Genomic DNA, 60,948 nt, shown 5'->3' on the forward strand with positions numbered 1-60,948 from the left:
ATTAGGTAGGACTATCCCTGCTAATGTGGAAAGAGCTCCAGTCACGTTCTTACATAAAAAAAAATCAAGAGACCAAAATGTATACCGGGATTGTATTTGGGATTGGGATGGGGGGAAACCTGCATTATATTTCCATTTGGAATTTTTTTAAAAATCAAATAGCTTTGAGTATTAAAATGTTTGGCAAGCTACCTACCAGTCAGTAAACAATTGTTACCTCTGGAGAGACGGGGAGGAAAGTGTGGAGGTATTGTTTGAACTTTCTACAACTAGCATTGATCACTTTTTGATCTTAAAAGAAAAATACTTTTTAATTCAAAATTTAATGGAAATTCGGAATCAGGTGCAGACCTCCGCGGCGTCCCGGCTGGAGGCTCTCCCGCGGTGGCAGCGGGGCGCAGGGCCTGGCTGAGCCCGCGGGCCGCGCCGCTGCGCCATCAGCGCTGCCATCAGCCGCGCCGCGTGCGGCCCCGCGCCCCGCTGCTGGCGGCCGCCGCCCCCGGCGGTAATAACGAGGCACAGCGCCGTGACCGCGGCCCTCGGCTGCGCCTCCGCCAGCCGCGCGGGCGCCGCATTAGCATTTTCGAGACCTTCCCGTGTGTTCTTTTGTGCTCATTTTCCAGCCCAAATGCTCTGCACATCGCGGGCCGCGTGCGGAGCAGCGGGGCCACCGAGGCAGAAAACAGCTGCCCTGGTTTTCACAGCCGCCGCCGGCCAGGGACGGGTCCGGCTACCCCGGGAGACCTCTGCCTCCCGCCCTGCCCGGCCGGAGCTCTTTGCGGGAGTCGTGCCAGGGAAAAAGAGTGGGGAGGGCAGGGGGCAGGCTTCACCCCAGAATTTGCCCTGAACAGGGTCTTCTGGAACCCAGGCAGGCTCCCTGGGTCCCTCCAACTCTGAGTCGGGAGCATAGGGCCTAGAGCCAGACCGGGGTGGCCTGAGTCCTGGCTGTGCCGTGGAATGATGTGGGGCACAGGCGTACAAACTCATCTATGTGAACCCCCGTTTCTCCACCTTTACAAACGAGGCTTAGAGTACGCATCTCAGGATTAAGTATCTACGAGGCACCTAGTGTTTGATACATTACCTAAGTTATTCTTCAACAACCCTGAGAAATAGGTGTTAACGCCATCAAAGTAAATGGGGTTCAGAGGGGTAAAGTGACTTGGCAGAGGTCCTGACAGCCCGGAAGCTACTCCGCCGGGATAGAGCCGCCAAGAGCAGCCGTTTTCATCTTTGAGGTAGACTGAGGCCTGTGCCTGGTATGTGACTACAATTTTCTGGCTCTAGAAGGATCTCAGGGACAAGCAGATTCAAAGAGGCTGAAGAAGCAGCCCGGGCCTGGGAAAACACATTTTTTTCTTTTTCTTTTCTTTTTTTTTTTTTTTTGTTTGAGAGAGGGTCTCAAGCTGTGGCCCTGGGTAGAGTACCGTGGCATCACAGCTCACAGCAACATCCAACTCTTGGGCTTAGGCGATTCTCTTGCCTCAGCCTCACAGTAGCTGGGAGGCGCCCGGCTATTTTTTGTTGCAGTTTGGCTGGAGCTGGGTTCAAAACCACCACCCTCAGTATATGGGGCTGGTGCCCTATCCACTGAGCCACAGGCATCGCCCAGGGAGACACATTTTAAAAAGTTAAGAAGTCCTAGGCAGCGCCTGTGGCTCACTGGTAGGGCGCGGACCCCATATACCAAGGGTGGCAGGTTCAAACCCAGCCCCGGCCAAACTACAACAACAACAACAAAAAAAAAAAATAGCCAGGTGTTATGGCGGGCGCCTATAGTCCCAGCTACTTGGGAGGCTGAGGCAAGAGAATCGCCTAAAGCCCAGGAACTGGAGGTTGCTGTGAGCTGTGACGCCACAGCAATCTACCCAAGGCGAAAAAGTGAGACTTTGTCTCTACCAAAAAAAAAAAAAAAGAAGTTGAGAAGTCCTGAAGTTGGCTCGGTGCCTGTAGCTCAGTGGCTAGGGCAACAGCCACATACACCAGAGCTGGCAGGTTGGAATCCAGCCCGCAGCCTGCCAAACAACAATGACAACTACAGCCCAAAAAAAATAGCCAGGCATTGTGGCGGGCGCCTGTAGTCCCAGCTACTTGGGAGGCTGAGGCAAGAGAATTGCTCAAGCCCAAGAGTTTGGGGTTGCTGTGAGCTGTGACGGCAGAGCACTCTGACCAGGGCAACAGCTTGAGACTCTGTCTCAAAAACGAAAAAAAAGTCCTGAAGCTCAGTGAAGCCTGTGCTTTCTCTTGTTGCCCAGGTGCCAAAGAGAGTGGCCTCCTCTTCCCACCCGTACCAACCCTCATACCCAGTCATTCATGCCAGAATTATGTGCTAGGCACCTGTGAAAACCCACTGCAAAGCCAGCCACAGTGATGAAGACCGTGTGGTACTGGCATCAGGGTGGACACAAAGATCACTGGAATCGATTTGAGAGTCCAGAAATAAACTCTTGCATTTATAGTCCAATGATTGTTTACAAAGATGCCAAGATGATTCAATGAGTAAAGGCCAGTCTTTTTAACAAATGGTGCTGAGACAACTGGATGGCCACATCGCCCCAAATAACAATTAGCTCTCAATGTAAAAGCTAACACTATAGAACTCTAAGAACAGTGGTTCCCAACCTGTGCGTCGAGACCCACAGGAATAGCAGGAAGGTTGAGAACCATTGTCTTCGAAGAAAACACAGGAATAAATCTTTGTGAACCTCAATTAGGCAATGATTCTTAGTGATGACGCCAAAAAGAAACAAACCAAAAAAAGAATAACAAAAAAGAAAGAAAAAGATAAACTACTTCAAAATTTAAAACTTTTGTGCTACAAAAATAAAAGTGAAAAGAAAACCCTCAAAGGATTAAAAAAATTGCAAATTATGTATCTAATAAGGGATTTGTATCCAGAATCTATATAAAGAACATTTATAAGTCAATAGAAAAAAAACAAATAACTGGATTTTTATTTATTTTTAATAACTGAATTTTTAAGTAGGGGAAAAATTAAATAGACTTTTCTCCAAAAATCTATATAAATGGCCGATAAACATATGAAAAAATGTTCAACATCATTTATCATTAGGGAAATATAAATCATACCCACTAGAATGATGTAAGCTAAAAGGCAGGATGTGGATGAATTGGAGGCTTTGTGCACTATTGGTGAGAATGCAAAATAGAGCAGCCATTGGAAAACACTTGGGCTGTTCTTCAAAAAGTAAAATGTAGTGTGACTATATGACACAGCAATTCGGCTTCTAGGTATATATCCTGGAGAACTGAAAACATGCACACAAAAATTGGTACATACATTTTATAGGAGCATAATAGTCAAAATGTCGAAACCCAAATCAATGATATTGGATAAGTAAAATATAGAATATCCATACTGTGGAATATTATTCAGCCATAAAAAGGACTGAAATATTGATCTATGCTGTGTGATGAACCTTGAAAGCATTATGCTAAGCAAAAGAAGCCAGGTACAAAAGGCCACATATTGTATGATTCCATTTACAGAAAATGTCCAGAAGAGGCAAGTCCACAGAGACAAAAAGTAGATTTATGGCTGTCAGGAGTTGAGGGAGAAAGAAAATGGGGAGTGATCGCTAGCAGGCACACAGCTTCTTTGAGGAATAATGAAAATGATACTTGTACAACTTTGTGAATATACTTAAAACCACTGACTTGTACACTTACAACAGATGAGTTTTATGATATGTGAATTACAAGCATGGCTAAATAAAACGTTTCCTAAAAAGAGAAAGATACCTCTATAAAGACCCTACCACTTTAAAAAAAGTAAAAATAAAAAATAGAAAAGGTGAGCAGCGCCTGTGGCTCAGTGGGTAGGGCACCAGCCCCATATACCAAGGCAGCGGGTTCAAACCCGGCCCCGGTCAAACTGCAACAAAAAATAGCACCAGGCATTGTGGTGGGCGCCTGTAGTCCCAGCTACTCAGGAGGCTGAGGCAAGAGAATCGCCAAAGCCCAGGAGTTGGAGGTTGCTGTGAGCTGTGATGCCATAGCACTCTACCGAGGGTGATAAGGTGAGACTCTGTCTCTACAAAAAATAGAAAAGGTGCGTACATTTCCTATGCAAGTAAAAATCATTTAAAAATTAGGCAGATTGGGCGCAAGGAGCAATTGAGTTCCAGGCAGAGGGAACAAACAGCATGTGCGAATCAAAAATCTGACACGAGAAGAGGCATGATGGGGGCACTGGAGATGGCCCGGGGGCCAGAGGATAGAGCATGAGGGATGGAAGCATGTGATGGGGCTGGAGGGCAAATCGTGGGACCACATTGGAAGGGTCTTTGAGCCACAGTAATGAATTAGGGCTTTCTCCCAAGGACAACAGCCAGCCATGTTGTCCCTCTCACTAACACACACAGACCTGCACAGGTCCAGACTCACACCGCTACATCTGTCCCATCCCAGCTGTCCTACCCCTACAAGGGTACCCTTAACCTGGCCTGCTAGGACCTCTCAACACACCACTTTCACTTTTCTCTTTCTCACTGCTCATGCTTTTCCTACTGCCTGGAACTCCCATGAAGCCCCCATCTACCTGGCTGATACCTTTCCTCTGATTTGCAGCCCAGATATCACAGCCTCTAGAAACCATTCCTCCAGCCTAGGAGAATTCTCCCCTACCCCTCTACTGGGCTCCCAGAGCCCCTGGAGTACCACCGCCCCCCTCACCTGGGTCCATTAGTTTCTAACTCTGGACTGTGAACTGGGAGCTTCATGGGGGCAAAAGAGGGCCACTGTGCTCACGGTTGAGGACCCAGCACTGTCCCTGTACATCATAAGTGCTCTATATCTGTGTTGAAAGAGTGGCTGGTTGGAAAGATAGAAGAAAGAATAACTGGCTCCTCATGGGCATTTCATCTGTGGCCCAAGCCCTTCCCAGCAATGCCATCCGCATTCCCCTGAGTCACTGGCACACAGGTCTGGACATGCACTTCTCCTCTGAGAATACACACTCTCCTGTCAAGTGGTTATCAGTCCCTGCCTTACTTCCCCCCAGGGATTCTGTGGCTAAAATGGAGAAAGAGTGTAGTGAGTATTAAGCAGCAATCTTCAAACTCAAGTGTCCGATGTATACTTGTATGTTGTTTAAGCTTAAGTCTAGCTCTGAGGACCCAGCCCTCCAAACCATAGGAAATTTAATCAGTCATTTTTAGGGCTCTTCTCTGCCCCCAGGGTTGCTCTGGGATCCTCGAGTCTCATGAAGCACCAAGCCTCAGAGAGAAAGCTTCTGGTCACTTGTTCCCAAGATGCCTGGTGATCCCAGCCTCCCAGCCCCACAGCCCCTCCAGCCAGACAGACAGCTCCGCTACCTGCATGAAGCTCAGCCCTCTGAAGTCATGTTAGCTCTCCTGGTGTGGGTCTCTGGAACTCTCTTGGAGGGACCCACTACCCTCTCCCATTCCATGTTTGTGAAAGCTCTGTCATCCCCCTTTTTGTGTTTTCTAAGGCACTCACCACTCTCTGAGATGCCCAGCATCATCTACACAATGAGCCTTGGCTTTTACAGAAGAAGAGAGCCTCTCTTCAACCAACTCCTGCTTCACCCCATGTAAGAATCCCTGACACAGAGGAATCTGAAGGGCTATGCTACTGGCTTTGGCACACAGGGAATGGGGAATTAGAAAAAAAAAAAAAAGCAAAACTCAATCATATGTCAAAAAAAAGACTCTTCCATAAGCAGGCACCAAAAAGTTTCAATAGATTGTGAAGGGCCATGGCTTGGGTAGAAGTTACACCACGCCAAGCCAGCCTGTGCAGTGGCTCAGTTACCACCATATGCAGACAGTATCATTCAGGAAATGCCTGGCCATAGCAGGCCAACATGGAATGAATACAAGAACAGAAAGGTCTGACTTCTTCCTTCCCAAGCAGCAAACTTCTTGTACTTAACTATAGCCATCAAACTCAAAACATCAAAGCTTGATACCCGACATCAGCCTTTGGGCCATCGCTGGGTTTTTTTTTTTTTTTAATTTGTTTTTTGGTTTATTTTTCTTTGTATTTTTTGTTTCTTGTTTTTTTAAGGCAGGGTCTCACTCTGTTACCCAGGCTAGAGTGCAGTGGCATTGTCACAGATCACTGCAACTTCTGACACCTGTGTTCAAGCGATCCTCCCGCCTCCTGAGTACCTGGGAATATTGGTGCCCACCATACCCTGGGCTAATTTTTATATTTTGTAGAGACAGGGTCTCATTATGTTGCTAAGGCTGGTCTTGAACTCCTAGTCTCAAGCAATCCTCCCACTTTGGCCTCCTAGAGTGCTAGGATTACAGGTGTGAGCCACTGCACCGGCCTCTTTGGTTTCTCTGTTATTCTAGACCTAGGGCAGCCAGTGCCAGGCGACAGAATACCTTCCCCAGCCATCTTGGGAATAACCACATGGCAAAGAGCCACTAACATTGGACTCGTCCTTGCCAATGTCAGGCACTTTCCTGTTTTCAATGCAGTATTTCATTTAATCTGCACCAGAGCCCTACTGAGCTCCTCTTTTTACACTGAGAAAACCATTGCACAGAAGTGGGTTCCAACCTACATCTGTCCGACCCCAGAGCATGTGTTCCTAAACACCCTGGCACATACTGTCCCCAGCATGCCTACCCAGACATACATACTCTCAAAATGAACTTGCTTTTGTTATTAAAAAAACAAGTCTAGAAATGTACCTATTGTGGAAGAAGCAATTGTGGGAACACAATTACCAGCTGCTAGCAGGAGTTGGCGGGGAGGGGCAGCACTGTCTCCTCTGCACAGCCAGGCCCAGTAGGGCTCCAGGGTCATAACAGCCCTTGTTGGTGTGAGAGTGCCTTGCCATCACCTTCATGTCTAGGGCTGCCCTGTGAGTCCGTGGCTCAAAACACAAGGTTGAAATGAGCAGGTAGGCCAAACTGTGCCACCTCTCTTCTCAATCATCCACAGGGCTTTACCATCACCCATAGGACCAAATGCTCAGCTTTTCCAGACCTGCTATGGAGTGAGCACCAGACTATAGTCTTGAGAGCTGAGTCTTGTTTTCCTGTGACCTTGGCATGTTGCTCAGCCTCCCTGATGCTTGGCTTCCCCTTCTGCAAAATCAATCTGTACCTCCCATCTGCTCCAGCTCAGATGACTTGACTTGATGAACACCTCTGCACCCTTGTCTCCCAGCACATCCCCTCATACTCCACGCAAACTGCTTGCCTTGCCCTGGACTCCCTCCATACCTTTCCTTTCCCTGGGCCTTTGCTCATGATACGCCTTCCTGGGAAATTTTCGCCCCCCAAATCCTACTTATTCTCCCAGCTCCAGCCAACACATCACCTCCTCCAGGAAGCCATCTCTGATCCAAGAAGAAAGCCAGCTCATCCTCCTCTGAAGTCTCCTAGCACAATGCCTGTGACTCAAGGAAAACAGCTCCCTTACCCTGTTTTTACAGGGCTTTATATCCTTGCAAGAGGCATTGTATTTGGGGGGTTAAGGGCACAGGTTTTGAGTCAAATAGAAGTAGGTTCAGATCCCAGTTTGGGCATCCAGCACAGAGTCCATCCTGAACATGACTAAACATTTTTTTAATAAATAATCAAAAGCAGTTGCAGGCTGAGTACCTATGTTCATAGCAGCATTATTCACAAGAGCCCCAAAGAGGGAAGCAAGCCAGGTCCATCCACCAACAAATGAATACACAAAATGTGTTTTTAACATATAATGGAATATTATTCAGCCTTAAAAAGGAAGGAAATTCGGACACACCTTATGAAACTTGGGGACATCGGGCTAAGTGAAATAAGTGAGTCTCTAAAAGACGAATACTGTATGATTCCACTCAAGAATAGCCAAAGTCATAGAGACAGATGATAAAATGGTGGTTGCTAGGGGCTGGGGGAGGGGGAAACTGTGAGTTGGTGTTTAATGGGAGTTTCAGTTTTGCAAGATGCAAAGCGTTCTGGAGATGCGTGGTGGTGACGTCTGCACACAATGTGAATATACTTAATACCTCTGAACCTAACAACAACAACAAAAAGAGTAGTTTCAGACTGAACTCCTCAAGGGTCTTACTAGGAACAGAAGCAGCTGAAAAAATATGCTTAAAGTTTAAAATGTTTGGATATAAATATTTTCCTAATGTCTGCAAGCCTATCCACGTATATACACACTCAAAAGGAGCTCATTTTTCTTCTCCTTATGGCTCTGAAGGGTGACATAGAGATCATCTTCAACAGCAGGATCTGAACGACCCGCTGATTACAGGATAATATTCATACAATGAGGTTAAAAGCACTGGCGGAAAAGTTCTTTCATAAAACCTGCTACAGAAGAAGAGAAAATAATTTATGAGAACATGAACAATTAGCACTTTGTAAAAAAGAAATAATGCACTTAACTTGATCCCTATATTTAACATCAATTAAAGATTATCCTTATGAATGAAACTCGACCTGGAAATTAACAAGGGATTTAAATTGCATTATGCAAGCAAGAGAGAGAAGCCGGTGCACTGGTTTAGGGCTTCCAATATTCAGCTAGGATGGCATCTATACAACGAGCCCGGCCATTTCCTCACATTTCTCTGAGCTGCAAGATGTTGCTGCAACATATAGGATCATTTGTTTCAGCGCAAAAAATCCTGTGAAAAAAAAATCCCTAGGTAGCTGCAAACATAAGGTTGGCACCTTTCATTTTCATTTTTAAAAATAACTTCTAGGTCATTTTTTTAACCATAAAACTCACCAAGAGTTTCCCTTAAAAAGGACATCTTCACTGCTCCAAGACTTGAATCAGGATCATTTCCATAGGGATATTCAAGTGAATCTATAGGGCTGAGCTAGATCAGAAATGATATTCTGGGGCACCTGGTTCCAAGACACAGAAGATTTTACTTCCTAAAATGGGCAGCTTGGAGCATGTGAAATGGGTCTTAGAAAGCAAATGTAGCTATTTGTGTATGGTTTTATGATAATGTTACCATGCACTGAGCCAGACTCTGTGCCCAGCAACCCCACAAGTCACAAGGCCAGTTTTATTGTCTCCATTTTCCAAATGAGAAGACTGAGACTGGAAGAGATCACTTACTCAATTTCACACAGGCAGATCTGAGACTGGGAAATAGGTTCCTCTGTTTCCAGAGCTTGCTAGTATCCACTGCCCTTTAACCACAGAGGGCAAGAATGACAGTGGAAGCACAGAAATCCTCAAAGAATACAAGCACGAGTTCCCCTGGGTGCTCCAGAGCCTGTATCTAGAACCGGAGACTGATTCTAGATGATCTCTGATGTGAAGCATACTGCCGCTTGCCAGGGGGGCATGTCAGGCCCACAGCTCTGATTCTGATTGCTAAGAATTGCCCCACTGGGAGGAAGCCCAGGTCTTCTTGCTGTCTTTCAGACCCTCTGGAAGAAAGGGTCTTGTTCACAGCCCAGAAAGTGCCCCCTGAGAGATTAGCCTTGAGTTTCGTTGTTGTTGTTGTTTTGGGTTTTGTTTTTCTTTTTTTCTTTTAATCCTGTCATTGCCACTACATCCAAGCTTTCTGGTTATTGTGCCTAGTAATGGATCTGGGGGCAATTTAACTTTCTGCTGATAGAGTGAGAGAGAAAGACAGAGAGACTAGGCTCTCACAATCCTGTCTTGGTGTGTGTATGTGCAGAGCACAGGTTTTCCCATTGTTATCTTGGGAAAAGAGAAAGCAGATGTTAACCATTACCCCCGAGAATTCACCTTGCTATGCTGTAAAATTCTGCATTATTAACATTCCAAAATCCTTCCACTGTTGTATGAGTCTTAGATGGGAGTGAATATTTGAGAATTCAAAAATGTGGAGAGGATGGAGGTGGCAGAAGTTTATTAAATTGGCCCAGGGCAGTTTTGACATTTGAAAGTTTCTCACACTCCAGGCTCTGGGCTGACTCCCAGCCAACTCTGCTGAGCAGCCGGTGTGGGGGGTGGGGGGTGGAGGGGGTTCTCACTGGGTTCTCCTTTTTTCATCCTCATGGAAGCTGAAGGGCAAGTATGGTGAGTCACCAAGGGAGGACCCCATATTTATCCAGCTTCAGCTGGACTCCAGGACACACTGGGAGCAGGGCACAGTAACACAAAGAAGACAATCAAATATTAGTTAAATCCTTTTTTAAAGACAAATAATCCTAAGGCATCTTCTCTTTTGCATAAACCAGCAATGAAACTTAAGGAGCTCCTTCCTCTCATCTGGCCGGCCCATTGGAAAGTGAGAGATTTGGGGTTATGTTTTTGTTTTCTTCTGGTGGGGGGTGAAGACGCAGCAGCAGAAAAAACAAACATCTGCTCATTGCAAAACTGTAACCTAATTTTAAAGGGTGTTTCCCCAACATACAAATGTGCTTTGAAACAAAATAACTGCAGGTTTCTGTAACAACAGAGCAGAGTGACTTAAGTGCAGGGCTCTGAAATCAGAAGGAGGTAGGCTGAGTTCTGCTTCTGTCCCTTTCCAGCTGTGTCACCTTAAGCAAGTTAATTAACATCTCTGTCCCAGTTTCCACCCACCTGCAAAAAAACGGGAATAATGTGTTTTATAAGACTGGTCTGAAGATGAAATGAGATAGTGGAGATAAAGTGCTTTGTGTCCAGCGCATACTAGTACTAGGTGCTCCAAAATGTAAACTGCTGTACATTAGTTACTATCCTTTTCTCAGAATTATTGCTGGTGAAGTGATTTTTAAGCACCTGGCCCAAGAAGCAGTAGCATCCACCAGTCCTGCCCTGAAATCACAGCACTTGGTTTTCATCATGAATTAGATCCAGGTATCTCCTAACTCGAGTCCATCTGCAGAATAAAGGCTTCTTCTAACAGGAGGAGTTTCTCCTCCTCAAGGGACCCCCACCCCTCAATCCTCACCTTCGGATTTTGATTTCAAAATTCACAGCTACAGAAACTTACATTTTAGAACAGAGAGAGAAAAAAGGCAAAATAGAATCTTATTCCTGTACTTAACTACAGACCTCAATTAATGGAATTCTAAAATGTACTGTCTTTTAAAGAAGAAATGGCCCAACGCTCACCCTCTGATTTCTGTCTCTTCCCGTGGGGAAATCGCTCCCTAACCCTAAGGAAACCCAGGTGAGTCTTGGTATGTCCTGAGCCTTGAGCATCCGAGGTAGGAAGACACACTTGGGTTTGTTGTAAAAGAGTGACATGGAGCCCAGAGGGGGCAAAGGACGTTTGTGCGAGATTGGCACGGAGCAGGATGAAACCGACAAGGATGGTCTCATTAACCAAAAAAACAAGGCCGAATTCACTGACCCAGAGCCCATACTCCGGGCACCTGGGCCCAGGAGAGCTCGAGCAAGCCTCTGCGCAGGTGTGGGAGGCTGAGCGCTCCCTGCAGAGGGAGCCGTGCAGGCTCTCCCCCGCCTGAGTAGACAGCCATCCATCACTCCAGCAGAGGCAGCGGTGGGGTCGTGAACTCGGTCTCCTCCTCCTCCTCGCCCCTCCCCAGCAGGCTCGGAGGAGCCGAGGCGGTGGTGGCAGCGCGAGGAACAGAACGCGCTGCAAACCGCTTGGCTACCCCTGTGCAAGACTGATGCCGCCGACACAAGTTTTTCCATTTCCCCAAACAGCCTCTCCGGCTGCCAATAAAGACGGCTGCTGTAGGTCCTTGCACACCGTCAGAGGTCCTTCTTTGAGCCCCAAAGTGGGTTCAGAGGGTGCTGGGGGCCCTCAGGGAGATCCACCGTCCCCCTCTGTGGGCTGGAAGGAGATCCTGGCTGATTGCGCGGCTGTGTGGAATAATAACCAAGTAATTTGATGGCGGAGCCGATAGGCGCTTGGGTCCAAGTCCCCTTTCTTCCTCCCTACGCATCCTCTGAGCCCAAGGCAAGGTTAATGCCTCAGATCCCAGGCTTTCTTGGTGTGTGTGCTCTGAGCCACTGAGGCCTAAGCCAAGTTGACAGGCTCCGTTAGAGAGTGGTTCTGTACCCTGGAAATTGTGATCTTATCAGAGAGGCATGTGGTGGATACCAATTCCACTCACCTCTTTGTGCCACACTGCAAGCTGCTTTTCTAGGGGGTGACTAATGGGACCAGAGATGTTCACATCACGGCTCCCCAACTTCCCTCATCTGGCCTTACCAGGACGGATTGGACGGGGGAAGGCATGGCCCCAACAGCCCCCTGAGGGGGAACAATGCCTTTTTAATGCCTGACCCTACTCCTAGCATGCACTCTGGGACGAAGTTTCAGATGCTTCTTCAAATCAATGCAAAATGTAGAACTTTGCAAGGACATTCAGATCTAAAGGAGAAAAATCTTCAGAGCAGGCCTGGCAGCAGCAACACTCCTAAACTAAAAGACCTGGGTGCCCCAAGCTACCTTCGCAAAGGCCTTCCTCCTCTAGAGTCCCAACGTTCCCACTTCCAAGGGCCAGGACAAGGCCCAGTGTGCAGGTCTTTTGCTACCCAATGCCGGAAGATGGACAATAGGCCAGGCCAATCAGATTGAATCCCCTTCCTCCTAGAAAGAAAAGAAGCCACCTCCTGAGAAGGAACTTAACTAGAGAACCCTTTATAGACCCTACCTGCCCAGAAAGCAGCTCCTAGCGCTGGAAGGTAAGATGTTTAAAGGCAGAGACCCTAAGACTTTGAGCCTAAAGAAAGGAGCCAATAAAGGAATCCATAAATTCATGCTATGCACATACTCCAGAGACAAGAGGACTGACCCCTGCCGCCTAAGTCCCACCTCCCCTCTTGCTGTGGCAAAGGCAAGGTCCACCCCACGCCGCCACCTCCTCCACACACACAGATGACACTCTCTGGTGACCGGGCCTGAGTCTGGAGGTGTGCCAGCCTCAGAGACGTGCCCTTTGCCGCTCACCCAAAGGTACCGCCGTGGGGATGGGCAGGGGTGACCATCCCTGGGTGGAGGGGGCGTCGCTGTGGCCAAGAGGCGGGCACTGAGTGGCCCGCGATCACCACGCAGCTAGGGAGAGGCTCCAAACGCGTAAGACTGTAAAGGTACTGGATCAGGTTATGGTCAGACGGCCTCCCGCCGCTGCCTGCGCCCCAGGGGCCTCGCCCCACTCCGCCCCTCCGGACTTGTGTGCGCCCCCAGCAATGCCAGAGCCGTCGCGCCCCCGCTCTGTTCCAGGCAGGGGATCCCAGGATACTTCCAGCAAGTCTGTTTTTCCTTTGGTCGCTTGGACCTTGGAGGCCCGGGTTTGGGTGACAGCGGCATCGCCTCCCACGGAGCAGCCCGCGGGGCCCCCTGCAGCCCCTCGGGAGCGCCGCCGCAGCGCCCGCCGTGCGCGGCGGAGACCAAGGGTGCCATCTAGCGGGCGCGGCGGGAGGGGCCGTCGGGGAGCGTGGCGGCGGGGCGCGGAGGGCTCCCGGCCACCAGGGCCGCGCGGCCCGGCAAACTTCGGCGTGAGCTGCATGGCCTAGGGCAAGTCCCCAGCCCGCTTTAAATCGACCCCCTTTCTCGTCAAACGAGGAGGACCCGACTTTTCTACTCAGGGTGGTCGGCGCACCGCCCTCCCCAGACCAGCCCCCTGGTCCGCGCCGCATCCCACTCCTGTCCAAGGATATCTTGAGCTCACCCGGTCCCCCAAAGACGGGAAGTGGAAGGAGGAGGCGCTGGAAAAAGCCAGCAAAATAGGAATCCGCACTGAACAGCAGGATCCTTTTCTAGGAATTGTAAACCCAGAATTGTAAATAAAATGCTAATGATTTATTCGTGCTCAAACTCCGGGGGCTGCGTTGCAGCTTTTGAAGACAATTCCATTCCAAGAGTGGCTTTCCAGGAAGACAGGCCTCCCCGCTGTGCCTTCCAAGGGCTTCTCCCCCTTGCCATGGTCTGGAGTAGGGGACAGTGGTTCTCTGTAGAGAGCTGTTCTCCGGTCTTTCACTGACAACCCGGGTGCTGTCGGAGAGCGGCAGGTCTTTTTCCTTCAGTCCAATGAAATGCTGAGTCAGACCCTCAGCATTCTCCATTCATTCAGCAAATACTTTGCCATTAGCAGTACCTGCTAAGCCCTCAGCTGAATACTGATAGTCAAAACAGTCCTGAGATTCACATCTGGTGGGAAAGTTGAACAATCCCACAAATAAATACATACTTACAAATTACAGTGAGCGCAGATGGGGTTGGGGTGGAGTAGTACAGGTTTTTAACTTCTGGGATGGATTTCATGAATGGATTCCATGAAAGTTCTGGGAGGCTGCAGGGGCCCTGGAGGAAAGAGGGAGGGAGTGCAGGGATCCAATCTGACCTCTATGAAATTGACTGCCCTGGCTCAGTACTCAGTGGTTAGGGCCCCAGCCACATACACAAAGGCAGGTGGGTTTGAATCTGGCCAGGGCCAGCTAAACAATGACAACCGCAACAAAAAATATCCGGACGTTGTGTTGGGCACCTGTAATCCCAGCTGCTTGGGAGGCTGAGGCAAGAGAATCACTTAAGCCCAAGAGTTTGAGGTTGCTGTGAGCTGTGACCGCACAGTACTTTACAGAGGGTGACACAGTGAGACTCTGTCTCAAAGAAGAAAAAAAAAATGACTTGCCTGTCCTACATATTTTGAGGCATTTCTTTAAAGGGTGAGCTTTAAAAATAAAAATAAAAAAGTAATTCAAGCAGTCTGTGTTTGCATCTTCAGTTGAAGGAGTAGCTTCCCGAGGCCTGACCCTCCTGGGAAAGGTCCCCGAGCACAGACAGGTGGAACACACAGAAGCTTTCCGTTACATTCTGTTCATCCTGCCCTGCTGACCACTGACCAGAGGCACACAGATGACTGCCTCACTTTCAGTTTTTGCTCCCGAGGCAGGAGGAGGTCCTCAAGAGTCCCCAGTCCCTGTCTCAGAAACACCAGGAGAAGTTTCTTTCTTTTTTTTTTTTTTTTGTGGTTTTTGGCCAGGGCTGGGTTTGAACCCGCCACCTCCAGCATATGGGACCGGCACCCTACTCCTTGAGCCACAGGTGCTGCCCCCAGGAGAAGTTTCAATGGCCACAAGCTGTCCACCTCAGAGCCCAGGGACCTGGAGCCACCACATCCAGCAATCCAGCAACTCTCTGCAAAAGCCCATCACAGGTTTTGTTTTTAATAAGAGATCCTCTTCCCCGTACTCCTTTTACATAATTTCTAGAGAAATGATGAGCCTCTGGTTAATACTGACCTTTCCAAGGTCTTTTATGAACATAGGACACACATGTGCTAAGGACGGTCATGATTCCTGCTCCGCCCACAAGCCAATGCTTTGCACTTGGTGGGCCTCAGACCACCAAGGAAACATTTCCTCAGCCACTGGTCACTGTAGGTCCTACTGTTGGGGGAATTTGAGCATCCTGCTGAAACCTGTACTAGATGACCTTTATAATTTTGTTCACTGGACAAATGTTTATGTATCTCCTCCTATGGACTGATTCAATATTGGGCCTTAGGGATTTAAGACAGATAAAACAACTCCTGCCCCCGGGAGCTTACAGTCTAGGTCAGATGCCTTCTTGCAAAGTGAAGAATTCTAGGATTCCCTCCTTGTTCCCCACAGCAAGGAGGTCCAAATTCCTACCCTTGCCGTGCACAATCCCGTGTCCCTTAAAGTAATGTATAGTTTGAAGGAATTCATGAAACAATCAGGTCCTTGAAGAAGAGAAGGAGGAGGAGGTATTTGGCCAAGGCAGCCAGGACCAAAGTAAAAAAAAAAAAAAAACGTCCATGGGCTGCCCTTATAGCCTAGGCTGAACTATGTCAAGAATCACACAAGATTCTATTGGGTTTCTCAAAAATAATCCACAGTGTCAGAATCTCCCAATGTTGGATCAAAGGAACAAGACACACGAGCACATATACATGGTGTGATTCTATTTACATAAAGTTTAAAGCAAGTAGCAATAAGCTATGTGGGTGTAAAATTATGAAGACAGCAAGGAAATGGTCATCACAAAAGTCAAGGTAGGGCTTATTTCCAGGTGGGAAAGGATTGTGAAGCTGGCAGGGCTCAATTTTTGACATCTTTGTGATTACAAAAGTATTTGCTTATAAATTATTAAATATTTGCCAAATTTTATCTGTGCTTTATGTTCTTTTCTACATATGCAATAGCTCACAGTAAAAAACATGTTAAAGAAAAATGGAAAAAAAGGAATATCCAGCCTATTTTTATAATGTGTTATAAGTTTCTCAAACTGAATTGTTTAGTTGGAGTAGCTTTACCCTGCCTGAGTTCTATACAGGGTGACCATGAAGTTCATGTGCAACTTAAAATAGTGTGCAATTTAAACTGCATGTGAATTTTATGGCCACCCTGTATAACTGTTTGTATCAACACTTTGGTGGTTGTAACAGGGTCTAATTCTGACTCAGCCTTACAGATACAAGGGAGGTAAAGAGCTCATGCTAGGAGACTTGAGCTCTAGTTCTATAACATTACTAATTCGGTATATTACCTTTCCTTTCTGGACCTCAGTTTCCTCTACTGCCCAGTGAGAGAGGTTAGAAAAAACAATTTTCACCCCCTGGGAGAGGTGCCTTCTATGTTGGGCAAGGTTTTTCTTGTTCTAGAAGCCCATCCCTAGAGCCCGGCAAATCCTGAAGTGATATCACCACCAGAACAAGCGAGCATCTCAATGGGAGGCCAAACACCCAAGGTGGGCCTCTGAAACTACACAAAGACTGTTCCTGGAGGATGGGCACCCTGCCTCTCACCACCTTCTGGGATCCACAGACAGAGAATCACTCCATCAGTTCTCAGATTCCTCCCCTCTGCAGAGGCAAGAGCTGTCTCTTTGGGCCTGATGTCCCATGGGGATGTGAACACTGCTAAAATCTCATTGATTAATCGGTTTCCACCCTTGGATCAATGGCTGGCATTAGACGAGCTTAGCGCAGTTTTATTAGTCTGGCTGCCCTCTTGCAGGTGTTATAGATGAAGAAATAAAATGAAGAGGAAAGGGAAAAAGGACAAAATCATTAGTCTGAAAGGAGCAAAAGAGCATCTTCTCTGTTTTGTATTCAGATTTAGAGCTGCGCTGTCCAAGCCAGAAGCACACACAGCAATCCATTTGTATGCTGCTTCCAGAAGTTCAGCTCAGCCTCCTCATTTCCCACTTGGCCTGATAGCTGAGATCCCAGGAGCATTTAGTCCATAGCAACCGCTAGCCTGACCCCGGAAGCCATCTTGCAGGGTTCTGAAAACACCTGAGGTCCCATTCCTTCCTTCCTCCATTTCTCACAAGGGCAGAAGGCTTTTGCCCGATGTGGGGAAACAGGCCTAACTATCTGCCAAATAATCCACCTTGAAAGTGTCATGTTTGCTCTGAAGAGACCAGTCCTTCCACAGGCTTTGCACAAAGCCTGCCGCACGGTCCTCACCTTACCAAAGCTTTGGTTCCAACAGAGAAAACCCACGGGCTCTGCGTGCTGAAGCTCTCCAGAGAGGCGCTTTGAATTAAGACCAAAAATGCTTTTAAAAGACTTTGGTCCTTGGTCTTCTAATGATGACCTCTTCCTTAATTTTGTGATGGCTTCATCTGCCTCTTTCGATCATCTGGGTAGCTATAAAAAGCTAAACACCTCCTACTAACCCCATTAGGATGAAAGCGGAGGATTTTATTATTCATTTTTAATAGGAAGGAGCTCAAACTCCCCCAGGAAGTGTAAAAGGTAGGTTTTGATGTATCTGGTTATGGAGAGGTTGCAACAAAGCAGACCCTCCCAGAATGGGAATGTTGAAGGACAAGCAGGAAAGGTTGGGGTAACCAGTCTGTCCATGAAAGGAAAGGAAACAACCTCAGGCAGCTCCCACTGACTCCTCCAAGGCACCTCAGCTTGGTGGCGTGGATTGATTTCAGGACCTGCCTGGGAATCCAGGGATAAACCAAATCCCCTAGAACACTGTCTCCCGATAATCATCTGTTAAACATTTGCAACACACACACACAAAGGTAACTAAACGGAACAGTTCAGGACCATGCCGTTCATAACAGTAATAAAGCCCCTGCCACAGACAGTGTTATTATCCAAACGCCATTAACATCAATATTCGTATCAAATGCCATTTGGCAAAGGAGCCTGTAAACCGAAACCCCTCCTATTTTGGGACTTCCCAGGCTAGTGGGGAGAAGGCAGCTGACACTTAGGGTATGAGGGGGCCAGGGCTGCCTGAGAATGCGGGGCCAGGCAGCAGGCACGCCCTGGAAGTGTACTAAGGTTCATAGGGAAGAGGAGGGCAGAGAAGGGTGGAAAACATCTAAGCCAAATTATTCACTGTCACTGACTTCTCTTCAAGTCTTAATTATGAAGATGCAACCAACTGGCTCCTTCACAATGTCATAATAGGAAACTGATTGAGTATTTATATAAACCTCGGAGGAATCATTGTTTTGAAGAGAAACAGAACTTAACCTCCTGCCAGTCCCCAGGGCTGCCTTGCAGACAGCGTCACATACACAACCCTATACTTAAGCTGAAAGAGCCTCGGTGTGGGGAGTAATTACATGACCCCAAAACACTAGTTCTTCCTGGAGAGAGAGGCTGGGTGCTTGGGGCACAGCTCAGCTCCTCCTCTGGGCTAGATCCTGCTTCCTGACCACTACATTGGGGTCACACGTGTGGCCTCCTGAGAACCAGAGGTCACCCAGCCACGAGTCCTGACATCCCTGCGCCTGGGTATGTGCAAGGAAAGAAAAAGGCAGGAACCTTGTAGGTCTCAAGCCTGACAACGTGGTGCTGGGCCAAGGCAGAAAGAAAAAGAAGAGCAGGCTTCGAAGAGATGCCGAGCTGCGTCTTTCCCTGCCGTCAATTTTAGCTATTAGGATTATAAATGCCTATGAATGAATAAGTGATACCTGCCTCATGGGGTTATGGTGAGATATGAATGAATTCATAGTGATGATAATAGTGATAATAATAATAATAATAACAGCTACCTCTATGATACCATTTATTGAATTTAATCAGCACCAGGTATGGGACTGAATGATTCACATTTTATCTCATTTAACTACATGAGGTTAAAAAGTATTTATCCCCATTGATAAAGATGACAAGATGAAAGAGGTTCAGAGAAGTCAGGTACTCTACTCAAGCTAAGGAACTCCGTAAGTGAGATTACTGGAGCCTGAGTACAAATCTACCTAACTCAAGTGCCCAAGCTCTTAACCACTATTCTGTTCCATTACCAAAAACATTTTATCAGCTGAACACAAGCTCATGAGTTTTGGCTCTATCACTTCCCAGCAGTGTGACCTTAGGTTAGTCACTTTGCCTCCCTGGGTCATTTGCTGCCTCACAGAGCGGTGGTGATGTTCTTAGGGATGAGGGCTGAGACTGACCACTCTTTCTGAAAATAAATGAAACTGTACAAATGAAAATAGCAACCACAGTGAGTTTCACTGTTAGGAACAGCACGGCACATGGGTAAATATCTGGGAGGTAGGAGCGACAACTGCAAAGAGACGTGGCTGCAGGGAAACGCTAGGTAAGGAGCCACGTTGGAGCCCAGGCTCAAAGGCAGTCACAGAGCGGAGCAGCCATTTCCTACCACCACGGACTCTCTAGGGAGCAACCAAGGGCCAGAGAGATGCTGCTTGTGCTATGAGCTAAGAACATGCCTTTGGTCCCATGCCAGCCTGCTTGGGGCCAGCCACATTCCCACAGTCTGGGCCTGGGACAGTAGTAACAGGATCATAATTACTCTTAGCAGCCGCTGCCAGCATCTACTGAGACGTGGCCAGCTGGTAACAGCACTTGGGACTGCTCCGACTTCACTGCGGAAGTGAAGAAGTTACAAGGAGAAAAGCTCTTCTCAACACCTTCTTTAATCTGTTTTGGAAAGATACAGGACTCAGTAAATTCAAAATAGAAAAACAAGTGATCTTCCCAACATTGGATATGGGAAGATGTGAGGTGTAAGATGTCCCATGGAAGAATCCTTAAAGTGACAGAAGTCTGTATGTCCTAGGACTTTGCAGTCCCGCAGCAGTCCTTTGTAGCCATGCAACACAAAGCCTTCTTACAGAAGACAGGAACAGGCTTGGAGAGCTATTCCTGGCAGAATCTAAGTCTTTGACTCCAGTACAGTACTGCTCACTCTGTCTATCTCCTGTGATAAAATCCGTCATTCATTACCACCTCTAGCTCCCTGTGTGCCCCTGGGGGCTGATGTGGCAGGCACTTGCCGAGATAGGTGTGGGCACCAGGACAGAGCTGAGGTTCCTTTGCCTGGGAAAGCAGAAGACACCACTCCCAGAGGGGAGCAAAGTCAGAGCACAGCTCAAAGAAGTCCAGAGTACGGAGACAAGGTCCAACGAGGTAGGTCAGGATGTGATGGGAAGTCTGACTAATTGTATCAATGCCAGCCAGCAGTTAGAGCCAGGACGCGACTCATGGCTTCACTGGCCCTTGTTCCAAACAGCCCTGGGTATGGTGGGCGTTTGGAGTGAAGGAGTAGCTCCTGCCACCGCGTACACAGATGCCAACTCCCTGCCCTCACTGCCCATAGTGACCTCTGAAAACCCTGTGCGCTGTCTTCTCTGACCCCTGCCTGTTAACATCACAACCCTGGCAGAGGGAACTTTCTCCTTTCCTGCTTTTCCCTGCCACATTCAGGCAGAAGAGTCATTAATACTTCACAAGGAATGAAAAATCAAATGGGGAAGACGATTTTTTTTTACCGTATTTTTTAAACATTTGGGTAAGAAAAGTCAGATGTCAAAAAAAAATCCCATTTACATCTCTTAAAATATGAGCAATTAATATTTTCCATGGAGGTTCACGCTCCTTCTCTTCCTTCTGTTTGCAGGGTATTGTTAAGCCATGCTTTGTAATTTGTTGCATGTTTAAATATTCAGTCTGTATTTCATTTGGGCTACACATTTAATTCAGCCAACATGTTCATTTTAAGATCAATACTGTCATAACTATGTTGAAAAATTAAATTATTGTAACTTTATTTACATTTCTTAAAAGTACTGTGAAAATTATTCTTAACCAGGACCTAATCAATGTTAGAGTCTAAAAATATGCCACTCTGCATGAAGCTATAAAAAGATTAATGTACATTTTTTTACAAGAAATTAGTAGCTTAATGAAGTGGATAAAAACGCTGTCACAATTTTTATTGGATCTAAATTGCATAGTAGTGGAGGTACAGTAAGTGCCTTCTACATAATGACATAATGAGTCATGACTGGCGCTGGAAGGCTAATTTGCCCTTAACTGACACAAAACCAGGGAATTAACATCCCAGTCGCTCTACGCCAATAGCAGATGCATTATTTCATTGCACAGCAGGGTTTTTAACTAAACTCTTAACTGTAGAAATATTGATCTATTCTTCTGTGAAATGATGAAATTGGAATTTTTTAAAAGGACGTCTTAAATTATGGCTGCTGCAGTGACATTTGCTTTCACAGAATCGTGCCTGCCTACAGAACAGATGCAATAAGAGAAGTTTGGAGAGGCCCATACCTGTATTTTAGGGTCTTTAGAGCAGAAGAGAAGGAGGAATTTTGTAGGAGAGCAAATACTGGCATTAGGGAGAATTTTCTCTGCATTTTCTCACCGTGAGAAACAGGTGACCAAGTTTTGGATTGACAGTCTTGGACATTGTCCTAGATCATAAACTGAGTTACTTTAAAGATTATTTAGTGCTTGCAAGTTGTCTTGGGTAAACTAAAGTAGTGATAGTCAACTCAAGTCTCACATAAAAAATTTATTGGTGAAGTCCAAATGAGGTGGCTCACGCCTGTAATCCTAGCACTCTGGGAGACCGAGGCAGGAGGATCCCTTGAGATCAGGAGTTTGAAACCAGCTAAGCAAGAGTGAGACCCCCATATCTCCACTAAAAATAGAAAAATTAGCCAGGCATTGTGGTGGTCACCTGCAGTCCCAGCAGGAGGATCACTTGAGCCCAGGAGTTTGAGGTTGCTCTGAGCTATGCTGAAGCCACAGCACTGTAGCCTGGGCAAAAAGTGAGATTCTGTCTCCAAAAAACCCAAAAATTTAATGATGAAAGGTAGAATGGGAAGTAGTTGAAAAGACTCGAGACCCCTATAAGAGATAACTGTAAAGTTAGAGACACTCTACTGCCCTGATTTTAATTAGGTCATTCATTCATCCTGTATTTATTGGGTACCTACAGAATGCTAGAGATCAGTAATTACTGTAACTATCCTGTGGTGGCTAATTATTGCTTCTGTCAAATAGTGCAATGCAACAATGCAACATAGTTCTTTGTTTAACCAAGAGAATCAAAAATTATCTCACTTTGAAATTTTCATGGTAACCTTATATAACCACAGATACTTTGAACTGTCACAACCCAGGAATTTAGAAGAAAAAAGAACAACGCACTGACTAACAGATATACATCTGACACCTCGTGTTTTTCTGTTTGGCACTTTGGCTTAGCACAAAAAAAAAAAAGCAAAAATAGAATTCTTTGTGCTTGAGGATCTTGGAGACCAAAACAACCTGACTCAATTCAACAAGCCTATATTATGTCACATGACCTAGGCAGAGGCACACAAAATAGCTAGAGGTGTTGTAATCCAGCCCAGAGGCCAGTGGTTCCCAACATTAATTGACATCAAGTCACACAGGAACAACCTTATTTAGTTACAGACATCCACCCTATAATGATGATTCATAAGGGACTGCATGTACAATAGAGGTCCAATAAGATTCTACCATATTTTTACTCTGTCTTTTCTATGTTTAGATTTTGTTTGATTTTGTGCTTTTTTTGAGACAGAGTCTCAATCTGTGCCCTGGGTAGAGTGCTGTGGTATCATAACTCACAGCAACCTCAAACTCTTGGGCTCAAGCAATCCTCCTGCCTCAGCCTCCTGAGTATCTGGAACTACAGGTGCACACTACCACACCCAGCTAGCTTTTCTATTTTTAGTAGGGATGGGGTCTCATTCTTAACTCAGGCTGGTCTTGAACTCCTGAGTTCAGACAATCCACCTGCATCAGCCTCTCAGAGTGCTAGGATTACAGGCATGAGCCACCACGCTCAGCCTAGATATGTTTAGATACAGAAACACTCACCACTGTGTTACAATTGCCTGCAGTATTCAGTACAGTAACATATTGTCCAGGTTTGCAGCCTAGGAGCAATAGGCTAGACCATACAGCCTAGGTGTGCAGTAGGCTAGACCATTCTGTGGTGTTTTCACAGTGACAAAATTGCCTAACGATGTGTTTCTCAGGATGTATTCTCGTCATCAAGCAACACATATCTGTAGTTTGGGATAGGCGTGGTGTTGCTATGTTTTTAATTGCCCCAAGTTATTCTAGGGTTAATCGAAGGCTGAGAACCCCTGCTGTAGACCCACAATAAAAAAATGCACAGACCACACTCAGAGAGCAGGAGGACCTGACCAGGCTCTGATCAGGAGCTGAAAGGAACAGAGTAGTCGGCAGGCCAGGTGGAGATGTACAAAGAGAGGGTTTAATGTGCTGGGAACTGCAGACAATAAGCTCGGCCCCCTGCTCTCAGTCTAGAACCATTTTCTACTACGCATTAAAAACCAGTAATCACCTCCTCCTCAACTTTCCTTCAATTTTTATAGGATTTTTAAAAATGCATACATGTATATTGTTAATTATAAAAAGGATACATATTCATTCACTGTAGAAAAATTGGAAAACACTGTTAATATGGTTTAAAAAAAGTAATGAGACTTTTCGAATCTATGTTATTTTTAAAAAGTACAAGAATTAATCTATTTTAAATCATCCTAAAATTGATTGCTAAAGCTTGTACAAAAGATCCTGTTCTTGTTTTCTCATCAACACTGACAATCATCCTTCAGAAAAATGCCCATTTGATAAAGAGAAAGGGAAGTTTATTATTTTGATGTGCATTTTTCCTATTACGAGGGAGGTTTTATAATTTTTCACATTTTTGACCTCTTCCACTTTATGTGTGTCACACACTAATATCTTTTCTTCATTTTATTTTGGAATGCATTTCTTACTGATTTTGTAAAATTGTATTAGGGAGATTAACTTTGTCTATTACATGTAACAAATATGTTTCCTAGTTTCTCCTGTTTTATTTAATATTATGTTTTGACATAAAGAAGCTTTTCAGGCTCAATACGGTGGCTCAGGCCTATAATCCTAGCATTCTGGAGGCCAAGACAGGTGGATTGTCTGAGCTCAAGAGTTCGAGACCAGCCTGAGCAAGAGCAAGATCTCATCTCTACTAAAAATAGAAAAATTAGCCAGGTGTGGTGGAGGTCTGTCATCCCAGCTACTCAGGAGGCTGAGACAGGAGGATCACTTGAGCCTAAGCGTTTGAAGTTGCTGTGAGCTATGATGCCACAGCACTCTACTCAGAGCCACAGAGTAAGACCCTGTCTCAAAAAAAAAAAAAGAAATGTTCATTCTTATTCTTAAGGAAACAAACACACAATAAACAGACTTTGTTATTAAATTGCCCAAAATTTCTCTCCTTCCTACCCTCTTGGTGTGTTGATAAGCCCATAAACTTGGAGTCAGAAGATCAACATTCATTTACCAGCTTTATCATCTAGGACAGGACACTTTAGTTCACTGAGCCTCTGTTTTCCCCATCTGCATCCTAACTTTTGTCAGGATGAAATTCTGTTGGCACTGCAACAAGCAAGCACTTCTCTATCTTGTTCACTGAGCTATCTCTAGAACCTAGAACAGAGCCTCACACCTAGTAGGCACTCAATAAATATTTGTTGAATGAGGTTGAATAAGCATCTGGCTTGGACTGTCACCCAGAGCAGGCAATCAGTAAAGGCTGGCGAACTGTTCTGACACTCACAGCAAACCCAGAAATCACTGTATCTAGGCAGTGTTTAATAGGTCAGAAGCTGTTTACATGTTTCCTGTTACTCCCCAGCACAGTGAAACCTGCACTGAGTGTGTAGTATGAGGCCAGCTCTGTGCCAGGAACCCATGGTGGATACCTGTACAACAGAGGGCTGGCTGATGTACAGACCTTGCCTTTCAGCCTAGTGATGGGCCTTTCAGGATTTCATTAAACACATGGAATAACTGAATAAGAAAATGAGATGGGACAATATGCGAGCCAGAAGTCTTACAAATCTTAGGGCTCAGAACATGATATCCCAAAGTATGGTGCCTTGGCATGCTGAGCACTTGGAACTGAAAAGTGTTCAGAAGCAAGACCTTTCTGACCTTCTCCTGCCCTTCTCTTACCTGCTGCCCTTTCTCACCTAAGGCAGCCCATTAAGCCTAGAATTTTTCTCCCCCAAGTGGGGTCATAGAAACTAGAACTCCTCTCCCTCAAAGCCAACCATAAAACCTAGAAATATTACTCTAACTTCTCCCCACCTATCTGTGTAAGAGCTGGCCATGAAGAAATTCTCTGATGTAGCTTGTCTGATGGGAGGTCATAAGACCCTCATTCCAGAAAGGGTCCTTCCCGATATCCTGGAGAAAGGAATGCTGCACATAGGCCGAGAAGAATACGACAGGCAGAGCTTGCTGGTGTCCCTCAGCCCCGCCCTCAGTCTATTACCATTACATCATACACTTTTTGTCCAACTGCATTTTTACGTGGCTGTTCATTCTTCATTGAATCTAAGCATAAAATGGATAGTTCCAGGTGGGGCCACATCTACAGTGCATCTTAGAATGGGTACAGGCGAAACTTATTAAAGGCAGAATACAAATGTCTACAGACAGTAACTAAGAAAATGCCATGAAGGCTACATTGAATAGTTTGATGAGAATATTTCAGATTGTATATGAAACCTGCACATTGTACCCCTTGATTGCACTAATGTACACAGCTATGATTTAACAATAAAAATAAATTTAAAAAAATGTTCATCATCCCTATCTATTAGAGAAATGCAAATCAAAACAACCCTGAAATATCATCTAACCCCAGTGAGAATGGCCCACATCACAAAATCTCAAAACTGCAGATGCTGGCATGGATGTGGAGAGAAGGGAACACTTTTACACTGCTGGTGGGACTGCAAACTAGTACAACCTTTCTGGAAGGCAGTATGGAGAAACTTCAAAGCACTCAAGCTAGACCTCCCATTTGATCTGGCAATCCCATTACTGGGCATCTACCCAGAAGGAAAAAAATCCTTTTATCATAAGGACACTTGTACTAGACTATTTATTGCAGCTCAATTTACAATCACCAAAATGTGGAAATAGCCTAAATGCCCACCAACCCAGGAATGGATTAACAAACTGTGGTATATGTACACCAGGGAATACTATTCAACCATTAAAAAAATGGAGACTTTACATCCTTCATATTAACCTGGATGGAAGTGGAAGACATTATTCTTAGTAAAGCATCACAAGAATGGAGAAGCATGAATCCTATCTACTCAATTTTGATATGAGGACAATTAATGACAATTAAGGTCATGGGGGGGGAAGGAAAAGCAGAGAGAGGGAAAGAGGGAGAGGGGTGGGGCCTTGGTGTGTGCCACACCTTCTGGGGGCAAGACATGATTGTAAGAGGGACTTTACCTAACAAATGCAATCACTGTAACCTGGCTTATTGTACCCTCAATGAATCCCCAACAATAAAAAAAAAAAAAAAAAATCGACAGTTCCCCTGGGTTTTTGGTTCTTCATTTCTGAAAGCTGTGTTATGTAAAACTTTGATTAAATCAGTCCGTAATGCTTTTCTGCTGTTAATCCGTCTTTGTTGGTTTTATTTTAGACCTAGCCAGGAACCCCAGGAGGGGTTCTGTAGTTCTGTAGTTCTGAGGGAACTTTTCTTCCCCTACACTGAGAAGTAAGATCAAGAAGGGAAGTGCATAGTCGGGGAAGGCTCATTAGAGAAGGGATCCTCCGGGGGTGTGAAGCGCTGAGATGCCCCAGACACACAGAGAAGAGGGGGCTGGCGGGCCAGAAGGGGCAAGCTAATGATCTAGGTTTATTTTTCTTCCTGTGGTGATTGGCTTAATGTTCTACTTGACCACAAGACAATTATGTTTTCTATTCATGATTTCCCTTGCCCAGACTATTTTACTTGCTCATTGACACTTGTACCATATGCCAATGTATCAGTTTCAAGAAAAGCTCTCCTTTTATAGTTTTTACATATATAAGGGGCAGAATTGGAAACCCTAGAAAAAAATGTGAAATCCAGAACATGCAGCCAAGTCCAATTTTGCATTTTTGTTCTAAATAAGCCTCCTAAGTGGCTTATGCTCAGATTCAGTACTGGCTCTTCACCTTTTTGAAGAATGTAGTGAAAAGCCAAACTCTATTGTCCAGTTGGCACGTAGAGTTTTGCACACACACTCAGGAGCTCTTAGAACTCCTGAAGCCCCTCCGTTGACTCCTAGGATTATTCACTGAGCTCCTTGCATTAGAAGTTTCCCCTGAAGAGCATGCAGCAAATGCCAGAATTTAAATTCTGTCATCATTATAATCTCTTTGGCCTGAGAAACTTTTTTTTTTTTTTTTGACATTTTGCAACTGGTCACAAAAAGTGAATCTTTCTGGTTCATTTCTTTGCAAAACATTATTTCCTTCCTCACCCACTACCTGCCTGAACTCCTAGCCAAGAATCATGACTCCAATAGCATGTAAATGTATGAGTTAGGATAACACTAGCTGCTGTAGCAAATAAAGCCCGTAATCTCAAAGGTTTGACATCAAAGACATCTATCTACTGCTTATCAGTCTGATGCAAGTGTTTCTGGTCAGCAGATGAGCTTTCCACTGTGTGATCCAGGAATCCAGGTTCCTTCCATGCCAAAGCTCTGCATTTCCAACAGTGGTGCTGAGCTCATCCCCAGTGATCTGGTGGAAAGGGAAAGAACATGGAGGATCGTGTATGAGAGAATTTTATGCGCTAAGCTTGGAAGTGGAATGCATCACTTCCAAGAGAACATCCCATTGGTAGAACTCACACAGCCAACTCTAATTGCAAGGGAGGCGGCAAAACTCTGTGCCCAGAAAGCTTATTTAGTAAACAGGTATTCTGCCACTGCTTTAACGGTGCGTACACCTACTCTCAAAAAGCTCTGGGACGAGCTATTCAGAGTCCCCACATACCCATTTCCTCTCCTCCCTTCCTTTTACAGACTCAGCCTCTAAGGAGCTTGACTACTACCAAAAAGTGGACCTTTGCTCTGGCAACAGACAAATGGGACTTCTAACCTAAGGTCCACCAATAAAATTAGCAATATATTTATTCTTGTAAGTTCCATAGTGTCTATGTACCTCACACAAAAACTGCACGCTCATGACACTGGATGGAGTAAATGAGAAGACTCGAGAAAAGCTCTTAGCACGATGGCTGGCAAGTAGTAAGCACACAAATATTATAACACTAATGCTACTGCTAATAATAATTTTAACAAATCCTCGTTAGTATAGTGGTAAGTAAAAATAAAAATAATAGTTTTAACAAAAATAGTACCACTGTTAGTATAGGCTGGCCCCAAATTTTTATTATTTATTTATTTATTTATTTTGAGACAGAGTCACAAGCTGTTGCCCTGAGTAGAGTGCTGTGGCATCACAGCTCACAGCAACCTCAAACTCTTGGGCTCAAGAGATCCTCTTGCCTCAACCTCCCAAGTAGCTGGGACTACAGGCACCCGCCACAACACCTGGCTATTTTTTTTGGTTGTAGCTGTCACTGTTGTTTGGCAGGCCCAGGCTGGATTCGAACCCATCAGCTCCACTGTATGTGGCTGGCACCCTAGCCGCTGAGCTACAGGTGCCAAACCTGGCCCAATATTTTTTTTTTTTTTAAAGAAAAGACTCTAAGAGACATGCACTGAGGCTCTCGTAAGAATGTAGATAAGATGTGGCAAGGGCCAAATCTAATGTAGAATGAAAATACCCATTAAACAAGCACTTTTCTAATTATTATATCAAATCAGAAAGAGATCAAGAATAAATAACTTAAGAATTTAATAATACATGAAGAGAGGCAAAGACCTACAGAGGTATAAAGTGGCTCAGCTCTCCATTCTGAAGGTCTTTCAAGGTCACCAATATTTCTAAGCAAAATCAGGCCTTTTATTTGTTCTCATTCTTCAGGTTTCTTGCCACATTTCAGTGATGAGCATTCCTTCCTCTCTACCTAGATACCTTCTCGCTACAAGGATCATTCTAACTGCTCTCCCAGCTATCCTTCCATTCATCAACCATGGCCTTCCCAGGCCCAATTCTGAGCTCCCCCTACTCCCACTGGTGTGCTAAATCAGTCTCCATCTAGCCTCATCACTCTAGTAGTCCAGAGAACATTGCCAGTGAGATCCTGTGGCCCCTGACTCTTAAATGAGTTTCTTTTTGCCAAACAGCCTGCCTATTTCCATCAACAGATTGATACAGACATCATGTAGTGAGTAAACAGAGCCCAAAGAGCTCCAGTTTTGGACATCTAAGCCAGGAAGAAAACAGCAGAAAAGCATCATCCAAGCATGGAAATGGCAAACAGCCCCATTTCCAAAGTCCAGGCAGGTATTAGAGAAATAGTTCATAATGCTATAGGCTTACTTCCACCAGGGCCTTTTCTGGGACAAAGCCCCAACACATAGAATATCAGTACTGCTTTTCAGGGACAAGATAGAGCCAGTCTGTTCAAATAAATAACATTCCCTTTTCAGCAAATTCATTACCTGGAACACAAAGTTTGCATGTCAATATGAACGGAGACAAAACATTGAAAAAAGGAAGGTAATGGTCACAATTTACTAAAATGTGTGCACCAGCACCTCTTTAAGCAAAAAGAACATGTATAGATTAATATTCCATTTGTATAGTCCAAGTGTCTATCTGTTCTGCAGGGTATATTGTAATAAACCAAATTAATTGTCTCCCACATGCCTTCTGATAATCACTTTAGCTCAAAAGATACTTTTGAAAGTGCAAGAGTCTTAAAATGGAAGTTTCAGCACTTTGTGGGCAATACGCAGGTAGTTTGCAGTGGAGGGAAGGACTAATTTCCTGCCATTCAGTCCCTCATTATAACTGTCCTTTGCAGTTTTTTCAATTATATTAAACTGATCTGAAAGTGCATTGATGTATCTAGTTCTTTTTACATTAAAATTTGTCTTTGCCAAACAAAGCCACAGCTGGGAATTGTGCAGAAATGCTATAGCTCTAAAGAAAGAGAAACAAGTGCCCACGGAAGAATAATGTGCTGCAGCCTTTGCAGTATTTTCTCTCTCAAGCCCAAGTGTGAAGTAATTTCAATAAATGTCATTCGAGGCAAAGAAAAGTGATGAAAGCGGATATTTTAATTCAAATACGTTGCATTTCCTTCCATGGGAGTCTTTAAGAGCACACACATCTACAACAGATGGCTCAGGGAGCAAGAAGTTCTCCCTGCAATGGGAACGTGGATAGAGTTGCCTTCTTAAGGCCCCTTTCTAACTCGTAATCCATAAAGCAAATGATAGGACCTTTGTTCTGTCCAACCCCTTGCTAAAAAGCGAAAATCACAGACTGCTCCACTTCCAATAAAACATCTCAAATCAGTCCTCAATATTATCCCAGGGGAAATGACTTCAGGAATTCTTTGGATCTCTGTCATTAGGAGTGTACTTGAGGGCATAGGCAATAGAAACTTTCAAAACAGAGCAAATACCAGAAAGGGGGAAGCTGTGTTTAAATGATACAATACCGCCACCTAGAGGCCAAACACTAAGGACTTGGACACTATCACCAAACAAGACGAAAAGCTAGAACTACGTAGGGCCCGGTTAAGAGGCAGTTTGAATGAAAAAAAGACTTTTCCTCAATAATCGGATATTGAGGAAATGCTAGAGTAGCCAAATATGCCTCCCCATTTATGCTACCTAAAAAGACAGATGCTGAACTAGCCAACCAAGAAACCAGTTTGGTGACGGTTACATGAAAATAATATAAAAATCATACTTCCAATCTCACCTAAAATGTTTCAATAAAGTATTTATTTATTTTTTAATATTTCCATATTTTATTGATTTCAAGGAATGTGTCCATAAGCAAGCTTTTTTTTTTTTTTTTGCAGTTTTTGGCCAGGGCTGGGTTTGAACCTGCCACCTACGGCATATGGGGCTGGAATAAAGTATTTATTATACACTGCTTAAATACATGTATCTTTTTTTTGGGGGGGGGGGGAACAGAGGTCTCACCTCCAGTAGAGTGCTGTGATGTTACAGCTCACAGCAACCTCAAACTCCTGGGCTCAAGCAATTCTCTAGCCTCAGCCTCCTGAGTAGCTGGGACTACAGGTACCTGCCACAATGGCTATTTTTTTGTTGCAGCTGTCATTGTTGTTCACAGCTAGCCCATGCGGGAACCCGCCAGCCCGGGTGTATGTGGCTGACACCGTAACCACTGTGCTATGCGCGCAGAGCCGAATATACATACCTTAAAGTCGAATAAACTCAGAAACATGAGTGATAAACCAGGCAAACAGGCTTCTTTATTGCAGATCATTTTATGGGCTTTTATTGACTATACACAGTAAATCTCCAAAAAGAGACTACAGAATGCATGTTTCCAAAATTTAACTACAGAACCCTTTCACTGCAAACACACGAGAACCCTCCTTCCCTAATAAGAAAGAAAGGTCAAGTGGTGGTTTAAGGATGCAGGCTCTGGAATCAAACTGAGCTTGGGTTCATTAATGAGCATGGGTTCCAACTCTAACTCTAACACTTACAATTGAGCTTCTCTGTGCCTCAGTTTCCCCATCTGTAACAGGGATATAGTACCCACCTCACAAGGTGTTGTGAAGATTACATGAGGTAATACATACAAACTACCTAAAATCATTAGTATTTGCTATTTCTTCACATCCTCCTTGGATTGTTATTTGTGTCCACTATCTCCAAACTCTGGTGGAACAGTGCAGGGAAGCTACTGTTAACAGAAATACACTCAACTATGCCCAACTGCTGCCCATATTCCCTTTACAGACTATGATCATTTGGACCCATGGGGAAGTGGGTAAAGGAGAGCAAAGTTACTTTAATAGCTAAGATGGGAAACAGTAACAATATCCACTAATAATCTCTTTTGAATAAGTGAAAGAGCTTTTAGAACTTGCAAAATGAAACAGGACAAACAGCCTTACCGAACTCCACAGATCACACCCAGTGCTTTCCCCAACAAAGCTTGTAACTATCATAATTTTATCTTTTACATTTCTCTTTACAAATACAAACTCAAAATGTAGAAAGTAAAGTAACACAAATACCTCCAGCATTCTATAAAGGAATATTGTATATGTACGTATGTGTGAATGAAAGAGGTAGTGGTCTGTGAAATAGCTAAAATACTTTGAAATACACTGCTACATCCATTCAGATGCAAAACATTTCAGGCAACTCCCCCCTCTTTTTTGTTTTTTGAGACTATATCATTATGTCGCCCTCGGTAGAGTGCCATTGCATCATAGCTGACACCAACCTCACACTCAGGCTAAAACAATTCTCTTGCCTCAGCCTCCCAAGTAGCTGGGACTACAGGCGCCGCCACAACAGCCAGCTAATTTTTCTATTTTTAGTCAAGATAGGGTGGTCAGGCTGGTCTTGAAGTCCTGAGCTCCAGCAATCCACCCACCTTCACCTCCCAGAGTGCTAGAAACCTCTTAACAGTTTTATAGCATTCTTCCATTTTCTTTTTCCTGAGTTGTCTCCTTTCCATACTTAATTTCTATTTTACCACTTTTTGAGTTTTTCTCCTTTATCCCTCCCTGAATTTATACATTTTTAGTGAGTAGGAAAAAATAACATTTATTGGGGCACCTATATACTATATACATCTTGAAACATCATCTCCATTGAACCAAAGGGAGCTTGAATCTGCTGAAGGGAAAGGTAGGCAGCCTCTTAAGTCAGTGATTTTCAACTGGTGTGCCATGAGTGGATCTTAGGTGTGCCTCAAAAATTTTTAAAGATTAATTAAATTATTTTCCAAAGAAGTTCAAAGCATAGTTAGGTATGTTCTTTTTTTTTTTTTTTTTTTTGTAGAGACAGAGTCTCACTTTATTGCCCTCAGTAGAGTGCCGTGGCGTCACACAGCTCACAGCAACCTCCAACTCCTGGGCTTAAGCGATTCTCTTGCCTCAGCCTCCCGAGTAGCTGGGACTACAGGCGCCCGCCACAACGCCCGGCTATTTTTTTTTTTTGTTGCAGTTTGGCCGGGGCTGGGTTTGAACCCGCCACCCTCGGTATATGGGGCCGGCGCCCTGCTCACTGAGCCACAGGCGCTGCCCGGTATGTTCTTTTTTTTTTAACTCTGTTTTGACCAATATAATTTAAGTGTGCCATGAAGTTTAACTATAGGTTCAAGTGTGCTGTGAGATTTAAAAAAAAGGTTGAAAAACACTGTTGTAAGTACAATCTATAATGAGGCTAACCATGCTCAGTACACCTGAACTGTGCCAGTTCACACCTATGGCATCATTAATGAATCCCTGCCACTCTCATCAGTATCTGGTTAGGAGTTTAAGTTACTAAATATACAGTCACCACTGATAAGCTTCAACAAGGCTTTGTTACCTCTCTGGACTTCAGTTTCTATAATCTGAAAATGGCGGTAAGATTTTAAGAGTTTTTTTTTTTTTTTTTTTTGTAGAGACAGAGTCTCACTGTACCGCCCTCGGGTAGAGTGCCGTGGCGTCACACGGCTCACAGCAACCTCTTAACTCTTGGGCCTAAGCGATTCTCTTTCCTCAGCCTCCCGAGCAGCTGGGACTACAGGCGCCCGCCACAACGCCCGGCTATTTTTTGGTTGCAGTTTGGCCGGGGCTGGGTTTGAACCCGCCACCCTCGGCATATGGGGCTGGCGCCCTACTCACTGAGCCACAGGCGCCACCCAGATTTTAAGAGTTTTTTCAAACTGTTCCTGTGATTTCCATTTCAGAGTTTTAAAACTGAACTTCCAAAATAGTCTAACTACAGAATTAAAAATCTGTCAACCAGGTACTGGGACTCACATCTGTAACCTCAGTGCTTTGGGAGGCCAAGGCAGGAGGATCACTTGAGACCAGGAGTTCGAGACCAGCCTGGATAACATAGCAAGGCCCCTACGGCTACAAAAAATTAAAAAGTAGCTGGACTAGGGAGACTGGGATGAGACTGAGGATCACTTTAACCAAGGAGTCTGAGGTTATAAGGAGCTAAGATCATGCCACAGTACTTGGTCTGGGAAACAGAAACCTTGTCTAAAAAAGAAAAAAGGAAAAAAACTTTCAACCTCTATATACCTATATCATCCTCCCACTGATAAACTGTATTTATCCTACCTAAGCATCTACACAGATAAACAATGATTTAACAGATATTTATTGGTCAATAATGTATATCTCAGGAATTGGAAAAACCAAAGAACTTGGAATTGATATAATTTTTTAAGTATGTGCTACTTCATTCTTATTAACTTGGATACAATGCATCAACAAAGCCAGGCCCTAGATACTCCTCCCACCATGAGTAAGATTTGGTGATATGAAACACCCAACCAAAATCATTTTCACCTGGACCTAGACCTCCTACCCTAATGCAAAAATGGCCAAAGAGAAGAGTCCTAGACACAAAGCCATGTGTTCTATCACATCAGGATAGAACTTAAAGCCCCGACACATAAGGAATGTTAATCACATGAGAAAGCAAAAGAAAATGGTAAGCTAGGACAACCCAGTGTCCCATCACCCCACCCTCTTACAACTTAAGCAAGTAAAAAAACTGATTTTGGAGTAAATACATTTATTGATACCCATTTTATATATGGTTCAATGAAATAATCTATAAATATAAAAGCATTTTTCTTTTGGACATCACCATGGTCCATGTAAATACTCAACAGTCAGAATCACCTACAGGAAGCACTCCAAGTCACACTGTTAGGTTTACAGACCTGAATATACATATTGCGTTTAACAGTGGCAGTGGCACTTACGTACTCAAATGGTCCAGTGGCTTTGGAATATATGACTATTGGGCATGTGGAATAAAAATAACATGTAAGTTAAACCAATGGAAAGGGTATCAACCATCCACAAAAAGCAGTAATTATGAATTAATATACTAACCAAACAAAGTACCACAGCTGACAATTGGAGTCAGAATACTGGAGACAAAAGATGTAAAACTACACATATGTTGTGGCACCAGTGCTCTTTCCAACACTCAGTAGACAATCCACCACTGCTAGGGTCATACATGATCAACAAACAGCATTAAAGAATCCCAATAGCTTAGAAAAGAAGGTATGTAAAGACTGGTATCAAGATTAAAGAAAAGTGGCCTCTTACTTCCTCCTGACAAAGGAGGCCTGTTCGTTGTCTATGGCTAACATTATCTTGCTCTGTAAACCTATTACCTTGCTCTTGTTCTCTCTGTAAACCTATCTTTTGCTTCCTCCACTTTGTTCCACGCTTGCCTTGCTTTGGTGGGACTGGTCAGTCTTCAGTCAAGAGCACATCCAGAACCAAGAACACAGACAACTGCCCAAACCCCAAGCCCCACTCCCATTTATGGGCTCAGAAATCTGGAAGCAGGCCACCATGTGCCCTCATATCCATGGTCTTCCTGAAAGTGGAGTTGAAGAATGAAAAGGCAAAGATTCTGTAGCAGAAGCAAGACCAGTGATCTTCCTCCAAAAGTTCTCAGCAGCTGATGTCAGAGGAGTTGGCCATGGAGCAGTTGCAGCAAAAGAAAGCTCAGGGTGCAAAGTAAGCAGAGATGGCCTGCCAGGAGTTGCAGATCTAGGCCCTCCGGGAAGCCACCAGACATCAGGAACAGCAGCTGCAGGCTCAGATGAGCCTAAAAGCCGACCCTGGACAAAGATGGACTGAAGGAGGCTCTGACGAAGGAGGAGGCAGAGGAGGCCACACCCGAGAAGGCGCGAGCATAGTAGTATTTTGTTACTGGGGGTTAGGGCCACTCCTTGTGTCATACTGGAGGATGGAGCAGGCAAATGGGGAAGAGGGGTGAAGCTACAATGACCTTTTAAAAAATGGGGAGACAGCTTGGCGCCCATAGCTCAGTGAGTAGGGAGCCAGCCACATACACTGAAGGTGGCAGGTTCAAGCCCAGCCCGGGCCTGCTAAACAACAATGACAACTGCAACCAAAAATTAGCCGGGCATTGTGGCAGGCGCCTGTAGTCCCAGCTACTTGGGAGGCTGAGGCAAGAGAATCGCTTAAGCCCAAGAGTTTGAGGTTGCTGTGAGCTGTGACGCTACAGCACTCTATTGAGGGCAATGTACTGAGACCCTGTCTCAAAAAAAAAAAAAAAAAAAATGGGGAGAGGATTCTAATAATTACCTAGGGCTGGGGAACTTGTTAATTGATGTTATGGTAGAGAGGAAGGATGCAGGGAGGTTGCTGTGGCACCCTGTTGATACAGCTCCCATTTATCGTGCTTCTTTTTTCAGAATATATGGATTTAGGCATTAAAAAAAAGATTAAGCTAAACATTTCAGTGACATGTTGAGTCCCTCCCCTAAAAGGTGGCTGTGGGAAAAACAAATTTTTTTAAATTCCCTTTGAACATCACCATTTTATCTAATGCTGAAGAACCCAGACATCTGTTACTCAAATTAACAGGTGTGAAAAATTTCTTCTGTTTCAAAGTCTTTTCCTCAACACTTCCAAGTGAACTAATGCAGCCACTGTTGAGCCTTGCTTTCTGCCTGATGCAGGATAAAACTTTCTCTCATTCCTCCAATAACAAATGCAGGAATGTCTTTTGCTGCAGTCCAACTATGTGCCTTCTGAGTTAGCGAGCAAATGCATTTCAAAAGTCTCAGATGTGCAAGGTCCAAAACTGAAATCTGAGAGGCAGTGTTAGAACTTAAGCAAGGCAAGATCTTTAAAGAATACTCAAAAAAAAAGCCTAAGTGATGCATATAAAAATTCAGTTTTTTCTATGATTTTCAGCTGGAACTGACAGCAACATTCCCTGGTAAGGATGGGTAATAGATGTTATCTTCAGGTCCAAAATATCCCATCTACTTAACATAGGACCCAAAAGAGGAAAAAGACAAACTTGAGTTCTGTTGTCTCTAGAATTTTTTCTTTTTTTTTTTTTTTGCCATTTTTCAAAAAAGAAATAGTAGCTTCAGTTGTACACCACTGGTTGAAGGGGTTTTCATCCAAATGAGAAACTCTACCCCTTGTCTCTAGTGAAACAGACACCAGATTCCCACAAGCAGCAGCTCCCATGTCCTGTAGCACACGGCATCTGACCCCGGAGTGAAGAGTAAGCTGGCACAGAGCCCCAGCGCTGGGATTCAGACTAGATGGCATTTCGAGGTGTGCCATTGTGTGTCAGTGCTTTCAGGCCGGGGGCACTGGTCTGATGACCACAGCTCCTGTGAGAAGTCACACCCACTTCAAAAACCTCATGAATAGCTTTTCGGAAACAGTGGAAATTGTAGTCTATTAAACCTGCAGGAGAGAAAAAGAAAACCACACCTCTTCAATGTCAACTGTGAAATTATCTACTAGAAAGTATTTGGTGATAAAAAAAAAATTACTATGTACTAACAAACATACACACAAACTCAGGAATTCTCTACATTGGAAACATGATAAATCATACTCAAATTGTTAACAGTGGTGAATAGTTTAGGATCTGAGAGAGGACATGATGGGCAATGTCAGTAATTAGGTGAATTTACTAAAAAAGTTTACAATATAATCTAAAGTCAAGGTAAAATACCTTTTGAAATACCAAGCTTTCCTTTTACAAGTTTTTGGGGTAGCCAATGAAGAGCTGAAGGAAATGGTACAGCATTAGTTTGACAAACTGCTCAGAAAAACCCTGGAGTCTGGTAAGTAGCAGAGAGCCCCAACAGGCAGAGTTTCAGGCAGCCAGCACCCCTTACCCCCTTCAGGCAGAGAAGCTTTCATCTGTTCACTGAACTGGGCTTCCACATAAGATTTTAGTTGAACAAATGCTTCTATTTTATGATAGGACAGCTAGTCCTACCAAATAACCGCTTTTCAGGTGGCGCCTGTGGCTTAGTGGGTAGGGCGCCAGCCCCATTTATGGAGGGGGACAGTCTCAAACCTGGCCCCGGCCAGCTAAAACAGCAGTGGCAACTGCAACAAAAATAGCCGGGCGTTATGGTGGCTGCCTGTAGTCCCAGCAACTCAGGAGGCTAAGGCAAGAGAATTGCCCTACCCCAAAAGCTGGAGGTTGCTATGAGCTGTGACACCATAGCACTCTACCGAGGGCGACAAAGTGAAACTCTGTCTCAAAACAAACAAACCAACAAAAAAAACAACCACCTTTCCCCTTCTTCCTTAGAATCAGAACCCCAATTTTGGTTGAGCACATTGGGAAAACATTACATTTCCTAGTCTTCCTTACAGTTAGATATGACCACATGACCAACTATGGTCAATGAAAGAAGTGGGAAGATGTGAGACTTCTGCGAACTCTCCTTAAGAGGAAAAGGATATATTCTTTCTTCCTGCTGTTCCTTCTTAATGTCTAGAACAGGGGTCCTCAAACTTCTTTTTTTTTTTTTTTTATTAAATCATAGCTGTGTACATTAATATGATCATGGGGCACCATACACTTGGTTCATAGATCGTTTGACTCAAACTTCTTAAACAGGGGGCCAGTTCACTGTCCCTCAGACCGTTGGAGGGCCGAACTATAGTTTAGAAAAAAACTATGAACAAATTCCTATGCATACTGCACATACCTTATTTTGAAGTTAAAAAACAAAACGGGAACAAATACAATCACACCGCCACATGTGGCCTGCGAGCTGTAGTTTGAGGACCGCTGGTGTAGAATACAGATAAGATGGCTGGAGCTTCCAGAGCCAATCTGTACCATGAGGTAATCTTGAGAATAGAAGCCAGTGCTAAGAATGGCAGAGAAGGAAAAGAAGCACTCATGTGCTCAAGTGCAAGGTGCCTTAGCTGTCTGTAAACTTGTAGATTTCTTTAATTTGAGAGGGTCATAAACTTCCATCTTGTTTAAGGTACTATTATTTGGGGTTACCAAGTAATAGTCTGGATTAATCAAACCTAATCCTGACTGATAAACACTGCTTGAAACTCTTACACCTCTAAACTACATAGCAATCTCTTCAATCATAAGAACGTAAATCATCATATATATCCACCATCACAACATTCTGCTCCATGACAAATGTACAATTCATCACTTTGATCAAATTAACATCTCTGGTATCCAAGTTTCAAATCACTTAATTCACATGCAAGAAAAGTAAAATATTAAAATACACTGTGTGGTCTGTTTGAACACAGCAAGATCTTTCAATAGTTTATGTTTGATTTGATGAAAGTCATTAAATACTTATTGAACAGCATGACAGAGAGTACAATTTGTCAAAGGAAGCAGCAGATCTGGTCCATGTCTACAAGGATATGCTAGCTGGGGCATAAAGCCAAGACACAAGAAACAAATCAAAACAATCTGATGTCTAATTGACTATAACTATGAAAGAAGTCCAAAGAAGAGAGAGGCAAGTGCAGGGCAGAGTCAATGAAAGCTTCAGGTATAAGAAAGAACTTTGGGGATACAGGCAAGATTTCATTAGGCAGAAAAGGGGAGCAAAATCACAAGGAAATTGTGGAGCGGTAGCAGTGAGAACACAGCACAGGTGGAGGACAGAACAGAAATGGACTGACCAGAAAGACAGGTGTCAGGGAACTTGAGCTGTGAAGTACTGGGAATCAAGTCTGCATAGGTTAGAGCCAAATTAAGGGGGTGCTTCAGACTCAGGAAAAAAAACTATGAAAGATAAGTTTTGATCAATTCAACTACTTTGAAACTGATTTTTGTGAAAATAATAAAACTGATAATCAAGGAAATTTGAATACTGACCAGATATTTGGTGTCATTAAATCACTATTAATTTTTTGTGTTTCTTAATGCTAATATTGTTATGTTCAAAAAAGAACACTACATTTTAGAGCTCTTACTGAAATCTATATAGGCAAAATGATTTAATGTCAGGGATCCGCTTCAAAATAATCCAGTAGGAAAAATGGTATAAATATGAAATAAGACTATGTAATTTTTGTAATTGTTGAATCTGGGTGATACATAAAAAGAGGTTTGTTGCAGTATTTTCTCTACTTTTTTATATGTTTGACAATTTCTACCAAAAACTAGTAAAAAATAACCTAATTTGAGAAAAGGCTATCCAGGAAACAAAACTAAATATTAAGTGGATGAAAGTTAAAGCAAGGATGAGTACATGGTGATTCACTGTGCTGGTCTACTTTTGTGTACATCAGAAATTTTCTGTAACCACAAGTTCAAAAACATTTTAAATTAAAATAGAAAAAAATAAAGAACTTTTAAAAATTGCTAAAGAAGTAAACTGCTAAAGAAGAAAACTGAAGAGCCATGAAATGATGTTTGCCATAAAAAGACACTTGCCCTGGGCGGTGCCTATGGCTCAGTGGGTAAGGCGCGGGCCCCATATACTGAGGATGGCGGGTTCAAACCTGCCCCTAGCCAAACCTCAACAATAACAACAAAAAGCAGCAGGGCGCTGTGGCAGGCGCCTGTAGTCCCAGTTACTTGGAAGGCTGAGGCAAGAGAATTGCCTAAGCCCAGGAGCTGGAGGTTGCTGTGAGCTGTGTGATGCCACGGCACTCTACCGAGGGTGATGAAGAGAGACTCTATCTCTACAAAAAAAAAAAAGACATTTGCCCTAACCAGTAATTAAATAAAAATGATAACCAAATGAGATACCTTTCACATTTACCAGACTAACAATATTGAGAATAATTAAACAGACTGACAATATCAAGCATTATCAAGGATACAAAGTCCATACAATACTGTCAGGGTAGAAAGTGGTAAAGACATTCAGAGAGCAGTTTGGTAATGTCTAATAGAATCAAAGATGCATACACTCTATAAATTTCACTCCTAAATGCTTACCCTAGAAAAATTCTCCACATCTGCAAAGGCAAATTTATTCATGAGCATCTATTACAGAACTATTTGTAATTTTAAAATAATCTAAATGTCCAGCAATAAGAAAGTTGTGGTATATTCAGCCCATAGAATACTATGTGACAATAAAAATGAATGAACTAGAGCCACAAATCAACCTGGATGAATCTCAAAAACAACCTTGAATTGGGCGGCGCCTGTGGCTCAGTGAGTAGGGCGCCAGCCCCATATGCCGAGGGTGGCGGGTTCAAACCCAGCCCCGGCCAAACTGCAACCAAAAAATAGCCGGGCGTTGTGGCGGGCACCTGTAGTCCCAACTGCTCAGGAGGCTGAGGCAAGAGAATCACGTAAGCCCAAGAGTTAAGAGGTTGCTGTGAGCCGTGTGACGCCACGGCACTCTACCTGAGGGCGGTACAGTGAGACTCTGTCTCTACAAAAAAAAATAAAAAAACTTGAATTAAGAGAAACAAATAGGTTGCAGAAGACTGCTGATATTCTGATATTATTAATGCAAAGACACACAATACTCTATGTTGTTTAGGGATAGGTATGAAGTAAAAGAATAAACCACCCACAGGAAAAATAAGATACATAGTGCAAAGGAAAGGATTTCAACTGAGAGAAATACACAGAAGACTTCAACTATATTTGTCATGTTTTAGTTCCTAAGCTCAATGATGAATAGACATGTTTTATCCAAAAAATGTATATCTAAAATAAGCCATTAAAAACTCAGGGAGAAGACTAGGGAGAGATAGTGCAGCAATTAATAGAGAGTTAACTGTAGATTCCTGAGTAGTTAAATAATATGATAAAAGAAATTTTCTGAAAACAAATCTTCCTTTGCAATAAAAGATGATATACATGGTGGCCATATTAAATAGCTGCACACAAACTTTATGGCCACTCTGCATACTAAACCCTCCATACACATGTCAAATGCATGGCTATTATCAAGTAGGAGGTTATTATAGAAACACAGGCCTGGAGGGATGAGGATATGGACTAAAGTCAATGACAATGGAAATGGAAAAGAAACCCAAGAAACAGTTCCAAGAAAACAGTAAGATTTGGTGAATGTTCAATGTATAGGACTAGAAGAACAGAAAAAGGAGAACACGAAATCCCCTCTGTGAAGCAATCTGACAGGGCACCTTCAGCAACAACTACCTGACTATAAGATATTTAAAACTGGACAGGAGAAAAATGGCATAATTAGTGACAGAAGTTGGATAGCGAGGATTGTTACAAAACAGGGGAAACAATTATCAACCCATGATGGGCATGATACCCAAGAACAATCAGATATTTAGGGAAGATGTCCCTGAAAGTCCAAACATAGGACTGGAACATGAGCCCAAGTCAAAGGTAGAAATGTGAATTTTTCAATCAACTACATACAGAACATTTTTTTTTTTTTTTTTAATTTAAGGGAGAGTCTCACTTTGTCACCTGGGTACAATGCCACGGCGTCATAGCTCACAGCAACCTCAAACTCTTGGGCTCCTGCCTTGGCCTCATGAGTAGCTGGCAGGTGCCTGCCAAAATGTATAGCTATTTTTTTTTTTTTTTTGTGGAGACAGTCTTGCTTTTCTGCCCTCGGTAGAGTGCCATGACGTCACAGGACTCACAGCAACCTCCAGCTCTTAGGCTTCCGCGATTCTCCTGCCTCAGCCTCCTGAGCAGCTGGGACTACAGGTGCCCACCACAACGCCTGGCTATTTTTTTTTTTTTTTTTTGGTTGCAGTTCAGCAGGGGCTGGGTTTAAACCCGCCACCCTTGGTATATGGGGCTGGTGCCCTACTCACTGAGCCACAGGTGCCACCCTATAGCTATTTTGTTTAAGAGATGGGGGTCTCACTCTTGCTCAGGCTGGTCTTGAAACTCCTGAGCTCAAGCAACCAACCCACGATGGCCTCCCAAAGTGCTAGGATTACAGGCGTGAGCCACTACACCCAGCCACACACACAGAATATTAACTGAATCCAGGGACTTGATAAGTTGACCTAGTGAGTAAATGAGCAAAAAGACTTGGCTACGACCAACATTCAGGAAAGAAAAAAAGAAAACCAGCCAGAAGAAATTAGAGAGGTGGTCAGGGAAATAAACACACAAAATAACCCCAAAAATTTGGCATTAGGGATATAAAAGGAGAACAAAGCCTCAAGGAAAGAGGGAATGACCTGCTTCAGAAAGCTGAAGAGGCCGCAGAATAAGGCCACTGACCACAGCAAGGAGGTAATTTGGTAATTTCTCAAGGAATAGTTTCAGTAGACTGGTTCAGACGAGAGCCAAATTGTAGGCAGGTAAACAGGTAATGAAAGGATCTGATGTAAAAGAGGTTAGAATAAAAAACATGATTTAAGGGCAGCGCCTGTGGCTCAAGGGGTAGGGCGCTAGCCCCATATACCGAGGGTGGTGGGTTTGAACCTGGCCCCAGCCAGCTAAAAAAAGCAGTGACAACTGCAACAACAAAAAAAAAGCCGGGCGTTGTGGCGGGCACCTGTACTCCCAGCTACTCGGGAGGCTGAGGCAAGAGAATTGCCTAAAGCCCAGGAGTTGGAGGTTGCTGTGAGCTGTGATGCCAAGCACTCTATCAAGGGCAACAAAGTGAGACTCTGTCTCAAAAGAAAAAAAAAACATGATTTAAAAATAAAAAATCAAAAGAAGACAGGAAATAGTCAGGACTATATTATGTAGAAAGGACAAAAGTAGGTTGAGCTAGATATTTTTTAAAGATAATCATTTGTCAAACATTGTAATATTATTTTCTCATTTTCAAGAACCTGAGAAATTATGGCAAAAAACTTAACACAAAAACAGCTTTTCAAAATGCCATTACCTTTTCGTTCAAAGCTTTCTTCCCTAAGAATGCAGACTAGTGCCAAAAATTTAGTCACCTCCTTTAAATAAAGGACAGTTGTATTATTCAGCTTGATAATTGCCATAGATTCTTTGTCATAAGCACTTCCACTTCCATCTTCCTTTAACCTATTTTAAAAGAAAGTACTATTCATCACAGGTTTCCCAACTAGGCATTTTGTCACATTTAATTTGCACAATGACAAGTCTTTCCACCCCACTTCCCAAATGTCTTTTGAGAAAGAATAATACTGGCTTAAATATATTGGAACAGAGTGTTGTTTCAATATAAGGTTCCTAAACGCAGAATCTCAGGGATTCCTATTAAAAACAGTAACAACAAAAACTCCATACATATCCTTTAAAACAGTTATGCAGACATTTGGAGAAAAAAGCGAAAACATGTGTATCTTACCCGAGGAAATGACAACACTTCCAACATCCCGCCAGATGGGAATACTTATCTCTCAGACTATATTTTGTAAGCCCAACTGAAATTCCTTCTATTTACTTCCCTCAGGTCACAGGGCCTTCTGGGACCTGCTACCAGCTAAGTGAGCTCCTTCAAAGCATATGTTATATGCCAGGTAAACCACATTTTTTCAGAAAACAATTTTTGCTTCCTCACAAAAGCAGGAAAATTCTTACTATACAAGAACAATCCCAGCTAGACAACAGTAGGCCCCATGTTGAAATCAACAACTTTCAAAGAGCTATGTGCTCTGACAGTTTTTCTGATGTGCTTACTTATAAAAGTCTAGAGCAGTGGTTCTCAACCTTCCTAATGCACAACCCTTTAATACAGTTCCTGTGGGCCATGACCCACAGGTTGAGAACCACTGGTCTAAAGGTTGTCTAGCTATTGCTAGAAATTCAGAACTGCCAAACTGCCTTTTCAAATAAAGTATTTGCCATCAAAAAAAGGTGAAGGAAATAGACTAAAATGAAAACAGCAGTTGTCTTTGGTAGTAAATCAATCTTTTTTTTTGCCTATTATCACTTTTTTACATTTTCCATACAGTTTTTAATAAACGGTGATGAGGCTTATTTCTTAAACTATTCTGAGCCTTACAGTCTACCTTCTCATACATGATTTGAAAGATTTGCCTTCAAAGAAACTTATTTTTAAAAAGGTGACATAAATAACACTAAAAAAATTGTTAACAGTAATTGTCTACTAGTAGCTTTTTACTCCTGTTTTCATTTTTCTATATTTTCCATGTATTTTCTTTAATGAATTGAGGGCTTATTTTAAACTATTCTGAACCTTATAGTATACTGGCCCACACATCAATCTGCTCCTCGTAATAAGCCTGAGGATAGAAATTATTACTACAGTGCTATTTAACCACTTTAAATACTCTCTGCAACAAACCAAAGTAAATCACATAAAGAAGAGGACTATGCCCATTTAAAATTAGATACAAGAACTGAACTTCATTAAAAGTAAAGGGGTCTCCTAGCAAAGTCGGGACTCAAACTTAGGGTTTTAACACAATTCCATGTTGTTTCTAGGATCTTTCCTAGCTAATATAAAGTTGATTTGGCAAGGCAGAATTGTGGGGAAGTAGGTGCCATTTGCTTCAAGATATAAAAGAAAACTACTTCCTTCTGATTGGAGAAGAGGAAGTTATAAGTGTTATGTGTTCTCAGCTTATAGTTAAATGCCCTACCTAGATCTTTTTCTGTGCCACATGAAAAGTGAGAACAGGCTCAGCGCCGATAGCTCAGCAGTTAGGGTGCTGCACATACACTGAGACTGGCAGGTTTAAACCCGGCCCCAGCCTACCAAACAACAATGACAACTTCAACAAAAAAAAAAATAGCTGGGTGCTGTGGCGGGCGCCTGTAGGCCCAGCTACATGGGAGGCAGAGGCAAAAGAATCGCCTAAGCTCAAGAGTTTGAAGTTGCTGTGAGCTGTGATGCCAATGCACTCTACAGAGGGTGACATAGTGAGACTGTCTCAAAAGAAAGAAAAAGTGAGAACAAGCTCTGACAACAAGCTCCAACACAGATCCCCTAAAGATCCCCTAAGCCAACACCCATAGCCAACAGCTGTAGAAAGCTACAAAGCTTCTAATGTGAAAGCAGCATATGATCTTGGATCACACACTAATGTGAGAAAGAAAATTGCATTCTTTTCAAAGTCTGGAGATCAGACAGATTTAATTTGGCTGTGATTAATAAAATTAAGAATAGAAGTATGCCAATGATCTTAAAAAGCCTGCTCAATTTGTTTTTTGTTTTTAAGACAGAATCTCACTCCACTGCCCTCAGTAGACAGCTGTGACATCATAACTCACAACAACCTCAAACTCTTGGGATCAGGGATCCTCTTGCCTCAGCATCCCAAGTAACTGGAACTATAGGCACCCACGATGATGTTACAGTAGTTTTTTAGTAGAGATGGGGTCTTGCTCTTGCTCAGGCTGGTCTCAAACTCCTAAGTTTAAGCACTCCACCTACCTCAGCCTCCCAAAGTGCTAAGATTACAGGTATAAGCCACCACACCTGGCCACTTGCATAGTATTTGCTTCCTATGTTTACCGGTTTCAATAATTTTTAAGAATATAGGAAAACATGCTTGTCTCAATCTTCATCAAAATACACCAAGGTAGCAAGGTCATGACCAAGAGAACCATACTTATTAGAGAACCAAACTAATGGCTGCTAGTAGGGCACAATAGGGTATAATAAATTTAAAAGGAATGTAACCTGGTTAGTCCACTACAAACTGAAAAGCTCCTAACAAATATCATGGGACAAAATGGATTCTAACTATCAACTACACTTTCTCTTTCTCTGACTCAGCAGTAATCCATGCATTCACACTTCCACCTTGTTACTGAGGATGCATGGAATATAGGCTTCTAATCTTCCATCATGCTAATCTGTGCTGACACAGTCTTCAAATAAAAGAAGGATCCAGAATATAAAAACTAGAAGAAGTACAGTCTAAGACGGGCACAGTGGCAAGCACCTCTAATCCTAGCTATTTGGGAGGCTGAGGCAGGAGGATCCTTAAGCCCAGGGATTTGAGTCCAGCCTGGGCAACACAGCACTTTTTTTTTTTTTTTTAATTAAAAGACAAAATGTTATTATATATGCTGTAGAATCCTACCACTTGCAGAGTGAACCATATAGGGTTCGAAGCTACTTCAATCATTAAACTAAAACTGTCAAATGTACTCCCCATTCAAAAAATGTAAATCAAGAGTCAAGAAGCAAATGAAACTATAATAAGCACACAAATTACATATGCAGATTGTGTTAACACACTGCTGACCCTTCACGTAGAACTGCCAGTCAACAATGTGTTGTTAGAGGTGCTAAGTGATTTTGTATTATAGGCAACTGAGAGATAAGAAGGGGAGAAAGAATAAAATAGACTGAATCTGAGACAACTGGGAATTGAGAATGAGAGAAATGAATCAGGGACCAGCTGCTCTGTTAACACATTATTGACCAGCAATTTTTACACAGAAACTGTCCATGTTACTGGGTAAATCATGACCAGTCGGAAATGTGTTAAGAATAGTGAAATAATGGCCAGATGTGATGGCTCATGTCTGTAATCCTAACACTCTTGGGGGCCAAGGCCAGAGGATTGCTTGAGCTCAAGAGTTTGATACCAGGCTCGGTGCCTGTAGCTCACTGGCTAGGGCACCAGCCACATACACCAGAGCTGGCAGGTTCAAAACCAGCCTAGGCCTGCCAAACAACAATAATAACTACAACCAAAAAATAGCCAGGCATTGCGGCGGGTGCCTGTTGTCCCAGCTACTTGGGAAGCTGAGACAAGAGAATCACTTAAGCCCAAGAGTTTGAGGTTGGCGACACAGTAAGACTCTGTCTCAAAAAAGAAAAAAAAGTTTGATACCAGCCTGAGCAAAGCGAGAACAGTTTTAAGCAAATCAAGACCCTGTCTCTACCCAAAACAGAAAAATTAGCCAAGCATGGTGGTATACACCCGGAATACCAGCTACTTGGGAGGCTGAGGCAGGAGGACTGCTTGAGCCCAGAAGTTTCAGGTTGCTGTGAGCCAGGCTAATGCCATGGCACTCTAGCCCAGGTGAAAGAGCGACTCTATCCCAAAAAGTAAAAAAATTACTGGGGCAGCACCTGTAGCTCAAGGAGTAGGGCACCGGTCCCATATGCCAGAGGTGGCAGGTTCAAACCCAGCCCTGGCCAAAAACCACAAAAAAAAAAAAGAAAGAAAAAATGCACTAGAATATTTATAGCAGCTCAATTCACAACCACTAATATATAGAATGAACCCAGCATATGAATGGATTGATAAACTATGGTGTATGTATATACACACACAATGGAACACTATTTAGCCATAAAAAAGATGGAGACTTTATTATCTTTTGTATTAAGCTGAATAGAGTTGGAGAACATTCTACTTAGTAAAATATCACAAGAATGGGATACTAATGTGAAACCAGTAGACACACACACACACAAAAGGAAAACACAACTGAATGCAAGTGGGGAGGAGGGAGAGAGGGAAAGGGGAAAATGGAGAGGGGAGGAAGACTGGTAAGCTCTCACCTGATGGGCACAATGTAAGGGTATATGGCGCACCTCCTGGGTAAGGAGTACAACTACAACTTGGATTATACCTAACAAATCCATGTAACCTAATCTTCTGCACCCTCACACTAATCTATAATTTAAAAAAATAAAAAATAAGTGAGAGTGAGATAACAGACATTATTTATAATATACTTTATAATGTATAACATTATAGCGTATCTTATGCTGAAAATAAGTTTTCTGACTACATTTTATTCATTTATTAAAAGTTTGATCTTAGGGCTTGGTGCCTGTACCTCAAGCGACTAAGGCGCCAACCACATACCCCAGAGCTGGCAGGTTTGAATCCAGCCCGGGCTTGCCAAACAACAGTGATAACTATAACCAAAAAATAGCCAGGTGTTGTGGCAGGCGCCTGTAGTCCCAGCTACTTGGGAGGCTGAGGCAAGAGAATCGCTTAAGCCCAGGAGTTGGAGGTTGCTGTGAGCTGTGATGCCATGGCACTCTATCCAGGGCAACAGCTTGAGGCTCTGTCTCAAAACAAAAAGTCTGGTTTTGGTTCTAGGCCAGGTGAGGTGGCTCACACCCACGATCCTAGTACTGGGAGGCCAACATGGGAGGATAGCTTGAGCTTAGTAGTTTGAGACCAGCCTGAGCAAGAGAGAGACCACATCCCTACTAAAAACAGAAAATAACCAGGCCTTGTGGCAGGTGCCTACAGTCCCAGCTACTCTAGAGTCTCAGGCAAGAGGATCACTTGAGCCCAGTTTGAGGTTACTGTGAGCTAAGCTTAACACCATAGTACTCTAGCCTCGATGACAGAGAAACTGTCTGAAAATAAATAAATAAAAAGTTGGTTTATAAAAGTTTGATTTGTTTCTAAAAAAAAAAAAACAAAAAACAAATATTAGGGCCAGGTACAGTGGCTCACACCTATAATCCTAACACTCTGGGAGGCCAAGGCAGGTAGATCATTTGAGCTCATGAGTTCCAGACCAGCCTAAGCAAGAGCAAGATCATGTCTCTAAAAACAGCCAGGCACTGTGGTGGGGGCCTGTAGTCCCAGCTACTCAGGAAGCTGAGGCAAAAGGATTGCTTGAGCCCAAGAGTTTGAGGCTGCTGTGAACTACAATGCCATGGCACTCTACCCAGAGCAACAAAATGAGATTCTGTCTCAAAAAAAAAAGAAAAAAGAAAAGGGGGCGGTGCCTGTGGCTCAGCGAGCAGGGCGCCGGCCCCATATACCGAGGGTGGCGGGTTCAAACCCAGCCCGGGCCAAACTGCAACAAAAAAATAGCCGGGCGTTGTGATGGGCACCTGTGGCAAGAGAATTGCAGAAGCCCAAGAGTTGGAGGTTGCTGTGAGCCGTGTGATGTCATGGCACTCTACCCGAGGGCGGTACAGTGAGACTCTGTCTCTACAAAAAAGAAAAGAAAACAGAAAAAAACAAATGTTATACTTACCCATTCTTTTTTTTTTTTTGTAGAGAATCTGACTTTACGGCCCTCGGTAGAGTGCCATGACGTCACAGGACTCACAGCAACCTCCAGCTCTTGGGCTTAGGCGATTCTCTTGCCTCAGCCTCCCAAGCAGCTGGGACAACAGGCGCCTGCCACAATGTCCAGCTATCTTTTTTTTGTTGCAGTTTGGCCGGGGCTGGGTTATGAACCCGCCACCCTCGGTGTATGGGGCCGGCGCCCTACTCACTGAGCCACAGGTGCCGCCCTACTTACCCATTCTTAAAATTAGGAATAAGAAACATGAAACTTTACTAAGTAACATAGTAAATCAACAACATCTCATTTTCATTATCAAAAGAATTAAAACAAAAGACAACATGTAACGACAGAAGTGAAAGACAGAAATGGAAGACAGGAATAGACAGGTAAAGAACAGCTTAGACAAATGCACTCTTTTATGCAGAGGCGGCCTGAGAAAGACACTGACAAATTAGAAAGAACAAGGTGAGGGCAGAGTCACAGGTAAAGGAGAAGTTTAGACTGGGTGGAACAGAGAGGAGGAACAGATAAGGAAGACAAGTATGCAAAGGAAATATTAAAGCATCTGAAAGCATCTTGGGAGTTCTGATGTTAATATACTAAGAAATCAGGACTGTTAGAAGGTACAGAGAATGTTACTGGCTTTTGAAATGCTAGTAATTTGCCAGTTTTTACTAGTCCTCACTTATTCTACAAAATCATTTGTTTGCTGGCTTCTTACTAATTTCTATCTAGAGTTTGGTGAATTTATATACAGAATAGCTCATATTTTTTAGAAATTTATTTTGGAAATTTACTTGCATGGGTCAAATTTTTATATGTTAAAGTCCTTCTACTTAATACCCCAAATTCTAATTACCTTGTTCCTTTGCTCTCTGAAAAATTAAGACTCTCTTATTCTATAATGCCTGCAGTTAAACTAGGAACCAGAACTTACTTTTTTATTCAAACCATTTTTAAATAAATGAGTCTAGTTTTTCAATCTAGCTAAGTCCCAGTATTGAGAAGGCACACAAAAAAACCCTTAAATAATGGTGGGAAGGACTTTCAGTGATAAATAAGTCGAATGCTACTCACTCTTTCCAACTTTCCCCAGCCATCCTCTCAAGGAGTAAGATCCTGCAGCCCACTTACAGGAAAGTCCTGCTCCAAGTTGAAGCACCACAGTGAGAACAATCTGACTTCATACAGCACTTGCCAAAGGCTTCAGAAATTAATCTCCTAGACAAACCAAGCTAGTAGTCGTCCACCTGTCTGAGCTCTTACAGAAACATGTATATAACTTACCCATATATACAAGACACGTCAATTACAACATCAATCATGTCACAGCAAAGTTCATAAGACTGCATATCCACAGGGGAACTGTCTGTTGCAATGTAGATTTTGCTGACAACATCAAAGAGAAAAGCTTTTTCAATACCTGAATTCTTGGAAAAACAAAATTGGGGAAGTATTCAGTTTTGTTTTGTTTTGTTTTTTAAGAATTACAATTTGCAACTTACCAAAGATCTTGAATTACTGAGTAACATGCAAGGTCATTTTTAATTATACAACTCAATAACAGGAAACAAATAGTACTGGGTTGAAAAGCCATTTCTATTAACCAAATAATAAAAGTGGAATTATTTCTGTGCTCTGCCAAACATTTTTCTTCTTCCTCTTTACTTAAATGAGTTATTTTCTAAGATATCACAAAAAAATTATCAAAAATATTCTCCAAAATCAAGCTGTGCTACATTTTTAATAATCCTCTATTACTATTTGATCTTATATAATCAATCTCTGATTTGAATGACCTTCTCCCAGAAAGGCTTTATAGGGCAATTATTAAAACATAAAATAATTAGTCTGACAACAACATCTAGCATAACTTGAAAGGCCAAAAAAGTCAAAGTAGGGATCATCACACTTTGAGTTTTTCAAAATAATGTTTGGAAAATATAATGGCTAAATGCTAAATTTACTGGAGGGCTATCCTTTTTTTATTAAGCTGAATCTTCAAAATAAGAATGTAAAATATGATACTAAGATTACAGAGTTAGCAAGAAAAGGGAAAAGATCAATTTTTCAATAGATCTCTAATAAGGCAGAGATTAAACTAAGTCACATCCCCAAAACCCAGTCTTTTCGAGCTACTACTCTTCCTTCAGAAAACAGATATCATGAAGATGTCAAGACACAATTTTTGTATGTTTAAGTCCTTCTTACTTAATACCCAAAATTCTAGGCCAGGGGCAGTGGCTCACACCTGTAATCCTAGCACTCTGGGAGGCCAAGGCTGATGGATTGCCTAAGCTCACAAGTTCAAGACCAGCCTGAGCCAGAGCGAGACCTTGTCTCTAAAAATAGCAGGGTATTGTGGCAGGCGCCTATACCAGCTTCTTGTGAGGCTGAAGCAAGAGAATCGATTGAGCCCAAGAGTTTGAGTTTGCTGTGAGCTCTGACACCACAACACTCTACCAAGGGTGACAAAGTAAGTCTCTGTCTCCAAAAAAAATAATAATAATAACAAAATAAAGTACCCCTAACTGGTTACCTCGTTTCTTTGCTCTCTAAAAGATTAAGAATCTTGAGAAAGCGTAAGAAAAATTTTCATCAGTTCATTTTAAACACAAAAAGGGTGAGTGCTAAGAAAATAACTCAGAAAATAATAGCTCAAGCCATATTTTATGTTATTTATTTTACATGTTAACTATGCCATTAGTCTTTAAGCCTGATTCAGTCATTTTATGGAAAAGTCTTTTATTTTTGTTTTTTTGAGACAGAATCTTACCTGGTCACCCTCAGTAGAATGCCACGGAGTCGTAGCTCACAGCAACCTCAAACTCTTGGTTTCAAGCCATCCTCTTACTTAACTCTGTCTCTCAAGTAGCTGGGACTACCGGCGCCCGCTGGGGTCTTGCTCTGACTCAGACTGCTCTTGAACTCCTGAGCTCAGGCAATCCACCCACTTCTGCCTCCCAGTGTGCCAGGATTACAGGCGTAAGCCATCGAACCCGGTTATGGAGAAGTTTTAAAACAAATACATTTAACAAAAAAATGGAATACAAAACTAATCAGTAAATTAAATAAGTCACTTACTGATATAAAGATATTTAATAGGTTTTCCAAGGTTGGCAGTTGTGGAATGAGTTTCTGCACCACCTTACTAAAAGCTTCAAATATTGAATGGTCATAGATACTAGTCAAATAAAAGCTGAAAAACACAATATAGTTTGATTAACTTAAGAAACACCTTAGATTGACTATCATAATACATAAAATTGTAACATTTGATTCCAGTAAAACTCAATTTAAGCCTCTTTACCCTGCCTACCACCCCCATCATTCAAGGTGACAAATGCAATTTCCCACCAGGCTTGTAACTATACATCTCTTTACTGCATTTAGACCGAGGACAACTGAGGTAGTGCCCAAGAAAGCATTTTCAGATGCAGAAACTTGAATATTCACCTCTTTGTAGTGATTCAAAAAGCGTGGTTTTTAAGCACATAGCTGAGACAAAAACCAAGATTAAAAACCAAAAGAAAGCTAGATGAGATATGTGACAATTATGAAATAAGAATACAATTTAGGGACTCAGCACCCATAGCTCAGTGGTTAGGGCGCCGACCACATACACTGAGGCTGGCAGGTTCGAGGCTAGCCTGGACCTGTTAAACAACAAGGACAACTAGAACAAAAAAATAGCCAGGCATTGTGGCAGGCACCTGTAGTCCCAGCTACTCAGGAGGCTGCAAGAGAATCACTTAAGCCCAAGAGTTTGAGGTTGTTGTGAGCTGTGATGCCAAAGTATACTACCAAGGATGACATAGTGAGATTCTGTCGGGGTGCGGGGTTGGGGGGGGAGGAGAGAAAAAAAAAAAAGAATATAATTTAGGTTTCTTCTACAATGTCACCTCCTTGTTGGGCACAGTGGCATGTGTTTACAATCTAACACCTGAGCCCAGGAGTTAGAGGCTATCTCCAGCTACAACTGCACCTGTGAATAGCCACTGCACTCTAGCCCAGGCAACATAGCAAGATCCACCCATAAAAAAAATTTTTTTCAGACAATTACCCAGGCAATAGTACTGTGGCATCAGCCTAGCTCACAGCAACCTCAAACTCCTGGGTTGAAGTGATCCTCCTGCCTCAGCCTCCCAAGTAGCTGGGACTACCAAAACCCACCATGATGCTGGTTAATTTTTTCTATTTTTAGTACAGGCAGGGCCTCATTTTGCTCAGGATGGTCTCAAACTCCAGAGCTCAAGCAGAGTGTTAAGATTACAGGCATGAGGCGGCCTCAGAAAACTTCTTTAGTGTCATATCCTCAATTGTCCTTTCCTGACCACCCTACCTAAAATACTGTTCCTGTACCTAATTCTACTTTTTCCCTAATTTGTTTTTCATAACATTCATAAGTACTTAAGATTACATTATGAGTTTAATTATAGGTGCTTTCCAGCTATATCATTAGAGAATGTAAGTCCATGAGGAAAAAGACTTCGTCAGTCTTGCTGCAAGCCCACTGTCCTTAGCAGTGCTCATACATATTTAGATTTATTTTTCTTGGAGACAAAGAGTCTTGCGCCTCTGCCCTAGCCAGCGGGCAGTGGCATCATTGTAGCTCACTGCAACCTCCAATTCCTGGGCTCAAGTAATCCTCCTGCCTCAGCCTCCAGAATAGTTGGGCCTATACGCACGCACCAGTGCATTCACTAATTTTTCTATTTTTAGTAAAGACAGTATGATGTTCCTGCTCAGGCTGGTTTCAAACTCCTGAGTTCAAGTGATACTCCCACTTCTGCCCACTTCTCCTAGAGTGCTAGGATTACATTAGCTACCCTGCCTGCCAGTAAGTATTTATTGACCAAACAAATAAATACAACTGTTTAGAATTTATACAAAAAGCATATTGGCTTGGCGCCTGTAGGCACATACACCAGAGCTGGCAGGTTCATATACAGCCCAGGCCAGCCAAACGATTATGACAACTACAACCAAAAATAAGCTGGACATTTTGGCGGGCGCCTGAAGTCCCAGTTACTTGGGAGGCTGAGGCAAGAGAATCGCTGAAGCCCAAGAGTTTGAGGTTGCTGTGAGCTATGACACCTCAGCATTCTAGGCAGGATGAGAGCTTGAGACTGTCTCAAAAAAAAAAAAAAAAAATCAAGGAGAATGGGAATAGGGTCCTCCTGATAATGGAACAGGAGTCTGGAGATTTAAAAGGATGAACAGTGAAGAAGTAACATATGTAGATTTAATATAACATATTTGAGTGAAAGACAGAGAAGACAAAACAGAGCAGACCTTTAACAAGTTAAACATGGTGGATAATTCTATCTGCTTTTTCACTCGGGGAGTATGCTCTTCATTATATAGTTGCAGCCACAATACATCCACATGTATGTATGACAAAGTCAGACAAAAACTATATATACCACTTTATAGGTAATTTAAAGTTTTTTAGGGGGCTCACAGGAGTATGCAGGCAAATACATAAATTCAATAATAATAGAAGAAGAAACTTCTAAGGAGCTGACCGAAGAACTCAACCTTATGCAAGAAAGGGCTCTACTCTAGATGTGAGAGTACTGAAACAAGGCCAAGATGATCCCATAGGTACAGTGAGAAAGGAATATTTTAGTGTCTCCTTTAGGCAAACAGTTTAGTAAAGTGAGAAGATCCTGCAGGCCTATGAGGTCTGGAGGAAGACGAGACCGGGAGAATCAGCCACGCACAGAGAATTTTAGTAAGGTGAGTTTCTACAAAGCAGAAATCAAGTAGACCCTCATCCACAGGTTGGGGGTAATAAATAGGAAGTTAATGTCAAATTCTACTGACATTTATTTACAAGGCCTAGGGCCCTATAGATACTGGGAAAAGGAGGCGTGAACCACCACTGGGGTGAGATACTCTGGAAAGGGACATAAACACAGAGTAAAGAGAATCAGAAGGATCCCCAGGGGTACTGGGGAATAAAGGACAAGCCTGGCTTAAAGTCTAGGGAAAAACCATTACTAACGGATTTTAAAAAAATTAAATTGAGGAATTTTATGGAAAAGCACTTTCTACAGACATTGCTGAATTCTTATCTTTTTAAGCATGAATTACTTTTAAATTTTTTAAATACAGGCAAATAGAGGTCAATGGCTTCCAAAACCAAGACCGAAAGATCTTAGAGCCCAAGGCCCACAGAATATTAAGATGTAAAAATGGGGCGGTGCCTGTGGCTCAGTGAGCAGGATGCCGGCCCCATATACTGAGGGTGGCGGGTTCAAACCCAGCCCCAGCCAAACTGAAACAAAAAAATAGCTGGGCGTTGTGGCGGGCGCCTGTAGTCTCAGCTACTCGGGAGGCTGAGGCAGGAGAATCACCTAAGCCCAGGAGTTGGAGGTTGCTGTGAGCTGTGTGACGCCACTGCACTCTACCGAGGGCTATAAAGTGAAACTCTGTCTCTACAAAAAAAAAAAAAAAAAAAAAATGTAAAAATGAGAGATGACTTGAGCCTATAAACAGAAGTACCTGTAACAGATCAGGGATAGAGAAATAACTATGTTGAGTCTCTCCTTGTTAACTCTTTAAAGGCTGCTTATCTCATCAAGAGAACACTTTCTTGGGTACTTTTGAATACTCATTTCTACCCATGTCACAAAAAAAATAAGATGTACAAAAATATTCTTCATACACTTGTAGAGTGAAAATACATAAATCATCCTACCTAAAAGCTATTCTTTAGTAGTGACTTAGCAATATTTAATTATAAACCAGCATCCTTTACACTTAATGGCAGCCTTATGCAAATTAATGGGATAAACCAACCTAACCCAAACTTTAGAGTTTCATAAAAGTATAGTGTTTTAAAACCTAAGATACATCAGAGTCAGTCCAGACTTGAAAATGTTATCTCTTCATTACTGAGAAAGATACTGTCAAAGCTCAACCTACAGATGTCTATAATCTTCAACAAATGTGACAAGTGATTCCTTTCACTGAGGCAAGACTAGGGATTCCCAAAGTAGACTTATGTCATGAAGAAATAGCCTGACTCCAGTCTCTTGAGATGAACTTGGAAAAGCACCAATGGAAACACTTCAAATGAACTTGAAGTTCAATCTCCAGGAAAACACAAAAAATGAGTAAAGTAACTTCTCAATAACATCAGGCTCCCAAAACAGCTTGGCATTCGACAAATAAGAAATCAAAAACATTACAGATTTAGGAAAGAGCATTCCAGTAACAGATAGCTACAGTGTTTGTAATGACAGAGATGGGAATACATTTACACATGGTTCAGGGCTCTGGTATCAAACACACGTGTTGTTACCTAAGATGGAGTTTTTCTAGCCCAGCATCTGCAAGGTCATCATTGGCCCTTTGATGAATGTCCCTCTGTGTTTCTATTTTGTGATCATCAGACAGACCATCAACTTTGTGAATAAAAACCTCAAAATTCATGTCTGGATTAACTTTGTAGGCTTTAGAAACAGTAATGTGAAGTCTTGTTAAAGCCTCCATGTAGTCATCCTGTAAGTCAGAACAAAATATTTTTTAAAAAGAAATCTTACAAAGGACAACAAGCTAAGAAAGCCTCAAACCACCTCTTTCCCCCAAACACAGAAAAATCCTAATTATTCGTAAATATTCAAACATTCAAATACATTAACTTATATCACAAAATAGCTCTTCAATTTCTCAAGATTAAAAAAATTCAATTACCAAGTTAATGCTTATATAATTTTTAATACTGCAATACAAAGCAATAAGGAGATGTATATTTCTTCCCAATGGTTTTTTTTTTTAAAGTAATCCCAGCTCTGCCATTTATTAGATGTGTAACTTTAAGCAAGTTGCTTAAACTCTTTGATCTCCATTTACTTATCTGTAAAACAGGAATTACAATACATATCTCACAATACTTTGAAGACTAAATTAAATTAGATCACGTATGTAAAAGCACCCACTATATAGAGCCTGGCACTCAGAAAGCATTCCTAACTAATGCTTAAGCTTATAAAAAGTAAGCTTCTTAAGGATAGGGATATATTCCATTCATCTGACTGCATACCACATGTGAGGTCCTCAAAAAAATGCTGGCTGGGCTAAGTTCAATTTGAGCAGTTAAAGAAACTGCTCTAAATCTACTGATTCTAATTCTCATTTTTTATATTATGGGATGGAAATCTTTTCAGTGAGTGATGTCACTATTATTACAAAGTACGACAATATCTGCTATTAACCAATGAAAGTGGAAAGCCAGTGTTAGCTTCTCAAAACTAGAACCTAAGAATGTAAATCACATCTTCTAATCATCTGACATTCTGTACTTGGAAAACAGCATGCCTACTCCCAAAGCACCTCTGCACCTGCAGGCCTTATACTATCAGAGAATTCAGTGCCAAAGAAATAAGCTGCAAGCACATGGCAAAGAAGATAAACAACTTTCCTTTGTTTCTACATCTTTTTGCCACAGAGAAGAGCAGTAAACACAATTATTCGTGACTACCTGTGCATCAATGACATATATCAATGCTCCTGTTCCCCTGAAGATCATCTCATAGTCAAAGGTAGGGTCAAAAAAGTCCATTTGCCCAGGAAAATCCCATATCTGGAAATTTACAAAGGAGCTATTGGAAATGTCATCTTTATAAATCTTGTTGGTACTTTCCAAAAAGAGTGTCTCATTGGGTGACATCTTATGAAACACCACCTGTTAAAAGAAACAAGAAAATTTCATGACTATTCAACTTCAGAATTTAAATTCAGAATTTCCCTGGTTTAACATAAAAAATTTGATCCTACGGCAAAAATGTTTTTTTAAGAGGTAAAAACGGAATGGTGAATCCACTGGTAGTTGCTATCCTTTTATTTCTCACAAAAGACAACACATTAATTTCCATTAAATCTACTTTGGAGCTAAAACTTTTCTGCTTTGTTCCCTGCACCATAAACAGTACTAGTAGTAGCACTATCTCTCACCTAAATTGGTGTTTTTGTTTTCTAGGGAGAGGGTTAAACTGTATTAATTCTGCCAAAATATGCTTTAAGATTATAAAAGCTTTGTAGCCAAAGCTTAAGAAGTTTTGTTGATTCAAAAATTACTCAAGTGCCTGCCTCAGTAATAAAAAAGAAACAGATTGGGCCCTTCTTTCACTGATTTTGCAGTCCTGTGGGAGAAATAAAACAAAGACAAATAACTCTACCAAATAGTAAGTAAAAATGTCCAGGGACAGGGGAGGGGGCCTGTGGAAGTTAAGAGGGAAAAGGCAGCTCCCATGAGAAAAGAAACAGTAAATTGTTAAAGACCACAATAATCAAAACCCATAACCCATACAATCTTAACATAAAACTTACTTTCTAAAAGAGAAAAATGAACAGTTATTCCCAAAGTTTTGTAACAGGTGAAAAGAACTAAAATCTTGTGCTAAAGATTTGCTAAAACTTTTCATAAATATACCCAAGTTTTGCTGCAGAGGAGAAAAGCAAGTTAAATAAAACACAGTAATCCAGTAAATTCAGAAGAAGGCTCCTTTTTGAAAACATCACGTCTACAAAATACACAAACTTATTTTGGACAGATCTCTGTAACAGTGGAGAGGGGAAAAGGAAAAGACAGGGTGTCTGGTGATATTAGTTTTATTACTAGCTGTAATGGAGGAAGTCAACCTTGCCTCTATTTCCCCTTACTTAAAAAGCGTACAGCCCTCCCCCCATTCGTTCAAGATAGACCAAAAGTAAAAACAAATACACGGATGTAAATCTGCAAAACATTCGCAAAATCGCAGATTTTTGTAACCACAGCCTACAGGAGAATATTACCAGTAATTACACTCACCAAGCCACAAGTACTGAAATAGTTGAGATATTAGTACCCAATTCCCAAAAATGTTACAGGGAAGTTTCCTCTATACTAGGAACAAGAACCAGCATTAGAATGCCCAGTGCCTTAGTCACAACTCTTCTGACGCGGCTCCCTGGGGCTGGTCTGGGAATCCCTGCAAAGTCAGGTCACCTGAAGGGAGAGGAACAAATAAAAAAGGGGGGGTACGGGAGCGAATCCGTGAAGTTCTCCAAGTGAGAACCGGAGAGTACGTCTCAGTTTCGTAAAAGACACACGGGCTGGGTTCCAGGGAACCGAGGTCTTGGGCGGTGCCTTTCAACACCTGCCTCCCTCCAGCGACCTACCCGGCCTCAGCTGACTTGGGCGTGGACACAGAGGTCAGGGTCCTGGCGCGGGCCCCGCCAGTGGCTCCACGCTCACCGAGAAGAAGAGAAAGTACACTGGGACGCAGCTCCAGGCCAACCCCGGCCGCCACCCTCCAGGGACCTCCTCTCTGCGGCCACCTGAGCCCTCGGGGAGGAAAGGGCCCCGAACGGCCCCACTTACCTTCTGGATGGAGGACTTGCCGCTGCGTCGGAGCCCCATGAGCAGAATCCTCGGCTTGGAGCTGTCAGCTCCCCCCGGGACACAGCCACCGCTGGCCCCCGCCCCAACCCCGCCGCCCGCCGCTGCCGCCTCCTCTTCCTCCTCCTCCACGCCGTAGCCAAAGTCCTTTGGAAACGAATCAGCCGCGCCGTAACTGCCGGCGAGGGGCGTCTCTTCCGCCCCGTACTGCAGGGACATGGTGCTGAAGCCGCCGCCGCCCGCACCCTGACAGGCCAGGCCAGGCCAAGCCAGGCCGCCGCCTCCCCACTCCGCCGCCGCCGCTGCCGCCGCCGCCGCTTGGCCCGCCCCCAGAGCCCGGCGCTCATAGGCCCCGAGCCGAGCCCCAGCCCCTCATTGGCCGCCCGAGTTGCCACTCGGGAGCAGCAGGGTAGGTGGTGCCCATCACGTGCCGGAATCACCTGACTAGCAGCTACCGAGGGGGGAGGAGGAATCACGAGGAGGGCGGCCCGGCCGCGCCTCTCGCCGGGGCTCCCGGCCCTGTGCTCTAAGCCCCAGCCCGCACGCACCTCTGTCCTGCCCATCACGCGCTGTGTTCCCCAGCGTTCCCCTGCTTGCTTCTGGACTCCCAAGAGCACCGAAATTGAAGATGCTCTCTGGGAATGTGGGGGAAGAACGTCTTTCTCCTAAAATTGTACTCTCCAGCCAATATTTACTGACGCCTGCGATTCGGTGCTAAGGGGAACAAAAGTGGAACCGACTTGGACCCCAACTGCCCTCCAGTTGACTGAAAATTAACAGATACCGGACTTTT

At 43.2% G+C, this 60,948-nt stretch overlaps 1 protein-coding gene across 2 annotated transcripts; it reads right to left on the reverse strand.

Moving 5' to 3' along the window:
- Positions 1–34,649: 34,649 nt before the first annotated feature.
- Positions 34,650–60,522, reverse strand: RRAGC (Ras related GTP binding C). Of its 2 annotated transcripts, none has more exons than XM_053575613.1 (7): positions 60,138–60,522; positions 58,257–58,460; positions 57,078–57,277; positions 52,850–52,964; positions 51,053–51,195; positions 43,704–43,852; positions 34,650–37,353 (listed from the first exon to the last, which is right to left on the reverse strand). In XM_053575613.1, exons 1-7 carry the CDS (start codon positions 60,372–60,374, stop codon positions 37,202–37,204), a joined length of 1,200 nt encoding a protein of 399 aa, XP_053431588.1. In that variant the 5' UTR covers positions 60,375–60,522; the 3' UTR covers positions 34,650–37,201. The 2 variants fall into 2 exon arrangements, with proteins under 2 accessions (XP_053431588.1, XP_053431589.1); XM_053575614.1 differs by lacking the exon at positions 34,650–37,353 and adding an exon at positions 38,516–38,786.
- Positions 60,523–60,948: the final 426 nt, after the last annotated feature.

This window comes from Nycticebus coucang, chromosome 22 (assembly GCF_027406575.1).
Source record: "Nycticebus coucang isolate mNycCou1 chromosome 22, mNycCou1.pri, whole genome shotgun sequence".
Taxonomy (NCBI): domain Eukaryota; kingdom Metazoa; phylum Chordata; class Mammalia; order Primates; family Lorisidae; genus Nycticebus; species Nycticebus coucang.

Excerpts from the sequence above, each read along its gene's own strand:
- RRAGC (XM_053575613.1), bottom strand. The coding sequence starts at position 60,374 with ATGTCCCTGCAGTACGGGGCGGAAGAGACGCCCCTCGCCGGCAGTTAC. Across the intron at positions 58,461-60,137 it reads GCAAGTCCTCCATCCAGAAG|GTGGTGTTTCATAAGATGTC; the intron begins GTAAGTGGGGCC and ends TTCTTTTAACAG. Across the intron at positions 52,965-57,077 it reads CTAGAAAAACTCCATCTTAG|CTTTTATTTGACTAGTATCT; the intron begins GTAACAACACGT and ends TGTGTTTTTCAG.